Here is a 72,089-nt window from a genome sequence, read left to right as displayed (position 1 = left end):
TTTTCCACTTTGGGCTTCTGATAGTGCTGAGAAGACTTATCAGTTGTGAATTCTTGATGTCCTGAGATGGTGAGAAGAGAGAGACACGCTATGGCAAACATTTTAGGCATGCACTTATAACAAAGCAAATACATAAAGAACAACTTTGTGAACCTTTGATTTTTTTTATAGTGACATCTCAGCTGTGTAGCTGTTGTGTAATCTCCATGCCAAGGATATGAACTCATCCTTTAGTCTGAATACTTGTTTTTGTTAAAGCTGAACTGCTTATCCTAATGACAGGACTTGCCTCTTCAGCTACGTTGACTGGATCTAATTTGTTCTATTGGGTTTATTTTGACTCGATTGCTAGGTGGCATTTATGTAGCACTGCTCCTCTTCAAATCACTTGAGAAAAAATAGCTGAAAAGTCATATTGTGTCCCTTGTGAGGTGTTAGCCCTGTTTTAAAGACCGATAGATTTACTTACAAACAGGTGACGTGAGAGGACTGAGTAGGTATAGCAAGCACTAATGTCACATCATCATGGAAAGTTGCATTGTGACTTGTCCCAAACGTACAAAAGGAAGAGCATTGAGCAGGGGGTTGGACATGATGACTTCCCGAGGACTCTTACAAACCAATGATTCTATGCTTCCTTGCTTCTAAGAGCAAGGATTAGGAAAAAAAATTAGGAACTCTTATCTCCCAGTCATGGGCTCAGATTTAAGATTGCCCCCACAAATTCCATTTATTATCTTCTGCCTGGACCCTCTGCCAGGGTATGGTATATTAGCAAACTTATGTACCAAGTTCCAAATAAAATGTTGCAAAGAGTAGGGAGGCTGTGAAGGGTTGTATTATAACAGGGTTTAAAAAAGAACTAGATAAATTCATGGAGGTTAGGTCCATTAATGGCTATTAGCCAGGATGAATAAGGAATGGTTCCCTAGCTTCTGTTTGTCAGAAGCTGGATATGGACAGCAGGAGAGAGATTGTTATCTGTTCTGTTCACTCCCTCTGGGGCACCTGATATTGGTCACTGTCAGCAGATAGTATACTAGGCTAGACGGACCTTTGGTTTGACCCAGTATGGCCATTCTTATGAAAAAATTATTCTTCTTAATCCCTGAGGGTAGGACAAGATGCAGTGGACTTAAATTGCAGCAAAGGATGTTTATGTTGGACATCAGGAAAAACTTTGTAACTGCCAGGATGGTTAAGCACTGGAATAAATTGCCTAGGGAAGCTATGAATCTCCATTGATGGAGATATTTAAGAAGAGGTTAAATAAATATTTGTCAGGGATGATCTTGATGGTGTTTGGTCCTGCCATGAGTGCAGGGGACTGGAGTCAATGACCTCTTGAAATCCCTTCCAGTTCTAGTATTCTATGATTCTATATGGAAATTCACATACAGAGCTCTTAAAAATCTAATCTTGAGTTCAGGCACTTACCACATGGTTGCCAAATGTAAAACCATCATATTAAAAAGGTGTCCCAAATGACAGACTCAAACCCATCGTGACTGAGAGGATCCAGGAGGGAGATTATTGTTCTTTCAGGAAGGCGGGACAAACCTGACTTGCCCCAAGATGGTAACCCATCCACATTCCAATGAGGACACCAGCTAAATTATTCAAGTGCTGATAAACCCCAAAACCTTTCCACAATTCCCCATCTCAGTTATCCAGCAGAACAGACAAATTTTCCCACAGATCCCTTAGAAAGAACAATTGAATGTCTCAGCTAATCACAGAACAGAGAGCTGTGGGTTATGCCTCCAGGTATCCTATCAATACAGAACTGAGTGAAACCCTGGTGAGGACTTAGTAACTCAGGTGTCGTTTTGAAATGTGGCTGCTAACCACCAGGGAAGCTAACCCTGGTGCTCAGACCAGGGGGCCAATCATCTGAGTTAACTCTGCTGTAAACATGCAGCCTTGGAGCTAGGAGAACTAAGGAAGATGCTAAGAGAGTAGTTCACAACATGTTAAAAGAAAACACTTCCTTTTAAAGTTGGAAGGATTAATCAGGATGCAATTTGGCCTCAAATCTTCAGGTGCAATCTTCTTGCCTCTTGTGTGAAATATTCAGATGAAATAAAGGGGAAAATCTTTTTTTTTAATACCTATGCCAGTGTAAATCCAAAATAAGTCAATGATGTGATTCCAAATTCTCAATTTGTTTGACAAAAGAACTCCTATTTAAATATTCCCAAAATACAAGACAGCCTAACTATTGTCATTTCTGGTTCTTACCTGTCAGGTAAAGTTCCTTGAATAATTCTCTGTATTCGTTAGAATCATTATGGAATAAGGTACATACAAAGTGTGATGCTTACATAGCACACTAATCCATGGCCAAGGAAGCCAGTTCAATTCCTAAGCAAACAATGTGACCATAACCAGCAAACGTGATTCCCAAGAGGTTAATTTGTTGTATAATTTTCCTCTAAGGCCAAAGCTCTTCTTTATAACAAGTGAAAGACAAATATTCCCAGAGAGTGAAGCACACATTTGTGACTGAGCAAACACTTTACTAAGTCTTAGGATGCACTCAGGACTGGAACTGGTGAAAGGAAGAAGCTAAAAGAGAAGGTTCAGAGTAGATATGGTTAGGGGCTGGAAGGAAATTATTCATCAACCTTCATGGAAACATGGATCATTTCTTATAAAGATACTTTTTATGTATAAATCTTCCTTCCAAGCAGAATGCGTCCTCTCTACAAACATGTATTAATTGAGCTTCTTAACAGTCCTGTGAGGTAATATTTTCACACCCATTTTATAAAGATGTTAAGTGACTTGACCAAAATCACAGTGAATGAGTCAGTGGACACACCCGCAGTAGAACTTGGGAAGGTTCCTGACACCAGGTCTTTGTTCTAGCCATGGGACAGCACTCCATTCTCCATTCCCATTTTGAACGAAACAGGTAACAGTCATTTTACAATGAATAGAACATTGGGCAGGCTTTCAGCTGCATTTGTCTACTTCCATTGCTGGTATGGTGCCCTCTCCATCTTGATTTTCTGACTTTACTGTCAAACAGAGATTCAAAATGCTCTTCCTCTGTGTTACATTTCATGAAAATTACTGCCTGGCCTGTGTGCAGCAGACCAATTTGCTGTGCTGAACTTGTGCAGTCTTGTTTGGTTTCAAAGGAGTTTGCATGATGTAAATGCCAGTATTCATTGAGTATTGGACTGCCAGATTCGACAATGGGGAGCAATAAAATGCGAAGTACTTAACGCAAATCTGCATAGCATGGTCTGGCTGCTTGCCCTCTTGCCTCTGAATTGCTTTTTGAATCCATGCCCTGACCAGTACAAGTGAAATGATCCTCATTATACAGCTTGAAAGAGTCTTCAGTGACATGCTGGATTCTGATCCTTTCCTGATTTGCTGGAAAACGATCGCAGACGGTACAGTTCAGCACCGGGGTTATTAGGTCTCATAAGCTCCTGGGTTGACTTCAAAACCCAGAGTCTGGGACAATCTGGGGACATGTTACCAAATAAAGAAGGATCCCGTTGTTGCACCACCTAATTTCTACTTACTTGATCTTAGTTTCAGAGCTACTGACTCTGGGGAAACACATTCAGTCTTTTGTTTATTCCATTTTCAGTTGCAATAGTCAATTCTCTAGGTTGTGCCTGTCAACATTGTTTATTGAGATGGATCCAACCCATATCCCAGAGAACTGAAAGACACTCAGCTTCAGCTAAAATTGAGTCCAGCATCCAGGTTTTGTATCTGGAACCTTTCTTGACAATGAGAGCTCCACACGCAAGCTCCAAACTCTCTCCAAGTTTGGAATTGTATATTCCTCATTTCTAATGTATATGATAGGACTTGCAGAACAGTCCACAATTTCAGCATGGAGTAAGATTAAATGCAGGTATTATGACCTGGAAGTTCTGCAAGAATCTTTTTCTTACAAGCTTTTGCAACTGATTCCATCCTGTCACCCCCAAAAAACAGACACAGGAAAAAGAGGATTGGTTCATCAGGTCTGATATTCTGCTGCTCATGATCAGCAACCTCAGAAGCTTCATACTAAGATAACCTTCCACACTCAGCAAAAGATCACATACTTGGCCAATAGTCCAATGGCAAATACAGCAGAATATGTTCTTCATGCTTTCCCTGATGGTGATCAGCTTCTGCGCTGAAATATTAAAGTTGTTGTTTTAGTTTCATGTGTGCTGTATGAGCAACTGCAAGTATTATTGGTCATCAAATTATCCAATCCTATATTAAATGTGGCAATAGTTAAAGCTAGCTAGAAAAAGGGAGAAAAAACAGGGGGTTTCAAAAGTTAAGAAAAGATTCATCGGTTTGTATAGCTCACCAAAACATTTTGGCTACTTCTACACGACAACGATCCTTCGAAAGAAATTCTTCCGGAACATCTCTTCCAAAAAGTACCTCTTTTGAAAGAGCATGATCACACAAAAAAAAAGGGGGATTGAAAAATTGCTCCACTCTTTCGAGAGACAGCATCCACACAGCCACAGGTCTTTTGAAAGAATGGGCCAGGGGTTGAAAAATCCAGCACCATGAAGACTGCTCTTTCAAAAAATGGGCCTCCCGGTGTCTACACATTTTGTTTGTTTGTTTGTTTGTTTTTGTTTTTTTCTGAAAGAATAATTTGCTATTCCTCATCTGAGAGAGGAAGAGGGACACCAGAAAACATGCTGCATTCTTTCGATTTAATATCAAAAGAGCCCTGGCACGTTTGAAAAATCTCCCTAGTGTAGATGTAGCCAAGATGGGGAGAGGTTTTGTCAAGCATTTTTCTAATATTTAAAATTGTGAATATGTGGCTAACAACAGAAGTTTGAGATTTGAGAAATGACAAGTTCTAGACAAAGTACTGCACATTATAACCTTCAATAGACAATGCCACACAATGACTTGGTATTAAAACTATGATTTAATTTATTTACTACACATTTATTGGCCAGTAGTTTCATGGAGTGATACTTTTTGCATCTATTATGGGACAGAATGAAAAAGGATGAGCAAGCTGATTTTAAGGATACCACCAATATCAAAAATCCTAGAAGTACTTGAGGTGAGTATATCCCCTTTCCTTGATGTGTTGCACATGAAAGTTTTCTTGGATCTTCAGGATTTCTCCCAGCAATGATTATTAGTGAAGAAAAATGATGTGATGATTTGTGGTTCAGAAAAATTTGCTTAAAAATCCTCTTGATTTATTTATTTATTTATTTATTTATTGCATGCTTCTCCATTTCTCATTTAGAGATAGAACTAGAAGCGGAACAACTAAAATTTGGCTTGGGGAGCTCTTTCTCCTATACCCCTCTGATATGTGAAGTATAACTCGCTTTCTCAGTTTCTCCATTTGTCCTGTCTACTTAAAAGACGTGCTTTCTCACTCGGTTTTTGTTCTGTTTCTGACAAAATGTATTTCCCAGTCTTGGTTGCAGCCTCTATTAGCCATGGCAGCACAACCACTAATGACAAGACCAACCCCAGTCCAGGGTTCCCTCTATTTTTTCCTTTCATAGGCAGGAAAAAAAAACTTTGTTATGTGCACCATGACATACAGGGATGTGCACCAGTGGAAACACAGGCTGTCAGCTGTGGGAACCGTGGGTGCTCTGCTAATCAGCTGGGTGGCACCTGAATCTCTCCTGGGAGGCCACCAAGTTCTCAGCTTACAGGGAACCCTGCTCCGGAGTACAAAATCTGAGCACTTTGCTGGGCACCATGAAATCTTCTGCGCCTGGGACTTCACTGCAGACCTGTTTAGACACCTGGCGATTTTCAGCAAAATGCTGGGATATTCAGGACTTTTATTTCCCCCTAAATTAAACTTGAACCAAATGTTTTTGTGAACTTGTCTCCTGTACAATAAATGTTTCCCCCCACCTAAAATTATGGAATAGTCTGGTTTTTTTCAAACTACATCTTAGCCCCAGGAATCAGGGAGAGCAATGGGTTTTTAATGTGGAAATTTCATGGACAGGTTCTTTTGTCCTTTAAGCCAAATCCCATTTTATGTTTCTTAAAGATTAATTTATTGATGCTTTTTTGGCCCACCTGATTAGTTACATAACCAGATATCAGACGGGATGCAACTGCCAATTTGAACATCTTTTGCCTTGGGACTCACAGCAGCCAATGAGCTTTCTCATTATCACATTGGTTTACTTGCCCTATATCATGATTTGCTGCATTGTTCAGTTTGTGCTTGTGAGTGCGTGGTGGTCTTTTTAGAAAAATGAACAGGTCCAACCAGAACTGCTTTTTGCTCTACCTTTGAAGCACTTTTAGGCTTTAAATCATGCCTGCCAACTCAAAAATTTTAAAGGAACGATCAATTAGAAGGAAAAAAGAAGGTATCATTTTTTGCTTCAGGCTTGCTGCCCATAAGCTTTGTAAACTGCCTTAAAAAGAAAACAATTCTGGGGGAAAAATAAAACAAAATTTATCCATCTTGAATTTTTCCCATTTACAAAACTCTTTGTAGCTTCTGAAAAGTCCGATTCCCTTTGAGCTTCCAAAGTTTGTCTGGAAATCTCAGGAGATTTATAGCCCTAGTTATTTCTGCCACTTCCAAACTTCTAATCCCAGCTAGAATTTGTAACCTTAGAAGAACTTCAGAGTAATAAAAAAAAAATTAAATTTTCTTTCCGAGGTTTTTCCCAAAATATTCAAACTTCTAATAGTGTTGCAATCGATCAATGTAAATTAGTAAGCTTTGTGGCTTTCACATGCGAGACAATACAGCATAGAAATATACTTGGGCACATATTTGATTTTCTATAGCATTATTTACGTTATGATAGTATTTATAGACGTTACAGATGGGATATAGAGACCTGCATTTACACTGATTTGACTCTTCATTGCAGCAGAGCCAAGCACAGAAACAAGAGCTTGGAAGTTCCACACAGGTGCCTTCACCACCACAAGAGCATTCTCCTCTTTACGTTAAGGGGATATCATCTGACCCAGAAGCCTAGGGTCAGATTTTCAAAGGTGCCCAGAGAAGTTGGTGGGTTCCAGACTTGGCATCTAAGGCATACAGATACTTGTGGAGATTCCAATAGGGGACTTGGCATGCTTAGTTGCCTAACTACTTCGAAAACCTAGACCTTTTCCCCTACTGCATCCTCTGTGAAGTGCTATAGCCCACTTCAGCAAGGAGAGGCACGCAGACAAACCAGAGGGGGCTTGGGTAGCCCTGGCCAAGCAGGGCAAGGAGCAATCAGCCAATCAGGGCCAGGCTGAGCCCTATAAAAGGCTGAAGGAGTGAGAGGAGCTTCTCTCTTGCTCTGCCAGGGAGGGAGTAAGAGCACTTGGAGTGAGCGGTGCTGGTCAAGTTCGGGGGAACTGGAGAGAGGCTCCGTCCTGTTGTCTCCCAGGCTGTGGCCTTGATACTAAGGTCAAGAAGTTGCAAGTGTTGTGGGGCAGAGGCCAAGGGAACAGGAGCAGACAAGGGGAGTGAAATAGGGTGAGTCATGGCTGCCACCAGAGGGTCTCTGGGACAGGACCCTGTGTAGAGGGCCGGCCTACATCTAGCCATCACTTTATAGACTGTGTCTTGCCCCTGAGGTGAGAGGTTAGATCTTGGCTGCAGTTGGCCACTCAGGCAGGTAAGAGACTGAGGACCGTTGATACCTCCAGCAGGGGGCAAGAGAATGGAGTGATGGGTACCATGTGACCAAGAGGACACCACAGTCCAGGGAGGAACATTGGGTCCAGACAGCGGAGACCTCAGAGCAAGAAGCGACAACAGATGAGACACCCGCTGGAAGAGGGACCCCGTGCTGAGGACCAGAGTTAATTCTCAGTGTGACCAGCTGGAGGCACCATGGTTGTGAGTCTGACCCTATCACAGGCAGATTTCAGGTCCTCTTCAGCAGTCTCACTGTTGTTATTCTCTCTGTCCCTATGCCCCCAGCACATACCTACTACAGTTTTGCCATTGGCAGGCACAGATGCTGCAACCTCTTGAGCAAAGGCGCTACAAGTTCACTGAGTGCAATTTCAGCTTTTTCCTAACTGACAGGCGCCACAGAATGGCTCCCGTCCCTCCTGATTACAAAGACATAAACATGATGCAGACCACACTGGGTTTGAATCTCAACCAGAGAAGCAAAATCCTGAAGTCCAATGACTTATTCCACGTTTAGAAAATTTCCATTAAATATGAGTAATATGCCTGCTCTTTAATTGTAGCCTGATACACACCAAATAATGAGAAGTACATTTTTGTGCTCACAACAGTTGACAGGTTCTTGGGATACATATATATAGCCCCAAAACAAAATGATCATTTTTCTTTTTGTTTTGGAAGCACAGGTTAGAATTAGGTTACAAAAAAAGCATATTTATTTATTGGCTTTGTTTTCTTGCAGCTAAAATTTGTTGTTGTTTTTTTTTCTGAAATGTTTGGCTTTGCTCTTGAACCCAGTTTTGGGCACAAACATCTCAAGAACAGATCACAAGATCATAGAAGCATAGAATACTAGAACTGGAAGGGACCTCAAGAAGTCCTCAAGTTTGATGCCCGGCCCTCACAACAGGACCAAGCACCATCTAAATCATCCCTGACAGATGCCTATCCAACTGGCTCTTAAATATCTCCAATGAGGGAGATTCCACAACCTCCCAAGGCAATTTATTCCATTGTTTAACCACCCTTACAGTTAGGAAGATTCTCCTAATGTCCAACCTAACCAGTCTCCCTGCAGTTTAAGCCCACTGTTTCTCATCCTATCATGAGAGGTTAAGGGGAAAATTTTTCTCCCTCTACCTAGTAACAAACTTTTAGATACTTGAAAGCTGTTATGAAGTCCCCTCTCAGGCTTCTTTTTTACCAACTAAACAACTCCATCGCTTTCAGTCCTCCCTCATAGGTCAAAATACCAGACTCCTGTCACAGACTCAATCTCCAACCACCACCGCATTGATCCATTTCTACTGCTGATACACTCGCCCATAAGTGGACAGACAGCTCCAAATTGATTGAAATAGGACTTTATCTTGCTTTTGTTGCCTGGCTTCCTAGTAAACTATAAAAATGGCCTTTGGGGAAACAATGACTCTGTTTCTTTCAACTTGCTACACATGATCAATTAAAAGCAGGAAAGGAACTGGTAAAAGCGACTGTGATAGTGCTGACTGCTATAAAATCCTGTGAATTGACTTTGGGTAGTTGGAAGCTTTTTGTTTGGTTGTATACTTACTGGGTATTGATTGTCATGTCCTAATGATGGCATTTATAGGGTAGTTGTTTCCTCTGTAAATACATTCGAAACATAATACCTCTAAAATGTAACAGCACTAATTTCGAGCTATAAATATGTTTGATTATTGCAGAAACAAGGAAATGCTTCACGAAAAATGTCTGTTCTTCTGCATATATCTGAGACACAGATAAATTACTATGTAGTTGATGTATCACCTCTGAGGATCTAAGGATAGAGATTTCTCCAGAAAAACTCTGCCAGAAAGCAAGTTCGTGAATTATCCAGGTCCCCAAGTCTCAACAAACCCTGTTGTCAACTCTGTCCACATATCTACACAAGCAACACCATCACAGGACCTACTCACATCAGCCCCACTCATATACCTGCACATCCACTGATGCGATATATATATGCCATCATGCACCAGCAATGCCCCTCTGCCACATACATTGGACAAATCAGGCAGTCTCTGCACCAAGGGATGAATGGACATAATTTGATCTAAGGTACGTTAGCTCCAGCTACACCATTCTTGTAGTGTATCTTAGGTCAACTTTCTCCCCTAGTGTAGACCTGACCTAAGAATCAGCTGTAAACAGCATAAGCAGCAAAGGAGGAAATAAGAGCTGGATTAAAGAATACGTGTTTCAGGCTAGGTAAATTCCTATTATCAATTAATTAATGGAAATCATCGTATTCCTCTTACCAAACCCATCCACAACATTTTGCTGGTGTACTTTAATATGTGCAGAATGTACATTACTGAACAATTAACTGCTTTGCCCGTCTGGTCAAAAGGTGTGGCACATACCTGTGAAGAAACATGCAGTTATTTTAAATATTCATTCATTTTAAATTCATTTTAAATAAAGTGACCATCCATCCCATTTTGGGCGGGACAGCTCTGTATTTCAAGCACCATCCCGGCATCTCAATTTATTTTGCCAAAGGGGCTAATTGCCCCCTATAGCTGCCCGACTTTCCCTGGCTAATGGGGAGGAAGTAGCCAGGAACTGGATCCATGCAGTGGCACAGCTGCATCTAGCTTCCCCCCAGCTCTGAGGAGCCAGGAGCTTCACTGGCAGGGTGACAGCCTAGTTCCTAGTGCCCCAAGTCATGGGGCAGCTGTGAGCTGCAGCTGCCCCCCACACTCCCCCAGCAAGGTAGCAGCCCCTACAGGGCAGCCACCACCTGACCATCTGTCATGTTTTGGCCAGGATGGTGTCATTCCCCGTGTCCCATATTTGACCGGGGGAGATATGGTCACCCTACATTTAAGGAACAGCAAGATAAAGTACAACTGTTATTAGCAAGAACCAACATCTTCAGCTATACTGAGAGCTATTTAAAGTTTGCAAAATATGCAGTCTACCCAGATTGTTATTTAATGTATTTTATTGTTATGGTAAAGCAACCTCAAGTTGTAAAGCACTGGATACGTGCTTGGCATTATGATCGTGGGGAGAATAGAAAAATAAAATGTTTCTTCTTTCCTCCATGCACCCTTTGAGAACGTTATGCACACTGTGTGAAAGTAATTAACGTTAGAAGGACATGTTAATTGGGTTTAGAAAGATACTTACAGACTGATCTTCATTACAGGTTAATGGTATTGAGTATCAATTGTAGCAGATGTTTTGCGTTTGTATAAGCCCCTGTATTTTAATTTAAGGAGTGCAGAACATTCCACTTGAGTCCAGCTCCAGTTTCATGAAACAGAAGACCCTGAAAAAAAGGCACATGTTGTCTCTATCTTCCAATCTGGGCTGATCACCTCTCCAGAAGCATCTCTGTCTTTCAGGGCCTTATATCAACAGTTCTCAGACTGTGGGTCAGGAACCCCAAGAGGCTCACAAGCTTGTTTTAATGGGATTGCCAAGCCTGGCGTAGAATGGCTGAGACCCAGAGCCAAAGACAAAGCCCAAACCCAATATCCCAGGGCTGAAGACCAGGGGCTTCAATGCTGGGAGGCAGGGGTGAGTTACAGGCTCCCAGCCTAGGGCTAAAGCCCTCAGGCTTTCCCCCAACATAGGCTGATGGGGCTCTGGTTTTGGTTCCCCTTTTCGGGGTTGTGCAGTAGTTTTTATTGCTTGAAAAGAGTCACAGTGTAAAGTTGTTTGAGATCTGCTGCCGTGGACTGTCCTGAGCAATAAAGAACTCATTGAATGTGTTATGGGACTCCAGGCACAGCTACCTCATCTCCTCTGGGCATGGCCTGGCGCAACAGCTTTCTTTCTTATGGTGCCTCTGGTCACTGGCCACACCAATGCAGCCATGGGCTCTCTTACAATAATCCACAGTACACTGTCCCATAGAGCCTTGAGTCCATTGGTCAGAGTACTTGCCTCTTCAGTCCTCCCCACCCCACCCCAGTTGATGAGAAGGGCTCTGAAGAAGAATTTCCTGCCCAAATGCCTAGAAGAGGACAAACTTATGCAGACCTTAGCAAGATGAGGTGGGGCATTAAACCAGCATCTACTGAGGAGCATTGTATATAGTGAACTAAAAGGAAGTTGTCTTACCAAACCACTATGTGTGTTCAACATACTCCTAACTCCACACCCTATGGCCTTGCAGGGTGGAGATGGCAGTCACCACAATGCCTATTTTCACCTGGTGTGAGGATCACACTTGGGCTTGGGCATAAGCTAGGTGTCTGGATGCTGCCTATAGCAACAGTACAATTGCCAGGGCAGAAACTTAGATAACTAAGGAACTTTTACCAAAAATTTTGGTGCCTCCTGATCTGAGCAGAGGGTTGTGCATCTCAGTCATGCCTGAATGCGCATGCCTGCACCAAAGAGTCTGAAATCTGGACGTGGCCAGCTGAGAATTCCCATGGCATGGGCAAGCCCTTGGCACGGTGACACAGAGCAACACCTGCACTACCCCATCCTTATTCCAAAAGTGAGAGTAGGTATGGCCAAAGCTCTACAAAGCCCCCGCTAGTTCCATCAGGTGAACAACCTCCTGCAATACAGCGCAACTTTGCTGTGTTCATTATCTGCTAGGCACAGCTGAAGATCCAGCTGAGACTCTGCACCAAGCCCCAGCTCCAGTAAAGATTGCTGTTGCACCAAAGAACAGTGTCGGAGTGAGATTTCTTGCCTGGCCAGACACTTATTGCAGTGAATATATTTCCCAGATCTAAAGATCCATCAGCCCACCTTCGTGTTTATGTGTGGAGTCCATCACGGGGACTCCTCCCCCTGCTGTACATCTGCATTTAATAACACAGCTAATCCTGAGCCCTCTGCAAGCAAAAGGGATTGATGAGCCTTGCTGCACCAGATTCCCTTGAATCACTACACAGCCGATCTGGGTGCGTGCGTGTAATTCCATGCTCTTTCAGTAGCTGCAGTGGCAGCACCGGCAACTTGAATGCTAATCTTTGACTCCTATCTCAGGGAGAAAAGCCAGATAAATAAATAAAGTATGTGGCTGACTGCGAAGTACACCTGGATGTTGCAGGCAATTTGTCTTATCTCTCAGCGAAAGGATCTCTTGATTGCTTTGCCTGACATGGTACATGAAATAGTATCTTTCATTTTTCCTTCCTTGGCCGGTGTTTGAGAATTTAGGTTAATTGGGTTTGTCTGTCTTTCCTTACCCTGCTCCCATTCATTTTTATTTCTATTTGTTTTGTTCCCTTGTTAGGGGCCTCATTTAAAAATCAAACCAGGATTCTCTTCTTTCATGCAGCCCAAAACAATATATATCTATTACGCTCTGTGGTGAATAGTCACCATCTTACTAAGACAGAGTGGTGTAATGATTAGGACACTAAGGAAACCTGGGGTCTATGCCTGTCTCGGTCACTGATCTGCACTATGATCTTCAGTAAGTCACAATACTGCTGAGTGTCTCTATTTCCCTGCCCACTTTCTGTATACTTAGATTGCAGATTTTGTGCCTATTTGACCTGATCTTGGTTAGGCCTCGAGATGCTGCAGTAGTATAAACTATAATAAAACTTCCCAGATCCTTTCATTTGGAGTTAATCAGCTATTTAATCAACTTCTGAGTGAAACAAAATTAACGCCCTGATCATGTGTAACCCACACACCTAGGGGTGTGGGTCACTGACTCCCGTAGGGGCAACAAGACCCCTTACATAGATTCTTCTATAGTGTTACCTGACAGCCTGTTGGCTTTTAGTGCAAACCGTATAGGCTACTTCGCTGAGGTCACAAGTTTGAGGCCACATGTGGGCATGTTACACTTGCAGTATAATGAAACGGTGCTTAGTTCAGTGTTCTGCTCAAATTCCAAACCTTTAATTCTGCATAGAAACACAGAAATGCAACAGAAATGTGAGGAAAACACACACACTTTTGGATTATGGGCCTTTCCCTCATTGTTTCTGAACACCAGTGTGTTTCTGAACTCCTTCCTTGTGTCATTTAACTATTTTTGTCACCGCTGCTTCCCTGCCTCCTTCATTGTCTCTCTACCATTTTTAACTTCAGCCACAAATAATAGCTTCTATCAACAAACAAAAACAAAAACAAAAAAATGAAAAAACAAATGGAAGAGCTACTGTCCTGTGGATTTATAGCTGTTGTAGTGAGGCCTCCCACACTTCTGGGTCCCAGGCCCCTGTTCTGTCCACACACTCAGTGGAGACCTCTCCAGTTCCAGGCACCTGTATTATTATTGTGTGTGCAAGTCCCACCAAATCCTACATATGGTTGATCTCAACAACCCTGCTGGTTACCCAGCTACAGGGAAGCCAAGCCTTCTACATCCTGGGTCCTCCCCTTCCTCTCTCTCGTATTCCTGCATTCACCTTCTATATGATATCAGCTGCCTTATATAATCTCTCTCTGCTCCAGGGGCTCACAGCTGCCAGCCATCAGGCTTGGCTTTGCTCAGCTGGGTCCCATTACCTTCTTAGGGCACAGCTGCCATGACAGAGCTCTGGCTCAGACTCTCTGGCCAGTAGTCTGTCACAGTGTCTAAAAGCTAAGCCTTGCAACTCTTCAGTATGAATCCAGGCCATGTTGAATCCTGGACTCACATCTGCCGAGTTATAAAGAAACAGGAATTAGGGTTACTATATTTGAACTTTCAAAAAGGAGGACACCCCAAAGAGGGAGTGTTTCAGTATCTACCAACTCACTTTGTATTCGCGTGTTATAGTACATATGGCACATTCATACAACATGAATTGGTAGGTACATATAGAGATACACTCCTTCTCAGGGGTGTCCTCGTCTATAGAAGTTCAGATATGATGACCCTACAACAATAGCAATATCTGCTCCAAATCTGAAGAAGTGGGTCCTACCCATGAAAGCTTATTACCCAACAAATAAAACTGTTAGTCTTTAAGGTGCTACAGGTCTGCTTGTTGTTTGCTGTTGTTGTTTTAAGGAACAGTAGATAATGGTTTAAAATAGGTAAATATAAGAGAAGCAATAGCATAACTACATGGCTATCCTGAAAGAAGTTTGGCCATGCACTGCCCCTTCTTATTAGACACAGATACCCAGGAAGTAACATGGGGGGAACAGGTCTCCACCAGCATCCCAGTATGTGGATACAAGGTGGTAAGGTTCCCCAGTTCGATGGCTTCCCTATGAGATAGCTGACAAACCCTGAGTGCCTTCTGACTGCCCTCATCTTTCTTCAGAATGCAGGTCGGGCATATTTCTTCTAATAAATGGCTTTGGGTGACCACAGTGAAATTGGATGCAGATTTGGCCAGTGAGATCTCTAATTTTTTCACTGTTGCATTTGCCAGGAAGGAAGGAAGTGGTGAGGAGCTCTGTGCCCAGCCACATGGTCTCTAGGGTTTGACAGCATTCTCGATCATGAGCTGATACTTGGCCGATTATTGTGTCAAGCCGCCATTGGTGCCAGTCCCTCTGCAAAGTGCTCTGACTGCCGTGAAACCCTTCATCAGCATCAATTCCATTTTGTCTGCAGATACTCTAACCTCTATGATATCTCTGCCTGCAAAACACCCCAGTGCACTGCTGTAACAATATAATACTCATCAATATTTTCACTCCCTGTGGGATGTGAATCCAATGCTTTTTGCTTCTTCCATGTCATGCCTGGCTGGACTTCAAAGTGTCCTTAAGTAACAATGCCTTGTTTGTCTTCCTCCTTCGTGTCCCTTTCCAACCACAACAACAATAATAATAATGTTGGGCCTGATTCCTGACTCTGTTTCACTAGTTCCACGCCAACATAAATCTACTGTGCTGGAGGGGAGTACCAGGTCCGGTGCTTTTTAACTCTGCCCCACTATGGTGGGTCACATCTGCTCAGGATCGGTTTTCAGTACTTCAGTGACTATATTTATTTTATTATAAAACGAGACAGGTTTTTAAAAGGGAGCAAATTTCATGGCCAGAAAGGGCTCCTCTCACCTACCAGCTAGGGTTTTGCAAATTCCTTACTATGTATTTTGAAACCACTCCAACGTCATGGGTTTGAACGCTGGATTAGAGGATCACAAAGGCACCTAAGTCATTGAGGTGGTTTTGAAAATCCCACTATTGATCATTATTATTAGGTTATTGTGTTTTGTGAAAAATGGGTGACAGAACTGGTAGAAGGGAATACGCACGTGTTGATGCTGGTAAGTAAAGAGCAGTAAGAGAGACAGAGAGAATTTCCAGTGAAAAGATAAATAGTGCATTTAACATACAGATAATTTCCACGCCTCATACTACAAGTTGAACATCTCTGGTCCAGCACTCTCAGGATCTGACCAGTGCCAAATGAGAGAATTTGCCAGACCACAGGAAGTCAATATTGTGCAGCACATTACCAACACTTCCACTGCTTACTGGGCTGTTAAAAGACATTTAGGGGTAAACTACAGCTAAATAACAGTACAGAATACTAAGACACATGATGGGAGGCTGGAAACAAACTTTATGGGACCACAGGCAACTTGGCCACACCCATGATAAGTGGTCATCTGGCTAACTAGAATCACGATGGATTATGGATATTGCCAGATAAGCAAATTTTGGATTAAAGAGGTTCAACCTGTAACTTCAGCTCTACCACACTCAGTTAAACCAACTGCTAATCTATTTCCCATGCTAAGTTTCTCCAGTGGAGGGATAGGATATGCTCATGGACAGTGATTGGCAGCCTGCAGCCCACTGGGGCACCATCTGCATCCCACAGATCCCCCCAGATGCCCCTGCCCCCACCTCTCACACTCTGGAGCACTGGAGCCCTGCACTTCCTTCACATCACGCTCCCTTCCAGCACTTTCAGAGGAGCCATGAATCGCTTGATATGCACTCTATCCCCACTCCTCCCCTTCCCTCCTGCTGCTGGAACACCACAAACAGCTGATTCACAGCATTCCAGCTCTGGGAGAAAGGAGGAGGAGCAGGAAGACAGTGGAAATCAGGTGATTTACAGCCTACCAAAGTGCCGAGCAGGAGGAGGAGGAGCAAGTAAATACAGTGCTCCAGTGCTGGAGGGCCATGTGGTGTACAGGGTTAGATGTGGGGAGCAGGCTACAGGTGGAACCTCTTTGGGTCTTGGCCTCTGCAGCCCACTGAGGTGAAGGAAGGCCACTCATGACACATTTACCATTCATGACTGCCCAGTCCTGTTCTAGGATGAGGCTCAAATTATGTGATGAAGGCATAGCTATCTTGCAGGTGGAGTGGAAGTATGCCGTCCCCAGGAAATCATTGGACTTTCTACAAGGCATTAGCTCATGGACCCTGCAGAGAAGGAATGCTTCTACATGGCGTTTTGAAGTCCGGAAGTACAGTCTTCCAGACTCCAAATCACCTGATGTTATGCTAATGAGGCGCGGGGAATTTGCATCCACACTTCATTAGCATCTTTCGCTCCGTGTATGAGTATGCCACTTCCAAAGGAAGTGGCCTGTGTAGAAATGGCCAGAATGTGACTGAGTAGCCAAAAAGCTTTTGAACTGAGGTAGTACAGGAACACATACTTGACTGGATAGGGGCCCTCACAAGAGGTTAGTGCCACTCTGTTATACCTCCCCATAGGAGTAAACATGAAAGAACTTGAGTTATAAGCAGAGATGGGGAAGTGGCAGAAGCCAGATCAAAACACAGATTTTTACTGTTGCTCTCCCACCATCACATTACCCCTCAATATTTGAGAAGAGTTTTGATTTGGGCTTGACTTACAACTGGTACACCAACATAAACCTGTTGACATCCGTGGAAGGAGAATGGAAACAATAAAAGATTCATTCAGTTCATAGGCTGCTGATCATTAGCCAAGATCACCAGTTTTGCTTCAACAATCATAGAATCATAGAATACTAGGACTGGAAGGACCTCGAGAGGCCATCGAGTCCAGCACCCTGCCCCAATGGCAGGACCAAGTACTGTCTGAGATAGAACAGAGCAATAGAAGGTGAAGCAAAATAAAGTGATTTTGCTATGACTTCAGGAGATAAATATTACATAAGTCAGTAAGAATGGTCATAATGCATCAGATAGATCAATGGCCCATCTAGCACAGAATCATGTCTCCTGGCAGCGACCAGTGCCATGTGTGTCAGAGGGAATGCATAGAACAGGGCATGTACCCAATGATCCATCTCTCCTGTGGTCCAGTCCCAGCTTCTGGCTGTCAGAGGGTGAGGGACACCCAGTGCAAACAATTGCTTCCCAGACCATCTTGGCTAATAGCCATTTATGGACCTATCCTCCATGACCTTTTCTAATCCTTTTTTGGACCCAGGTCTTCTTCAGGCCTTCTTGTCATCCCCTAGCAATGTGTTCTGCAGATTGACCAGAAGTTGCATGAGGAAGTACTCCCTTCTGTTTATCTTAAGCCTGCTGCCTATTTATTTCATTGTGTGACCCCTGGTTCTTATACTGTGCGAAGAGGATAAATAATTCTTCCTTATTCGTTTTCTCTCCATTGTGTACTATTAATTAGCACAGTCAGGTTGTCATGAGAAAAAGAAAGTACAGCTGTCTGTTCCCATTGGCAATCTGCAAATTGCAAGGCAAAGCTGGATGGGAGAAATGAAAAGAACTCAGGCTCCCCTACTTTATCTGGTATGTGGATTTTGTTTCACCCATCCTTTCAGCAAGTGGTGCTGTGCATACATTCTCAGGGCAAATTATAGATAAGCAAGACCTAAGAGGTTACTGAAGCCCTCCCTTTCCCCCCTACACTTGCTCTAACACTGTGATCTCATCTTTCTGGGTGATACTTTGCAAGAGCTTTGAGTAAAGATGAGTATTAGCTGTCACACTTATTGGATTAATTGTCCCCTTGTGTGAGTCATGTTTCATCACAAAAGACTCACTCCTACTTGTAATTCCTGGCTCTGCCACTGATTTTCTGCACATTCCTATCATGACACTTAACTTCATTTTGTCTCCAATTAGTCATCTCTAATACATAAAACACCTAATATATAACATCTATAACATATAAAACACCCTAGCGTCTCTCTCTGGGATGTTATGAAACCATGTTTCTAAACCTTGCCATTCCCACATCAAAAGTACCACAAAGAACAGAATAAGTCACACTCGTTGCACTAATTGGAGCCATTCTTTCATCCTTTTGGAGTCCATCGTGGGAATACAAAGGGGAATGGGGTGATGAGGCAGCATAAGAGCGGGTTAGTTAGACATATATCAGGGATGGTCTAGACAGAGCTTGATCCAGCCATTAGGGCTGGCGACTGGACTCGATGACCTCTTGCAGTTCCTTCCAGATTCTATGCACTGCATCTCCAATGCCTAGGGAGTGTGGCAGCAATAATAAAAGATGAGAAATAGAAGAATTTAGGAAGCACTTAATAGCACACAAGCTATGCGCCAAATTCTGAGGTATCTGCATGAGCTTCGATGAAGTTAACCTCCAGAGATAATACTCAGATGTTCTTCTAATTGCAGGCACGGAAGGGGTCAAATCTGTAAACACTTCTGGTTAATAAGCAATAGTTTTGTTTTGTTTTGTTTTGTTTTTTCTCACCAGGCTCCATTGACTGTGTTTACCTGCTCCCCAAAGGAATAAAAGGAAATAACACAACATTTCAACAGTGAGAGTAATTAACCGTAGGTACTGTTTAGCAAGGGTTGAGGTGGATAATCACTGGCAATTTTTCCTTCAAAACTGGATGTTTCCAAGATCTGTTCCAGTTCAAATAGGAATTAACTCAGGGAAGTCCTACAGCCTCCATTATACAGGTCAGATCTCTGTGATGTATTTGTGGCTCATATTCTGTGAATTTAGGAATAATGAGCTTCTCACAGATGACCCTGACAAGAAAGCTTTGGCTTCCTTTACAAACACTGGTCAGCAAAAGCTCACTTATCAGAGCCCTTGCAGAATTCCCTGCTGTTGCACATCTTCTCCTTCCAGTGGTTACCCACAAGAATTTCCACAAGGATGAATGTACAATATTATACCTGTTATATGATGCTGTTTTTTCCAATGCTCTGTACCACAGACACATGACACTGCATATCCATGCCAGTATTGTAAACCCTTAAAATCATGCAGTTACTCGGGATCTAGGAATCATTAACTACCCATTGTCTGCAGACCAAATTCAAAATTTTCTCTGGATCGAGAGAGCTGTAATTATGCGACAGACTGCATGACTAACGGATTACTACCAGGCATTTTTTCAGTCACAAGGTGTAATGGAATCCTCACTGCCACTAAATGTTTTACCATCTCAAGAACCAACCATGGTGATTCTGGGGCTGGTCATCAGTCAGCTGCATTAACTTCAGGCCCTATAAGCAGCAGGGCCTACTTCTGCCTTGGGCCATGGGGCAAGAAGGGAAGGGGGCTAACTGTGTGCCTGGAAGGGGCAGGGCCAAGGATGGAAGGGATGTGGCCTAATGTATTCACCCACTCCCTCCCAGCCATGTGCAGGAGCTCAGCAGAACTGCCACAGCATTTTTACGGGGGCCTGGGAGCAACAGTCCCCTTTGCTCCCCAGCCAGTCAGTGGGCCTGAGCGCAAGAGACATAGAGCCAAATTCTCTGCTGGACTGCAGTAGTAGACCTCTTTTGACTACAGTGGAACGAGGACAGTTTATATTAAAAGAACAAATAACAAGCATTCTTATGGCACCTTGGAGATTAACAAATGTATTAGGCCATGAGCTTGCCAGGATAAAACCCACTTAATCAGATGGTTTTACCCACAAAATCTCATGACCTAATAAATTTGTTAGTCTCTAAGGCTATGTCTAGATGGCAGGGGCTATTTTGGTATACAAAGCTATCCCAAAATAGCTGCCTGCATCTATGTAATGCGCCCATTGTCTTGAAAGAGTTTTTGAGATAACAGGCATGCTACTCCAGCATTCATGTAAATCTTATCACTTGAAGAAAACAGGGATGCCTCACAATAGGGCTTTATTTCGACATGGGGGGTTGTTTAGACAGAGCCACCTGCTGAAATAGCCTGTTTTGAATTTCACTTGAAATAAGCTATGCAATTTGTGCAGCACAAATTAGGTGGCTTATCTCAAGGTTAGGCCACTGTCTAGACATAGCCTAAGGTGCCACAGGGCTGCTTGTTATTTATGAAGCTACGAACTAGCACCCCACACACACCCAAGACTTTGTTAGGAGAGAATTCAGCCAGTTCTCTTCAGGCAAAATAGATTTCAGGAGAGAGTATTTCAAACAGCCCTCAATCATGCAACCACAATGTCCAGATTCATTTCTTTTTATCCCACTAACCTATTAGATTAAGTATAGAGAGTAGCACAAAAGTGAGAAGACTCCATCGCAAAGATCTTCCTTTCCCTCCTCCCCAGATTTTTGCAGATGTGGAGAGACTTTCTTTTTTGCTTGCAGTTTCCAGATTCCATGGCAAGGATCAAGGTTTTAGACTAACCCACAACAAACCTCAATAGTGCTGTTCTGCAGCCTCAACACAGGCTAAAAAGAAAAGCATAGGGTGTGGAAGGATAAGCAGGACTGCAACCAGTGCTACAGTGAGGATCTTTCTGGGAAAAGGAAACAATTTATTCTGATGTAACTGAATGCAACAGCGCGTAAGCAAAGTAGTTTCAATTTTTAGCCTGCCTAAAATTTTCACTTTGGAGGTCATCAGTCATATCTCACATTGGGCAAGTTTTCTACACACTTTCTTTCCAAACATCAGGAGTTAATTCAGCAGAAAAGCTAACCACGCTACTACTGCACTGGCGGATCTGGCTTGAGAAGTGATGAGAGTTATGAGCAATCTGACTGAGCATATGAACACAATGTCCTTGGCAAAATTGCCAAATACCTATTTTAATTTTCTTTGGTGTAAATTCAGCCATGATTGTAATTTGCAAAATCTGGAAGGATGACAAAATACACAAGAGGGATGAAATTCACTGTAAAATGAATGACAGAAGATAGAACAGTAGAGATGCAGGCAAGGAGAAGAAAGACAAGCACAATGAATAAAAAGTCTTCCATCTGAAGAGGATGCAAACACCATAATCAAAAGACATAACCAAATTGCTAAATCAAATACACTACATTCACTTCTACTTTACCTCCTTAAGACTGTCTGACAACTACCCGTGTTTATGGAACAAAGAATATTCATTACTTCAAGGAAGTTGTGGAATCACGACTAACATGTTAGAGGAACAGAAGGTCTTTATCTTCAGTATAGTTTGGAGGAAGAAAATTGGCTTATCTATTAATGCAATTTTTGAGGACACATTTTTTCTGGTTGGTGGGTGAGTGGTTTCTTGATTGTTGGATTTTGGTTTGGTTTGTTTTATTTTGCTTGAAAAAAGATGAGGAAATTGGGATTTGATACGTGCCACTTGTCAGATTTCTATAACCAGCCAGGACAAGTGCACAAGTTTACTGTAGTTGATCATTCCTGCAATAAAATTCAAAGATGTAGAAGGCAGGTCACTATCAGCAGTGCAAGGTTGTACCTCTGAAATTGACTCCCTTGAGTAATGGTTTGATCCCCAAATCTGGACACATTCATAACAAAAGATGAAACATTTCCTAACTGTCAGGGTGGTTTAGCACTGGAATAAATTGCCTTGAGTGCTTGTGGAATCTCCCTCTTTGGAGATATTTAAAAACAGGTTAGATAATATCTGAAAAGGATGACATAGATGGCACTTGGTCCTGCTGTAAGGGCAGGGGACTGGATTTGATGACTTCTCAAGGTCCCTTCCAGTTCTAGTAGTCTGTTATATTATGTGTGATACATATATCTGTACAACACTTGAACAAAATATCTGTAGATTCTAGAATTCTCTATTAGCTAAACTTCCCTAGTGATTAGCCAATTCAGTGTGACACCGTTGCTCAGATTATAAATTCCAGGTTCAGAGCACTATTGGTTCATGTAGTTCTGAAAATATATCAATATACGCCAAGTTGGCTGCATTATCAAATGCTTGTTGCAATAATTATAATTAATTTAATTGCCCAATGCCTGCACACAGAGTATAATTGCAGGCTAATAAAGTCCTGAATTACTTTGGTATGTAAATGTGTCCAGTGTGAAATAGTTGTTATACCTGGAAATGAACTCTGGTTATTTTCCAGACATTTTATGAGCACCTGTATCATACCACTTCTCACTCTAACTCTAAACTTGACGTAAAAATGGTTTGCTGGCGTTAATTCAGTTATGTTTATCCTTAGTAGAACTTTGGCCAGAAAAGCTATCGACAGTAGAAATGGAAGTGAGTAGTGGAACAAGATTGCTCAATTCCTGTACAATATCCAGTTGAGATCACAGTCAAGTTTTTCAAAGCAATCAGATCCTCGAGGCAGTTTTGGAAATCACAACCTTCATTTGCAATCCATCACCACTGAACTCCAGTCCTTCCTGTGCTGATTGTACATAATAGAGCATAAGCCAAAATTAAACTGAAAAATTATTTTCTCTCTTCTAACTGGAGCAAGTGGAGCAAGGCTGTTCACAGTGCAAACCCAACCACTGGCTCATGATGAAGCAGTGATATTTTTACGCTGCATGTGGCTTTACACACCAATGGGGTTTCGTTGTAAATTTATGGCGTATTTTGATTTTCACATGTTTTATTTACAGCAGTTTTATCTTCAGTGGGGCATAACACCAAAAGGCAAGAAGATGGGAAGATGCATCAGAAAGGCAAATGAATGTCAGATTTTACAGTAAGTTTCTTGGTTTTGCCTGTGACTATTTATTGCAAATTATGTTTCTTCCTCCTTCCTCTCTTTCACTCTCAGGTGGCGGGGGGCGGGACTTCACTTTCAGCACTGGTGCAACTCAATCCTGCAAAATTTCCTCAAAGCTTTCTCTTTCACTTGGGCAGCCACTGCTGCCGTCACAGTAATGGTGGCAACAGCCACGCATTCTGGGCCCCTTTGAATCAGAGAGACCCGGTGCAACTGCCCCGCTCATCCTCCATCAGCAAGCATGGAGATAGAAAGAACCCTATTCCCCTGTTGACATTAGATGGTGAGGTGAGAGGGGGATTAAGAAAATATTTTCCATTTCTAAGTTTGGAAAGGAAAGAAGTAATTAATGTCGTTTCAAAGAAATGAATGCCGTGACATTCCAAACTCCATTTGGTTCTGATAAATTTCCTGCCACTTCTGACAGAGGCAGCTAGAAATCTCCCTTCCTGGTAATGCCATGCTGGCTAGGAAATGGCTAATTTGAGCTTTGCCATTGGAGAGTTCTCTAGCCAGACACAAATCATCCACATGGTTCATTTTTTTCCATGATTTGAGCCCAGTCAGCTTAAATTTTACAACAGCTACACTAGCTGTGCAAAGAAGGAGTTAAAACTCAAAATGGGCCTGGACAAGAGTGCTTGACCTGTCTTCTACTGACTGTCATGGAGCATGTTAGCCATCTTGAGCTTCATTTGGGTTTCTTTTTTTGGCTTGGACCCCCATGCTATTTAATACACAAGAAAGCTTGGAGACGCAGTATGTCCTCAGCTGTAAGCATGTAAGATGACGCAGATCAGTGCTCTTTGCATATTTTAATGGGTCTTTCATTGAGACACCTCAAGGTCAAACTCAAAATAGGCTTGGCCTTTTTTTAAACTATAGTAATAGACACAGAGCTTAAGGCCATCAAGGATTACCAGAGCTTTGAGCTTGACCTATATATCACAGGCTACCAGCATGCACACATCACATTCAACAACTCAAATTAGGCCACAGTTCTGGAGGCCAAAAAAAAAAAAATTCTGTGCTATGGGCAGAGAAGAGAAACGACCCAGGAGCACCACTGCCCAAGGCCCCTACATGGAATGGAACTGATGAAATCAGTTGATCACACACACACACAGCAAAATAAAAAAAAAAACGCATCACATCAAAACTTGATCACAAGGGGAAACAGATGAATTGGAGCTTATGGCAAATTCAAAACTATACAACTAGTCCTCAGTAAGGATCTACATTGGTTAACATTTTACAGAGGAAACTTCCCCAGGATGGATATTTATATTTCCCCATCAGCTACACTGAATGGCCACAATCACCCTGACCGATCACTCTAATTTATAGTGGATAGTGACTTCTTGCAGTAATTTTATTACATATTGTAGGAAGTTCTAGACCGCCCAGCCTTTGGCCTAGGGCGGTCGGCAACCAAAGAGGGGTTACAACACCGGCCCGCACTCAGTTGGGGCGGTCAGCAGTTCCCAGTGCAGTACAATCCCAGCCCAGCCCTCAGTCCAGGGCGGGGCAGCAGTTCAAAGTAGCAGTACAAGCCCAGCCCAGCCCAGCCCTCAGTCCAGGGCGGGGCAGCAGTTCAAAGTAGCAGTACAAGCCCAGCCCTCAGTTTGGGGCGGGGCACCAGCACAAGGGCTTACGCACAGGCCCAGCGCAGGCTGGCCCTGTCAAGGAGGGGGTAGGGGGTTGCAGGCCCTCCCACTCCACTGCGACCCGGCCCGGGGCCCTGGGAGTCGCTCACACATGACCACGGCAGTGGGGATCCAGGCCGCAACACGCTGCCATGGGTTCGGGAGCGTCGTTCCCCGGGCCACTTCCTACCTCTACCTCTGCTGGCGGAAGGTCCCAGTCCATCTGGTCAGGGGGTCCCTCTAGGTCGGTCTCCTCCAGGTCATCCACCTTCGGGGGCTCCGGCCAGTCACCCATCTCAATGTCATTGGGGTAGTCAGGCGGCGGTAGCACAGGGGACCCGCGGCGATCCTGGGCCTGAGGGCTGCAGCGGTCCGCTGGGGCTTCTTCCCAGGCAGGGGGTCTCCACTGGTGTGAGGGCCCTGGCAGGTCTGGGAAGTCTGGGTAGTCCCCCAGAGGCATCTGGATTCGGGGTTGTTGGGAGCCGCTGGGGGCTTGCTCCTCCGGCCAGGCGGCGACAGGCCCTCTGCCCTGGGCGCCGGGAAGCACAGGCAGGCGCGTCCTCCCTGCCCGGAGGCCCAGCCTTTAATGAGCCCTGAGCCCCGCCCTGGGCTCTGCCCTCTGGTATCCTAGCTCCGGGCCCGCCCACCAGGGCCTCTTCGCAGCCTCGTCCGCCTCTGAGTCTGCAGGAGGCCATACTGACTCACTACACATATATACCTGCCTTTGTATTTCCACTCCAGTTCATCTAATGAAGTGGGCCTTACCCATGGAAGCTTATGTCTCAAAAAGTCCATTATCTCTAGATGCTACTGAACTCCTCATGAGCTACAGACTAACAAGGCTATCTCTCTGAGACTTAGATGATGATGTGAATACAAGAAATCTATGTGGCTAGAGTGAATTCATTTGTCTTATGAAATGTGCTGTAACACTCATGTTGGCCCTAATTCTATGGCGTGTGATAGCCACACAATCTTTATTATATTTATTGCCATAGAATCCCTGTGTGTGAAATAGAGTACCAGTATTGCCACTTTGTAGGGGACTGAGCCTCAGAAAGCTTCAGATGTAATATTTTCTAATGTGCCTAATTCACTTAGAAGCCTAGGTCACATTTTCAAAAGTGACTTGAGTCAAGTGTAGTTCCAATGAGACCGATCTAGTTTTTGGCTACAGGGATAAAGGGATTTTATTCTTCTACTTCAGATATAGAGCCCATTTATAAAAAGAGAAATAAGGGCAACCCAGGGATTTACAGACCAGTCAGCTTAGCCTCTATACCAGAAAAGACAATGAAACAAAATATTAAGGAATCCATCAGCAAACCTTTGCAAGATAAAGTGATGAATACTGGTCAACATGGATTTGTCAAGACTGGAAACCTGAAGGCTGACAGAAACGTGGGAGGCCCAAGACAAGATGGCAGCCTACAGGTGAGGCAGATGTGAAGAGAATTAACTACAACTGGAACACACGGGAGAAAATGGCCAAAGACAGACAGAAATGGAGGACCTTTCTTTGCTGCCCTACACATCAGTAGGCATAACGGGCTTTAACTAATTAACTAAATCATGTTAAACCAAACTGACAGGATAACAGGACTTGTGGTTAAGGGGGAAGCAATAGATGTGATATATTTAGACATTAGTAAGGCATTTGATACAGTCTTGCATGACCTTCTCATTAACAGTCTAGAGAACTAGAACTTAGATGGAGCTACTATAATGTGGGTGCATAACTAGTTGGATAACAGTTCATAGACAGTATTTGTCAATGGTTCATAGTTACGCTAGAAAGGCATAAAAAGTGGAGTTTTGAGGGGTTCAGTTTGAGGACCAGCTCTGTTCAATATTTTAATCAATGATTTGGATAATGTCAGAGAGCCCACTTATCAAGTGTGTGGATGACACTAAGCTGGGATCGGTTGCAAGTGTGTTGGAGGATAAGATTATGATTCACAATAATTTAGACAAGCTGAAAAAAAAATGATCAGAGGTAAAGATTATGAATTTGAATAAAGACAAATGCAAAATACTCCACTTAGGCTAAGTTTATACTAGAGAAATAAGTCAATTTCAGATACTGAATTCTAGCTACAGAATTTGTGTAGCTAGAATTGATGTAACAGAATTGACTTCTTTCCCCAGAATAGACCTAGCCTCTATACTCTCCCATTGACCTCATTTACTCCATGTGATTGTGTGGAGTACAGTGGTCAACTGCTGATCCCACCCTTTCCCTGGAGAGTCAAACTTTTGGAAGGTTGGGACACCCAAACCTACCAAAGAGGGGCTTATTTCCTCCACTTGGGACTTGCCGACGATGAGAATGGCTTGTAAGCAGAGACCCTGACCCTTGGAATGACCCCAAGGCACTGAGGGGACCCCTGTGAATCTCTGAGGAACACTAGAATCCTCCAGAAAGTGCAGGAGCCTGTGGGGGACTGACAAGGGAGGTTTGTCACAGTTGTTACAAGGAGGAGGAGATTTTTTTTTTCTTTCTAACCTCTCATGATAGGGCAAGAAGCAATTGGTTTAAATTGCAGCCAGGAAAGTTTAGGTTGGACATTAAGAAAATTTTCCTGTCAGTATGGTTAAACACCGGAATAAATTGCCTAAGGAGAATATGGAATCTCCATCATTTGAGATTTTTAAGAGGGTGGGAGTGGTACAAGCACCTATCAGGGATGATCTAGATGGTGCTTGGACCTGCCATGAATGCAGGGGACTGCACCTGATAACCTCTTAAGAGTCCCTCCAGTTTTAAGTTTAACTTCTCAGTGGAGAAGGGGAAAAATGTTACATTCCATCTTACTCCTGAAATCAAGCCACTTGCTCTAAAGATGTGGTAGGGAACAGGTAACGCACTTATCTGGAAGTACCATATTGCTACCCTTTCCAGCACTCTTACTCATTTACCAGAGTCACAATGCATCGTGCTACATGCTTCCTGAGACAAAGCTTTGACCCTAATTTTTGAAGTAGGCACTAATGTAGCAGGTCCCAGACAGCACAAAGATACAAGCGAGGTGAATTCTAAATGGAGGGCAGGCTTTCTACAGCCCATCCCGGAAGTATGTACTCTGGCTAGAGCTTTTGACTGCTGCTACAGTTTGCCTGAGGCAACTAGAGTTAATTACACCGCTTGGGAAGATAATTTGATAACAGAATTGAAAGCATTCCTATATGTCTCCCTTTTAATGGATTGCCCAGATAATGTCTCCTGTTCATAAACTATTATGCAATCTGAAATTACACAGTAATTAGAGGGACAGTGCTTCAGGACAGCCTGGCATAGGGTCCAGGAGGTCATATATAACTGGCTTCAAGGGGAAAAAAAAGCAAGACCAAGATATTAATCTCAATGGCTTTCTTAGCTAGCTTCCATTCTGTTCAGTGTGGTCTGGTATGTCAATACAGGGTATGTACGTATTAGGACAGCAGATAGGACTTTTGCTTCAAAGTCCTTGTGAAAGATGACTGCAGAAAATCTTGGTAATTGCCACTTGTTCTTGAGAAACAGTGGACAAAGTAGGCAATGTGACCCCTTTTTATTACAACATCAAAAAATTACGGAGGTAGCCACTTTTGTCTGTATTCTAACAAAGCAAAACAGCCGTCATGTAGCACTTCAAAGACTAACAAAGCAATTTATTAGGTGATGAGCTTTTGTGGAACAGACCCACTTGTTCAGATCTGGAGAAGTGGGGCTGTCCCACGAAAGCTCATTACCTAATAAAACATCAAACAAGGAATAATGCTCTATCATAGGACTACTTAAGAACGACCATAGAGCTAGGCCAAAGGTCCATTGTGAAGGCCAGCACAGTGGAAAATTACCCTTGTGATCTGAGATGCAATGAAGAGTAAATCTGAGGCCCAGGTGAATCCATAAACAAAAGCACTGAGCAAAGCAATGCAATACGAGGCAATAAGCTTGTCTCTGCCAAAAAGGGGAAAGTAAACTAGCTATAGTGCAAAATGGAGAAAAGGTATAAAAAGACTGGGGCACCCTGCCACAACAAGCCACTCTAGGAGGAACAGACCATCCAAATAACTTGACTCCCGCCACCCAGGACACTGGGGGGACTCCCGGGAAGACAGGTAATAACCTGAGGGAAGAGCGTCATCCCTGTCCAATGGGGACCCTCGCCGTATTTGTGAAATAATTGCTGTAGCTTTTTATGTCAATAAACTAGATTTTTGGTTTACTGTTTGGGTTACTGGCTTTTATTGGATTAGTAGCTCAGCTCCTGACATCCGTCTAACACAGTACATTGTCTTCCAGCAGGAGCCAATATCAGATGTCCCAAAACAGGTACTCATCAAAGTGATCCTTCTCCTGTCATCCATTTCCAGCCTCTGACAGAGGCTAGGGACTCCATTCCTACCCATCCTGGATAACAACCATTGATAGAGCTAACATCCATGAGTTTATCTAGCTCTTTTTTGAAGCCTGTTAAAGTCCTAGTCTTCAAAACATCCTCTGGCAAGGCGTTCCACAGAGCTACTGTGAACCTGCTACCCATTAATTTCATTTAGTGGCCCCTAGTTCTTATGTTACGGGAACAAATAAATAACTTTTCCTTATTCACTTTTTCAACACCAAATATGATTTAATAGACCTATATTATATCACCCTTTAGTCTCCTCTTTTCTAAGCTGAAAAGTCCAAGTGTTTTTAATCTTCCTTCATATGGCCCCTGCTCCAAACCCCTAATCATTGTGTTGCTCTTTTCTGAATCTTTTCCAGTTCTAATGTATATTTATTGACATGAGGTGACCCTATCTGTATGCAGTATTCTAGATGTGGGCATACCATGCATTTATATAGAGGCAATGAAATACTCTTTGTCTTATTCTCTACTCCTTTTATACTGATTTGTAATTCTGTTTGGTTTTTTGACTGTTGCTACACAGTGAGTGGACTAAAACCTTACCAAGCTAGATGTGCTCTGTTGTTGTTGCTTCCAAAAGAGAAAAGTCATATAAATGCAAGCTTCAGCATGAACTAGCCTTGCGAGTAATTATCAAGGATTCCAGACAGATTTGTATAGCCCAGACTAAAGAATGCACTGCTTCCACTGTTCTAGGACCTGAGCAAGCTAGCTTGAAAATGTCAGCTTGAGCTGAAATCATACCCTATGAGAGCAGTCCAGACACATCCATAGCTGACACCCTTATTTCCCCCAAGGTTCACAGCGAGGTATGAGCTAGGATTAATGCACAAGCTCTTGTTATAAACTTGAAAGCCCACCCTGTGACGTCCTCATATTTGGAAGCCCCATCTATACTAAGTTTTTTGCCCCAAATTTCCCACCATTGCAACCCCAGATCCCTCTCCAACAATGGTAGCAATGGTAAGTGGACTAGTTATATATGGGCCAGAGACTTCTGGCACTTTTAGAGGCACATCACTTAATCTCTTTCCATCAATAAATCAAGTGGTTTCTTAGGCTACGTCTACACTACAGAGATCTTTCAAAAGAGGCCTTTCCAGGAGATCTCTTCCAAAAGAACTTCTTTTGAAAGAGTGCGTCCACGTGAAAAAAAGAGGATCAAGGAATGATCTGCTCTTTCGAAAAAGATTGTCCATATAGCTCGCTCTTTCAAAAGAATGACCAGGGATCAAAGAATCAGGTGCCATGAAGACAGCTCTTGTGAAAAAAAGTGCCTGTGGAGCGTCTACACGTTTTCTTTTGAAAGAAGCTTTAAAAAAGGGGCACTCCTCCTGCAATGGGAAAGGAAGAGTGATTTGGAAAGGAATGTCTCATTCTTTCAATTTACTTTCAAAAGAATGCCTTTTGTATGTAGATGCTCTGCTGGATCTTTCAAAAAAGCCCCATCTTTCAAAAAATCTTTCAAAAGAACTTGCTACTGTAGACACAGCCTTAAAGCCCTGTTTATACAAGAGCTTCCATTGATGGAGCAAGTAATTTAATTCCTTTTACAGACAAGAAACTGAAGTTCAAATGGGAGTAATAAGCCTTCCTTTGCCTATCTTGTCTGCGAGGGGATGTAAGAAACTCAGGACTAGAATTGTTACTTATTATGCATTTGTACAGTTACTAATACAGTAGGTGCTAAATCTCAGTTGTGTCCTCTAGGCATTAATTCAAAAATGACTAATAATAAATGTGCCTAACATACCAGTCCCCACTCCTTATACATCTCTCTGTGTTGTATGAATCTAATAATAAATCTATGAATTGCTCAAAGATATGTCCCGATGGAGGATCTGGTCCTACCTGAATGATCAACCCACTTTAAGCCACTGGGATATCAATGGGTTTGTGTTCTACCAAAGTCAATGTGTTTTATGGATACAAGTTTCCTAGAAAAAAGCATAGTGAAAAGTCAGAATGGTATGACCACATGTTAGTCTGACTGCAGAATACAGCCATTGGAATTGGCATAGCAGTTTTCATGCAGGTTTCATAGAATCATAGAACAATAGGGCTGGAAGAGACCTAAAGCCATTAAGTCCAGTCCCCTGCCCTAGCCAGGACCAAAACCATCAGATCAGCCCAGCCAGGGCTTTGTCAAGGCGAGACTTTAACACCTCCAGGGATGGAAACTCCACTACTTCCCTGGATAGACCATTCCAATGCTTCACCACCCTCCTAGTGAAAAAGTTTTTCCTAATGTTCAACCTGGACCTTCCCAGCCGCAACTTGAGACCATTGTTCTGTGTTCCATGTTTACAGATGTTCTGTGTGGAAGTGCACGTCATTCTCCTGCTGCTTAAGTGGCTTTAGATAAGAAAGGATGGTTTCAGAAAGATTAAGAGAATAAGAAAGCCTATCAGGGCTAAGAGGAAGTCACTGGGAATCCAGGGAGAAATGTGGCCACTTGAGAAGGCTGGAGAATCATCAGAATAGTTTTAAGGGGTCAGAGAGGGATTTGGGGGATTACTATACTTTCCAATGGTAATCATGAAGCCAGGAGAAGTATACAACTTTCAGCTGGAGAATTTAATGGCCCGAGACCGCTGTATGTAAATAAATTGGGGATGATGTCCCTACTGTTGTTGTTTTATGGTAGATTTGAACTGAGAATAGCGCTCCATTGCATTCAGTGCTACGCAAGCACAGTGTGAGACAGTCCCTGTCTTACATGCCAAGTAGGCAAGGCAGTTAAAGGATGGGAGGGACAATAGACTCAGAAAGAGGTCATGTAACTTACCCAAGATCAGGCCTGCTGATGGGGTGGAGGAGGGGAAGGATGCAATTGCCCTGGGGCCCCGTGGTTCAAAAGGGTCCAGGGCTCCTGGCCACCGCCCCTTCTATGGATCCTCACTAGAGTGACACACTCTGTGCTCCAGGTGGCAGTGAGGCCTGAGGGAGGGGGCACACACTCCTGTCCAGGTGGTGCTGAGAACCTTCCACACAAGGTTGCACACTTCTGGGGGTGTGGAGTTCCCTTGCCCATTCTCACAGAGCAAAGGTGGCATTCAGACCTACGACTTGCTTACCGTACATCCCAGCTCTTGCTAACAGTGTTCTTTCTTCTCCCACTTCCCTTATTTTCTGGATAGCCTGCAATACTCCAATGAGTCAGCAGTAATGAACCTACAATTCCCGCTCACACGATGGTGTAATAGGAAAAGCCTGCCCTTGTTACAATGGGGTCATTTGGGAAATATTTCACACACATTTCTGGGCTGTCAAATGGCCTGGAACACACGTGTAGCAATTTTTTTCATGGAAAAAAAATTCATAATGGTTGCCCATCAAGGAGAAACCACAGCCAAAAATGCTGAGGTCAGAGACCGTTACTATCTAAAAGCTTGTCTACATTCCCACTTTACTGAGCTGCGACTTTCTCACTCAGAGGTGTGAAAAAATGCACCGCCAGCACAGCAAGTAATGGTGCTATAAAGTAGCACTGTAAACAGACTTCCAGTGCTATTAGCTCTTCCCCTCCTAGAGGTGGTTTACCAAGAGCTCTGGGAGAGCTCTCATCCAGCTTTGGCGCCATGACCACACTTCCCTGTTGAAACACTGCAGCAGTTGTGCTTTAAACTTAGAAGCCTAAACAAACCCTGAGTGCTAACATTTGGAATCGTAGGGAAGTAACACTATAGCCATAGTTTATTAAAAATGTTTTTTGCTTGTTTACTATTTTTGTTCCTTGCTTTCAAGCAATTTAAAATCTCTCTGTTTGCAGTTACCGTGACTGTGTGATGTTTTTCCTTGCTTGATTTTTTTAAGGGAAGAAAATATATTTTTTTAATAAAAACAGTTGTGTTTATGGCCTGCTGTGATGTAGAGATGTATGAAGAGCAGAAAATTAGTCAGTGGAAACTCCTGTGTTTGAATGGCATGGAAAAATCCCTCAGGCTTTCAGTCAGCTAAGAGTAGAAGGTCAAATGTAGTCAGGGCTCTAATCCTGTCAATGGATCTTCAATTCAGTATTTATGTATTGATCTTCATCTTCATGAATAGTGTATCGATACCAGTGGCATAAGTATTGACATCAACATGATGAACTATAACCAGTAAATATAAAGGTGACAGATGCACACTTTTCCCTGTAAGCTGAGCACTTGGGTAGCTGCCCAGGAGATATTCAGGTGCTGCCCAGGTGATTTACATAGCACCCATAGCTGGCAACTTCTGTTTCGACTGGTTGTGCAGAGTCCTATATGCCTTGATGCACATAATAAAATGTATTCTGCCTATGGATGAAAAAAAATAGAGGGAACACTACTGGTGTACCAAATTTCATCCCAGCAAACCACTCAGATGAATCTCAGCCTATGTCCACACTACATGATAAAAGTGAATTTAAAGCAGTTATCTCAATTTTACAACACTGTAAATACCATTAGTTCAGTTTTAGGGAGCACTAAGATCAATATCATAGCATAGTCAAAAGCAGGTGGGTGTAGCATCAAATTCAAATTTAAAAGTTCAAATGAAGACCAGTGTGGAAGCGCCATGTCTTTGAATCGAATGCCTTAGCCTCCAGAGGTGTCCTATATGTATCCTGCAATACCCCGCTCTAGCCACTTCCATCTCCATTGTTCTCCAGGTATGCAAGAATTAGGTAACAGGAAGCCCACAAATTTGAATTCGGAAGCCCATGGCTGTGAGGTCACGCTTGTATGAAAGGCTGAGAAACTTCTTTCTCTCTTTGCTATCAGTGCCGGGAATGCATCTACCCATTAAAAAGAGCCCCAACATGGAGTTTATGGTTCTGTCTCGACCTCTACAAGCCAAGCACTTGGATTTTTTTTTCTGCAGTGGTGCCAGCCCCTGCCATGACACACCACATGGCAGCTAAGATGTTGGGGGTGGGGGTCGTGCTTGTATGAGAAGCTAAGAAACTTTTCTGTGGTTTACATTTGTGCAGCCCCCCACTTTTCCCCACAGGATCCATGCAGCTGGGACCTTTCCCGCACCCAACCACATCATGTGGCTAGCCCTTGACCCAATAAAAGGACATGCCTGTTGTTCAATGTGGATCATGCTTCCAGACAACACCATGTCTTCGCTTGCATGTGGTGAGGGCTCCAAGGACAGGAATGATTTTGGGGGGCTTGCTGCCACCTGGTGGAACCATTTCAACTGGCCCTTGAGCCAAGGACCCCACAGACCCCTCACCCAAGAATATTTCTGGGGGGCTTGCTGCCATTTGGGGGAAGTCTACCGCAGCGGCTTAGATTTCTGGGGCCTTGCAGCCACTGAGGGGACCATCTCAACTGGCCCTCAAGCCACAGACCCTACACTCCCTGCCCAAAATGATTTTGGAGGACCATGTCAACTGTCCCTTTATCCTATGATCCACCCAACCCACCTCATGGGATGAGACGATCCGGCCTCCTAACAGCCATTCCTGGCTGGCCACCCCCACCTGAGCACCACTGCTTGTTGAAATTTGGAGAGCCCCATCCCCGGTGTTGGACATTCTGTGTAGTGTAGTGGGAAGCCAAAAATCTTTTTCCTTACCTTTTCTATGCTCATTTTTCAAGCTTTGGCCCCCTTAACACAGAGTAGAGTGGGTGGAGGACCAGTTGAGAAGACACAGACTGCTGGATAATCCCAGAGCACAGAAGCTGTGTAATGGACTGGGAAGCAAAAAACTCTGCCTCACAAAATCTTTAGTGTCCTACTTTTTCTTCAAGCTTTGCATTGTTCCTCTATTATTTTCACGGGTCGTATGTGATCAAGAGAGGAGGAAGAGTGGCTGGAGCACCAGTTGAGAAGACTTGGACACCTGCTGCTTTTTGTAAAATCTTTGATGATTCAGTTACAGCTACAGCTACAAAAAGCTATTTCGTTATAGAACCATGAGATTTCAGTTAATTTGCCGATCTTTGTTGATGCCCTACTTTTCCTTCCTTCCTTCTGGAAAAATAGCTGTTTGCTTTCCATGGGAGGGGAATGAGGGCAATCCAATATGGGAAGATGACCTCACATACCCGCAACCATTTGCGGGGCATTTTTTTCCCATGCTGCACCAGCGAAAATACCTAGAATGCTACAGAGATGAGGGAACTGAGGGATAGGTTCCCACAATGCACTGCTTCAAGAGTCAATCTTTGGCAATTAGTGTGGCAATAAGTCAACTTTGGGGGGGAACCTGTGGAGAAGTGAGGGTACTCAATTTCAAATTTATAAAACCCAGCGTTACAAAATTGATTTTAATAAAGTCAAACTTATCTTGTACTGTAGACATAGCCTCAGTGATGTAAATAGATATTTTGTATTTGTATTAATTGCTATTAATGTTGAAATGCAATCTGCTGGTAAGCTTGAAGATTCTTCTCTGCTCCCCAGTTCTGTGGCACGCCTACCTTATATTATGGGTTCACAGAGCTGTAACGTGTTTTATATTGCTATATGGAGGCATTGTTAATTTTTCACTAGTTATGGTATGCATTTACACGTTTTGCAGTAGTTATGGTACTCTGGGCTCCTGTAATGCCTCTCCTGACCTTCCCCCTCATCTGGATTGCACAATACAGGTTTCTCAAAGCTTCTTTCACCATGCAGACCATATAATAGCTGGTGCACAATCTTCGCACTTATGCATGATTGCATAGTAGCCCTAAGGTACCTCAACCAATTGCAACCTGAAAAACTAAAAAAGAAACAAACTTAGCAAAGTATTGAATGTGTTTTCAGATGTATCCTAATACATATTAACCACTAGAAATGAGGGACAGAGGCAGTAATATAAGAGGAAACAGCTGCCTCCTAACAATCAGGAATAGTCATCTACCCATCTGTAAGACAAGGTGTAATGTTGACAAAACTCACTGTCCCTTGTCAGTAGTCTCAGGGGGTTTACACGGGGGTGATATTTTCTGAACCTCTGCCATATGTTCTGAAGTGAAGAAGCACCATATTGATGGTGGAAAACCCACAATAGAACCCGCTATCAAAGGTGTACTGGGATGGGCTGCTTGAAGGTATTTCCTCAGAATGTTCCATCTGGGGGACTGAACATAATTCAATTTTTCTTTCATGTTTCACAAAACATATCAGTATCTTGCAGTAGGTAGTAGAAGAGGTAGGAGATTGGGATGAATCTGTAATGACGCTATGACGCACTCTGGAAGCTGCTTGTTTATTTGTCTCCTGCCTTTTTTGCATAAGAGTGCAGAATATGCAATTGCATAGCGTGCCATGTGGTATACTTGTCTCGGTAATTAGACTGAAGATCTGTATCCAAAGACGTCAGAAATGCCAGTTAATTGAGCTTTCTGGTTGATTCCCTGATAACAGAGCTTTTACTGTAGTTCAAAGCATTGTCCTGTTTCTTTGACCCTTGTAGGCCGCGTCTACACATGCATGCTACTTCGAAGTAGCGGCGCCAACTTCGAAATAGCGCCCGGCACGGCTACACGTGTTGGGCGCTATTTCGAAGTTGAAATCGACGTTAGGTGGTGAGACGTCGAAGTCGCTAACCCCATGAGGGGATAGGAATAGCGCCCTACTTCGAAGTTGAACGTCGAAGTAGGGCAGGTGTAGACGATCTGCATCCCGCAACATCGAAATAGCGGGGTCCGCCATGGCGGCCATCAGCTGAGGGGTTGAGAGACGCTCTCTCTCCAGCCCCTGTGGGGCTCTATGGTCACCGTGTGCAGCAGCCCTTAGCCCAGGGCTTCTGGCTGCTGCTGCTGCTGCTGCTGCAGCTGGGGATCCATGCTACATGCACAGGGTCTGCAACCAGTTGTCGGCTCTGTGGATCTTGTGTTGTTTAGTGCAACTGTGTCTGGGAGGGGCCCTTTAAGGGAGCGGCTTGCTGTTGAGTCCGCCCTGTGACCCTGTCTGCAGCTGTTCCTGGCACCCTTATTTCGATGTGTGCTACTTTGGCGTGTAGACGTTCCCTCGCAGCACCTATTTCGATGTGGTGCTGCCCAACGTCGAAGTTGAAAGTCGATGTTGCCAGCCCTGGAGGACGCGTAGACATTATTCTAGCGTGCACGTGTAGACGTAGACGTACAGATGAGCAACTCTCCTTAATTTAATTACATTATAGGTTTACAGACTAGACAGCTCTTAAACTTATTTATGTCCCAGTCCAGTTTCTGGCGCACTTTGTGATTATTTACAATGCAAACAATGGATTCTTGAAGCAGTAGATGAGACTTGTTCAGAGAAATTTACAGTTCATAAGCAATTACATGTTTCTTTGGAACAAAATCAAAGTTCCTTTCTAAGACCACAAAGGTCCCTTCAGTCTTCCCCAGAACAAAGCATAAACCACTTGCTATTGTAAGTCTGGAGCAGCAAAAGCTTCTGGCACAGAATTAACGGAATTTAAATGATGACAGATAATACAAAGCACACAGCTATTTTTTTTTCTGTATAGAAATGGAGGCTTGAATGTTACATAGCTTTTTGTTCTGTGTACAGCATCCAATAGAATGGAATTGTGGTCCATGACTGGAACTCCTAGGCACTAAAATCATACAAATAAATAATAACAGTAAATTACAGAATTGTTCTGGTATAAATATCTCATCGTGACAGAGCTTGTTTTTGTTAAACCAGGTGCTAAAATAATGGTAATAATAGAATATCTTGGCAGCACTGGAAAAGATTCAGAAAAGGGCAACAAGAAAGATTAGGGGCTTTGGAGCTGATGCCAAAGGAAGAGAGGTTAAAAAGACTAAGATTTTTCAGCTTAGAAAAGAGGACATTTAGGCTGATATGCTAAAGGTCTATAACATCATGACAGGTGTGGAGAGAGGGAATAAGGAAAAGTTATTTCTTTGTTCCCATAACATAAGAACTAGGGGTCACCGAAAGAAATTAATAAGGAGCCAGTTTAAAACAAAGAAAAAGAAGTTGGCCTATGGAACTCTCTGCCAGAGAGGTTGTGAAGACAAGGACTGAAACAGGGCTCAAAAAAGAGCTAGATAAATCCATAGAGGTTAGGTCCATCAATGGCTATTACCCATGATGGTTAGGAATAGTGTCCCTGGCCACTGTTTGCCAGAGGTTGGAAATGGATACCAGGGGAGGGAATCACTCGATGATTGTTCATTTCTCTCTGGGGCATCTGGCACTGGCCATTGTCGGAAGACAGGACACTGGGCTAGATGGACCTTTGGTCTGACCCGGTGTGGCCATTCTTATGTTCTTAATATTCCCTCGCACTTACAAATATCACCTTTCACCTAACTATCTCCAGATGCCTTACAATTAGTGATAAATTAAGCACCAGAACATTCCACAAATTAATGATGCACCTTGCCATCGAATACCAATTTTAAGAGGGCAAAACTATACAACCTTGTGACTAAACAAGAAAAGACCCTCTTCTGTGCACTCAATCATGTTTGGATTTTGTGAAAATTTCTGGAAAATCTGCATAGCTTAGGCACGAGTGGAACAATGCCAGCACCAATGGAGGAGGTGGAAGGGACGTTGGCATTAATTCATGTATAAGTACAAGCCCGTGAGAGAATCATGATCCTTAGTAACTGGCTTCTGAATGCTAAAAAATGGTTTATTAATCTTTACATGAAGTGTATAATACTGTTTTCCCCATCCACTATAGCACAGAATCACAGAATCAAAGAACACTAGAACTGGAATGGACCTCAAGGGGTCATTGAGTCTGGTCCTCTGCCCTCACAGAAGGACCAAGCACTGTCTAGATCATCCCTGATAGATGTCTATCTAGCCAGCTCTTAAATATCTCCAGTGATGACGATTCCACAAGCTCTGTAGCCAGTTTATTCCAGTGTTTAACCACCCTGACACTTAGGAAGTTTTTCCTATTGTCTGGCCTAAACTACCCTTGCTGCTGTTTAAGCCCATTCCTTCTTGTCCTATACTCAAAGGCCAAGAAGAACAATTTTCACCCTCCTCCTTGTAACCCTCCTTTAGTTACTTGAAAACCACTATCAGGTCCCCTCTAAGTCTTCTCTTTTCTAAACTAAACTAAACAAGCCCAATTCTTTCTGTCTTCCCTCATATTTCATGTTCTAGACCTTTAACCATTCTTGTTACTCTTCTCTGGACTTTTTCCAATTTCCCAACATCTTTCTTGAAATGTGGTTCCCAGAACTGGACACAATACTCCACATGAGGCCTAAACAATGCTGACTGAAGTAGAAAAATGACTTCTCATGTCTTACTCATAAGAGTCTTGTTAATGCATCCCAGAATGTTTGGTTGGTTGGTTGTTTTTTTTTTTTTTTGCAACCTCATCACACTGTTGACTTATTTAGCTTATGGTCTGCTATGACCCCTAGATCCCTTTCTACACTACTCCTTCCTAGACAGTTGCTTCCCGTAAGCATTCTTAAGTATGTAACCCTCTGTTAACATGTTCTATAAATGTATTTTATTATTTAGTAAGATTTAGGTAAGTAAAGATGCAGAGACATGTTAGAAGAATAGACTTCAGTATACTTGACTAGGGCAGCCCTTGAACTATATCCAGGAGCTTCAGCAAACACAAACTACTGTAGCAGGTCAAAGTCTTATGAAAACAGAACACTAGTGCTTAATGATCTGAAGTGGCTCGCGTATTTGCTCTTGACTGCAACAGTTTACTGGAGCTGGTTAAAAATCAGTCACTGGAGAGCAGTAATTCATCAAAACCAAAATGTTTTGTGTAAATGGTTCAGTTTCAACAAACGGGGTGAAATACAGCCTTCAGGAGATGAAACCATTGCATGGCACAAGCAGAGAACTGGGTACTTAAGTGAATAAATGCCCGAGCCCCCTGCCATGGTAGTAAGTTATTTACATAAGGTGTACCCAGGTGATACTTAGTCAAGTCATGCCACTGATTTTTAAGAACTCTCAGCACTTAAACAGAGCATTTAACACCAGTTGAATGTTGTGCTGTAATTTTTATACCTCATGAACATATATTTATTCTTTTTTAGTGCGTGATTCTGGGTCACAGATTCACAGATTTTAAAGCCCAACCATGAACCTGAACCTTTTATTTGTCCCTTTTAATTAATGGTATAAATAAATTTGGATACTGACATTGAAATAAACCTTTTCTATCCCAAATAAAAATTACTGTTCTCTAAACAGAAAATGCCGCATCAATCAGACTTAAATGATTCATCCAATGACTTATCTAACATACCCCTATGGTGAACAACAGCCATACCTGCTTTGAAATTATTTTAAAATTCACTAGCAAATCAGATTTTTTCTATCTCAAAGTCTCTGTTAATATGACATCAACGCACTGAATTGACATATAAGATTGCTTTGTAATGAATCAAGTGCCTTACTACAGCTAATTAATGTATATCTCAACCTATATACACATATGCATGCTAATGGGGCAGTATAACAACAGAATGGATTCAAAAGAAATCCTGAGGAGATGGTCCAAGGTTTCCAATAGGTGATTCTGGGTAAGCTGTTTGTTGGTACATAGTTTGTGAGACCTTAAAAGGCCTTACTTTTCAGAGATAGACACACAGCACTCTCTGCATGTTCAGACTTCTTGAAAATGGCTCCATAAGGACAGGAAAAGTCACTTGTCTCCTGGAAAATGTTGGCCACGTATAGTTTCCAAAATAGGACTTTACAAATTTCATTCATGTTTCTATAGCCGAGATGTTCCACAGCAAGTGCCCAAAGTTATGAACCAAAGTCCCCTTTTAGGAATCTAAACAAATGACTTTCAAATGTTTTTGTTTGTTTGTTTGTTTGTTTTTAATTTTTAATTTTATTTTTTAAGGAAAGGGACATATGTTCAGCACACAATTAAAATAAAGTGTGTCCCTTTTTTTCAGCAAGCTTACATGAGGTACCTGATGCTTTAGATGAATGCCCATGATTCAGGCAGTTCAATATAGTCTGAGGAGCTGAAATGTAGGTTCAACATTTTTAAAATAGTGGCCAGCATGATAATGTAGCTCGAAAGCCTTCTTCCCTAGTACCCAAAGAATTTCATTAGCTGCCATTGTAGCCACTCCCAGGCTCTCTTCAGTCCCAGTCTGAGAGTGTCAAGTTTGCATATGACGAAGCAGGTCTTGGCCCACGAAAGCTTATGCCCCAACACATCTGTTAGTCTAAGGTGCCACAGGACTTCTTGTTGTTTTTGAAGATACAGACTAACTCAGCTACCTCTCTGAAGTTTGCATATGAATTCCAGCTCAGCAGTTTCTGTCTCCAGAGGGGGTTTTTGCTCAAGTATGGCAATGTTCAAGTCTGTTACTGGGTGTCCAGGGAGGCTGAAGAGCTCTCCCGTTGGGTTTTTGAATGTTACCTTTCTTGATGTCTGATTTGTGTCCATTTCTTCTTTTACGTAGGGACAGTCCAGTGAGCCCAAGTACATGGCAGAGGGGCACTGCTGGCACGTGATGGCTTATATTACATTAATAATTGTACAGGTGAACAAGCCCCTCTTCAGCAATATCATCAGCTTTGGGGGTTATAAAATCCTAATTCCCTTCTGCCGTAGTGTACATCAGGAACACATGCAGTTACTATAAGTAAAATGGTATAAGCAAAAAGCAAATTATGCCCGTCTTGTGTTTCCTCTTTTGAATGAAATAGTTTCTCGAGGTTTCACTCCTCAGGAAACAGAAAAAAAGCTAGTGAATGGGTTTTTTGGGACAAAGTCTACATTCTGGTTCAACACCTAACATGGCAGAGTTCTGGTTCATGACAGTGAAACATTTACTCTACTGCAACTTAAGTATTGAAATAATAATGAAAATGAGGATGTAAAATGTGTGTGTCGTCTCCTAACAGGGAAGACTATACACAAATAGCACATCCAGAAAAATATTCAATATTAATAGGTATTTTTTAATTTAAATTGATATCAAACTTCTCTCTCATGCTCCATTCCGGTATTCTGATTCAACTGATACTTAGTATCTAGTCAAACAAAATACCATTTTGATTTTTCCTTTCAGGAAACTGTACACTGATGGGTTTTGATCTATGCTGTTTGGAAGAAATGCAAAGCCCATGAGCCCACTGGTTACAAAACGATGTTAGGATCGACTTCCAAGAAAACATTGTATTTCTGAATACTCTCTCACACAAGACAGGCCCAGTCCTTCAAGAGTTCACATCAATTATTTTGCTTATTAGGTTATAGCTTAAAGCTGGTTATTGACCCAGGGAAGGCCTGTTGATAATACAATTATGACTGCAGCCCGCTGGGTAATAGTTTGTTGTTTGAAAAAGGTAGATCCTCAACATTAGCAGCGTGGAGAAACATGAAAGATGGGAAATATTTTCAATTAATAAAAACCATCAGAGAGCTATATACTATGATCAGGTTGAGTCGAACACAGTAGTGGTTCCTAACCTCTCCACTACTGCACACCCCCAAACACCCCCCAAACTATTTGCAGACCCCGATCAAAGCCAATTCTAGCTGCTATGTACACTTCATTACATGAAAATGGAAGCCACAGACTAGAGTTTCAGACTGTGATTAATAACAATATTGGAAGATATTTCATTTAAAAAAAAACGGATTGGAACTTTGCAATTTATTTAAAACTTATTTTCTATGATAATTTTAATTTATCTTGACACGTACCAGAGAGGTAGCCATGTTAGTCTGTATCTTTCAGAACATCAAGAAGTCCTGTGGCACCTTATAGACTAACAGGTATTTTGGAACTTATGGAGATATTTTTGGAAAGCTTATGCTCCAAAATATCTGTTAGCCTATAAGGTGCCACAGGACTTCTTGTTGTTCTTGTTAATTTATCTTGTCTTTTTCCATGGACCCCAGGCATACCCTCACAGACCCCCAGGGGTTGGCAGACCCCAGGTTGGGAACCCCTGGTCTAACATATGGTTACCATTTTGGGGGTGGGGGGTGGAATTTGAAGGAAAAGAAATACACAGTATGGGTTAATCTGTGCATCAGGGTAAGTCTGACTGAAACCCTTAGAACTGGAGTAAGTCAAGCATAGGTTTGTTAGAGCAATGAGGAAACCTGAGGTCTCCTAGTTGTGAAGAAAAGGTACATTTGAGTCTGAACAGACATCTCTGATGGGGATCCGTGTGACATGACATGATGGTATTTGTTCTACCACTAAAAATCAGCTCCTCAGCTGGTGGAAGTCAGTGGCACGCCACCAAAGTTAAGGGAGCTAACCTGATTTAGACAGTCTGAATCTGGTTCCATATTTTAACTGTAAATTAACCTTTTGCCACATGGTACCTTGGGAAATACGCACAACATCAAAATAACACAGTGACAAAAGAGAAAAAAAAGGCACACACACCACAACAACACAATTAAACCATCCCAAGTATCAAATGGCTGAAAATGTTTCAGGCAAATCCAATGTATTAGCTGGAAAATATGATTACAATTATATCCTTAAGCCTCTTAAGGGAACAAACAGTCTGTGTATGGAGGTTATGTCTGTCCAAGAGCTACCCTGCCTCTCTTAGCAGGAGCTTGCAATTTTCTTTCTCAAATTGCTTTAATAGTGTGTAATCAGGATCAGAGCTATGCTAGCTGAATGCAGAAGTATTCGCCCATTCATTGGGCGGCCCACTTGTAATCTAAAGGAGTGACAATTTCAACATTTTAGTTAAACTTGCGAGCAAATCCACTTGGCAAAGCTTTTCTTTAGAGATCAAAGGCACTGCTTTTGCAGCTGCTCAGGGTACAGAATTCCCTCTAAAGCCCGCAGGAGTTCCATGCATGGAGCAACTGTAGAACCAGAACAAAATCAAGAAAATATACATATATAACAACCACAGAAATCCCAGCTACTGCTAAAAAAATCTGTACTTGGGAAAAGAGGCACAATACGCTGTAACCGAAAAGAATTCTGAACAAAGAGGCCTTAACAAATTTGCACCTAAGGTCCAAACTGTTATTGAACATCACCAACATAAAACTCAGTCTCAGACTCAGGGGCTTTCTTTTGCAGGACTGTTTTGATGGAGGACTGTCTCAATCAGCAGTCTCAGAAATTTCCTGCTGTTCTCTAAAGACAAAATGATAAGGTGACTTTCCAGCTGCCAAAAACTCTGCTACAGTCTGTGAAGGCTTTGCTATTTTAATATATTTGTCTACTTACACACCAAGCCCCCAGCTAGGCCAGGAGTCTCAATGCAAATGGCCATTTCGAAGTTTACTAATGAAGTGCTGAAATACATATTCAGCACCTCATTAGAATGCCGGCAGCCGCAGCACTTTGAAATTGCCACGGCTCGCAGCCGTGCGGCTCATCCAGACGGGGCTGCTTTTCGAAAGGATCTTGGCACCTTCGAAATCCCCTTATTCCTAACAGCAGACATGGCCATTTCGAAGTTTTGGGCTAGTATAGACGTAGCCCCTGTCTACCCAGCCCCTATTTTGAAATAGGCACTGTTCTTCGTGGAATGAGATTTACCTATTTTGAAATGAGACAACTGCTATTTCAAAATCATTTCAAAATAGCAGATGCGTTGTGTAGATGCTAGGATAGTTATTTCAAAATAATGGCTACAGAGAGAAAGCCGGGCTAGTCTATATACTATCAAAACAAAAAAAGCAGTAAAGTAGCACTTAAAGACTAACAAAATAATTTATTAGGTAAGCTTTCATGGGACAGACCCACTTCTTCAGACCATGGCTGTTACTTTGAAATAACTTTGCTGTGTGGACTTACCCATGGAGAGTTAGAGCTGGTTCTTCAATTGCTTTAAGTCAGCATAACCCATTTGAAATCAACAACCCATTTGAAATCAGGTTTGTTGATTATACCAGGCAAGCATCTAACATAAAAAGAAGTACACAAGGACTTTCCAGAACAGGGAAAATGACTGAATAGTAACAGAGAAGTATCTGCATTAGTCTGTACTCCAACAAAACAAAGCAGCAGAAATGTAGCACTTTAAAGTTTAACAAAATGACTTATTCAGTGATGAGCTTTCGTGGGACAGACCCACTTCCTCAGGTCTTTGGCTTACATCATTGGCTGTAAGTAAAGGCAGATAGCCAGCAGGCCAGGTTCTCATCTCAACTCATATGGGTGTAAATGGAGAATCACTGAAGCTACTGCAGATTCACTTCTTTGTGATGCCAACTATGGGGCCAAGGAATTTGGTGGGCTTGCCTCCTTCATAATAGTAAGGCTGGGTATAAAATAGAGCGCATTCACCTTCAAAGAGCTTTTTAAACAGTGGGTAATTAAGCCCAATTATCTCGGAAAATTAAGATATGCATGAATGAAAACAAAAAGCAGAATTGTTTTCCAGCTCAGGTCAATTTCAGCTCTTCTGCCTGGTGGGAAGAATCATACAGGCCATATGGTCCTACGCAACAGCAGTTCGGCTAAGACAGCTATTATGATTTTGCTTGGTGCCAAGTCAAACGACTGGCAGCCGTATTTGTTCAGCCTCTGAAGCCTGTTGATCCTACGGGAAGGAAGCGTCACAAGGAGAGCACCGCTGTGATCAACATGCCAAGAGGCCAGCACTTGCAGATGGGCTTCCGCCACAGCCTGAGAAGAGTACAGGCAAACATTCCAAATTCATTACAGTGGGGATAAATGATACTCAGGGGGCACAGGAGCAAGACTGTGCAAACAAAGGCCCTCTCTCAACTCCGGTGAACCTGCTTGCACTGCTAGGAGGTGCAGGGACAGGACTGCTGCTGAATACCACAGCACGGAAATTGGTGCTCAGAGATGGCAGCTGAGGTTGGCAACAAGTTATCCCTGCACCTCTATATCAGAGGGGCTCCACGCACATCTTGGAAAATATATGTCACATATCTTAGAAAATATATATTATGTTTTTCCTTCCTGGAGCTGAAGGGAGTCTCATGAGACATCCACCAGCAAAGGCTACCCAGACATGCAGAAAGACAGAGATGCATCAGAGCAAACACATGGGAGCCAAATTTAAAACATGCTTTTCAAGTACCAAGGGTTCTGTTCCCGTGACCTAACACATCCTGAAAGCGTCATAGCATACACCAATGCTTCAGGCATTCCAAACTCTGAATTCTGGGGAATAAGTAGAGAGAGGGGAGACACGGAGGCAGATGGAGAGACTTTCTCATGAAAGCCCAGAGGACATTTTTCCCATGATTTATGGCGCTACTTCTATGCTACATGATATCACTTTCCTTGGAATACAGAGATGAAAGGTTGCATGATTCCAAAATGAATTAACCCTGCCAAGAAAAAGAATTGCTACTTTCTCTGCTCCCTGTGAGATAAGTTACACCTGTTTGTCCCCATTTTTGACATTTTTAGCAGCTGAACCTCAGGGAAAGAGGATGAAATTCTCCAGGGTGGATCCAAGTCTCCCATTTTGGACATGGACAAAGGCGTGTCCCATTAGACAAGAGCATGAAAGATAATCCCCCAAGGAATAGCTCTATTATTATTCCTCCATTCAGGGTGAATCATAAAGTGTCCCGTCCTTCTTAAGGAAAATCCTATGGCTGACTATTGTAATCAATAGGTGGTGGAGGTGATGGGTAGTAGGTTCATAATCTGGGTCTCTTCAAAGAATGGAAACACCCTTATAAAGGAAAAGATTTACAACTGTACGGCAAGGTTGAGGAACTTTTTGGGGGTGGGGGGTCCAATGTGAAAAATAAAACAAAAACAAAAATTAAAAAATACCTGAATGAGAGAGGGCTTCCTCCCTTGAGTAGGCAGAGTGTGGCAGCACCCCAGGGACCTTGCTGGCTGGGAGAACTTTTCCAGAGCTAGGAACATTGCTGAGGGTGTGGGCGGCAGCCTCAGCCTTCTGGGTGGTGGCCCAGCTAGGGAGAGGAGGCACCGCCTGTCTTGGGCATGTGACTGCTCCTCTGGACATGGCCTCTGGCCCGTGGGCCTATGCTGCTCACCTCAGAACCTCCCGCTCTGCTCCTGCCTGCCCCCTACAGCTTCTGCCCCTATAGCCACCTATGTGGGGACAGACCCCATGGCGCATGGGGTTGCAGGTGCACCATAATTAGTAGGGGCAGCCCAGTATATAAGGGTAGTATTTTCAAGCTCCTGCTGCCTTTATTCCCTTAGGGACTCTGTAAATCTGACCTTCTGTGCAGACATTCTAAAGGCCTAGCTCAGCATGCAAGGAGATGTCAGCCAGAAATATTTTTTGAGGTGTTGTAACTTTGGTGCACAATCTTAATGCAATATCAGATTTGCTTGTGAGCCAGGTAGATAGCACCTATTACAATCAATGTAGGTTCAGCAGAACAGGATGTGGATGACACATAGACTACAGCAGTCCTTTGAAAGAAGTTCTTCCAGAAGAGATCTCCTGAAAAAACTTGTTTTGAAAGAGTGAATCCACACACACACAAAGCAGATTGAAAGATCTACCTGCTCTTTCGACAGAGAGCATCTACACAGTCCTGGCTCTTTCAAAAGAATGGGCCAGGGATTGAAAAAACCAGCACCATGAGGACTGCTCCTTTGAAAAAAGGGCCCCCGGAGCATCTACACACACTTTTTTTTGGAAGAATCTTGTGAAAGAAGGCATCCTTCCTGATCCAGGAATGGAAGAGGGCTTCTGCAGGAACAGCTGAGTTCTTTTGACTTCAGATTGAAAGAGCGCTTTTCATGTGTAGAGAATCCACATATTCTTTCGAAAAGGGCTGAATTATCCAAAAGAACTTGCTAGTGTAAACACAACCACAGTGAATCCTCTCTTTAATTAAAATCTCTCCCTCTTCTCATTGATACTATAGCAATTTCCCTTAATACAAGATGCAACACACAGATAGCCTGTCTTTGGGTGGGACATTTGATCAGCATTTACATTTCTTAGCCTCTCTAAGAGCTTCCTTTTGCCTAATTTATGCAAATAGGGATTTTACTTTGAACTGTTTTACATGAATTTCATCTGTTCCATAATTTCAGTCATATTTCTTCAGCCTTCTCATCTGTAATTCCTTTCAGGGATGATTAAGGAGGGGGGATCCACAGATTTCATCCGAGCGTAAAGAGATATGAGAATATAAGAATAAAGAGATGCATCTGTCCTTTTCCATATCTAGAGAACAGCAGTACCCTGAATAAACCTGACTCACAGAGATAGCTGTATTAGTCTGTAGCTTCACACATAACAAGCAGTCCTGTAGCCCTTTAGAGACGGACAAATGTATTAGGTCATGAGCTTTTGTAGGTAAGACCTACAAAATAGCGCCAGTGTAACCAAAGCAATTTTGCCTAAGGTATAAACAGAGACAATACCAACTTTTAAACTCTATGTTCTGCTTTCCCTGTAAAGGTAAAGTCACTACAGGTATCAACATGAAAAGTGATTTACTGGCCCTGTGTGTATGCCATTAACCAATCCTACAGAGGAATCAGAAATGTATAAAGCCTCAGAGATTTGGAGGTATAAATTACGTCTGGCTGTAGGCTGAATTTTCCCCTGTTAAAACTTACACATCACTTGAGAGAATGACCAAAGCTCACCAAATAATGTTTAGTTATGGTGCTGGTCATCCATGTACATAAAGGTCCTATGTCATTAACCTCAACCCTCCCTCTCAGAACCCTCACACCCACCCAAACCTCTCCCTGTCAGACTCCGCACCCTAAACTCTGCTGCACTCTTCCTCCCACCTAGACCCACACCCTCAGCCTACTCCTGCACCCTCCTCTCACCCCAACCCCACATTCCCACCCCACTCCTGCACCCCATTTCTGCCCAGATTGCCCATTCTCAGCCTACTCCTGCACCTTCCCTCCTGCCCAGACACCACCCTTACCATATGGCAAATCACATCCCCAGAACAATGTAGAAACTTCTGCACAACTTTGGGGAAAGAGGAGGAGAATCACTGTCCAGTCAGAGGAAATCAACCCTCTACTATAGAGAGAGAGGTCTAGATGCACGGCAGCCATTCCTCAGAGGGACATCATCTCCGCCAGGACTGTTCTTTGCCCCATTGGTTGCCAGTGTGGAGGGGAAACAGGACAAGGCTATAGACCTGCCTCTTCCCCAATCTTCATCAACCACTTTTCCACATCCTGTTTTCTATTATGTGAGCTGCTGTCAGGGGTAAGGGAAGCTTCTTGCTCATCGCTCTGGCCCTACGCAACAATCCTATCTCTCATCTGACCGTAAGTAGCTTCCCCCTGGCTTGAAAGGAGAGCAAGGCTCAAAAAAGAAACAGCAGAACTGGAAAAAGTTCTGAGACGGGCCTTGCCCAGGCCCCTGAGCAAGAATGGGGGTTGAGCAGCCCCACACTCACAGAAGGGACAGGGCCTCAGGAAGAAGAGGCAGAGTTGGTCCAGCCTGCCCTCAATATCACCCAGACCACCACCCCAGCACCACCCTGAGTGCACTGCCCAGGGCTCTTTAGTGTGCCACACAGAACTCCTATAGCAAACTAAAGGGCTTGGAGTTCCAGCTTCCATATGAGAAGAAACTTTGAAAGAGTAAATCTGGGAGCTCAGAAAAAAGACAACTGATGGGAGGGAGGGATGATAGGTTATTATTATTTGCCCTTTCAAGACATACAAAAGCCAGGTGCCCCTCAATGAAATACAGGTTGAACCTATCCATTCCATCACTGTCTCATTGGACAACATCCATAATTCGGCGTGATTGTAGTTAGCCAGACAACCACTTATCATGGGTGTGGCCAACTTTCCCGCAGTCCCATAAAGTTTGTTTATCAACACCAGTGCTGGTTCTCAGTGTTCTGTGCTGTTATTTAACTCTAATTTATCCCTAAATGTCTTCTAAGAGCCTAGTAAACCATGGAGGTGTTGGTAATGCCATTAGACCATACTGACCTCCCATTGTCTGGCAAATTCTATCATTCAGCGCTGGTCAGGTCCCAAGGGTGCTGGAGTAAGGAATTTGAACCCATAATCGGCAGCATGTTTAATACAACAAGAAATACCTTCTTTGCAGAAAGCACAAATAGCCTGCAGATCTCTGCCATGGGATATGGTGATGGACAAAAGCATGAATGCGTTCAAAGAAGAACTAGATAAGTTCATGCAGGATAGGCTGATCAATGGCTGTTAGCCGTGTTGATCAAGCCTGCAACCCACACTTAAGGTGACTCTAAACCTTTGGCTACTGGAAATTGGGAGTGAGATTCTCCAAAATTGCCCTATTTTTTTCAACCCTTTTAAGTACTAATATGAATCACTGTGGGTGCATCTACACTAGGAACTAACTTTGAATTTAGGCACTACTTTGAAGTAGCCAGCAGAGAGTCTACACACATTTTCCCTTATTTCAATGTTAACTTCAAAGTCGGGAGCCCAACTGCGAAGTCCTTACTCCATTCCCAAAGTTTAACTTCGAAATAGGATGGGTGTAGATGCTCAACTTCAAAGTTGTACTCCGAAGTAAGCAACTGCAAAGTTATCTTTGTAGTGTAGACACAGCCTGTCTGAGACAGAAGAGCGGGTAGCTGAATCATGGTGTGACCCAGTATGGAAGCTCTTATGTTCTTATGCAAGCACCAGGATTAGAGATTATGACTTTTCTCTGCATAGGCCTGCATTGACTCTAGAGGTTCACATCTCTTTTACAAGGGCCTGAGTCTGCAGTTCTTTCTCAGCCGAGAAGCCAATTCCATTCTGTTTTGTCTGAGTCTTTCAGGATCAGGCCCTACATGGGCTTTGGGGGACAATCCAGAAAAAAAGCAGAAGGGGCAGGACACAGGGAATAGAAGTCCCAACAACTCAGCAACCCAGTAACTATTTCATAATTCTCTGTCTGCAACTTGCACAAGTCTCTACATGATTCTTTGAAGAGCTTTTTGCTTTACCTTTGTCCTTCATTGACTATTTCAGCTCACAACCTAAGGGAATTTATTTTGTAGAGTATAATACAAAACTTCAGGCCCATACGCAGGTGGCAAGGGTGCAAAGGCTGCAAGCACAACACCCCGTCCCACAATATCTGGTTTCTCTACCTTCCTCCTTGCTTCATTGGCCGGGGGAGTTTTCCAGGCATGAGGGGGAAACCCCAGCCATTCTGGAAGCTGTAGTTACTTGGCCAGCTCCCTGCCTAGATAGCTGGCCCTGGAGTGGGAAAGGAACAACATTTCCCAGCATGTACTTGCCCACTAGCAATAAGAAACTATGACCATGTCTTAGCCACTGCTATGAACTTACTGTCATAAGGAGAAGTTTGCTGTTATCTAAAATCTATTTCATTACTACTAGTCTGAATATAGTCAATGGAAAACTCTGAAGACAAAGAGTGGAGTATTTTGGAATATTATTATTCAATTAACAACATTGTCATAAGATCCCAGAAGCTAATTTCTATAAAATCTTTATTACTGTATTCATTTTTAGTATGTTAGAACAAAATCATTTTACCAGTCACTGTTTCCACTCAAATTTTCATTAATCTATCTTATACATATTCATTTCATGACTATTTTGAACTCCTTTGTATTTTTTTAAAAAATGCTCTCCATATTTACAATAAAAGCACCCTCCCCAGCCCCAAAATTCCTGCATATGGGCCTGAACTTTGGAACTGCTCAAATACATGGATTTGCCCCAGGCTGCCAAGACTTACACTGTATTTTTTTGCTTGCAGATGAAATGTTAGATCTGTACAAACTGCAGTCATGGAATGAAGACTGGACTTCAGGCAACCTTGAAAGAAGAAACACCATCACCTTCACGGCTTGTATTTATTTGTATGCTATTGAGGTTTCTGTAATAGTCACTCTCTCTCTCTCTCTCTCTCTCTCTCTCTCACACACACACACACACACAGAGACCCCAACATCTGCAAATAACCATCCAAGTTTCAAAGTGAAGAGTCATTACAAGTCTGTTGCAGAAAGGGGCAGGCACTGGGATGCATGAGTAGGAGCATTGCAAGCAGATCTAGGGAAGTAATTATTCTCCTTTATTCAGTACTGGTGAGGCTGCATCTGGAGTATTATGTTCAATTCTGGGGCCCATTACAGAAAGGATGTGAACAAATAGGAAAGACTCCAGCAGAGGATGACAAAAATGATTGGAGGGTGGGGAGGAAGCACATGAATTATGAGAAGAGACTGAGAGATTTGGGCTTATTTAGTCTACAGAGGAGATGAGGCGGGGGGTGAGGGGGTTGATAGCAGCTTTCAGCTACCTGAAGAAAGATTCCAAAGAGGATGGAGAGAGGCTGTTAACAGATAACAGAACAAGGAGCAAAGGTCTCAAGTTGCAGTGGGAAAGGTCTGGGTTGGATATTAGGAAACCTGTTTCACCAGGAGGGTGGTGAAGCTCTGGAATGGGTTACCTAGTCAGGTGGTAGAATCTCCTTCCCTAGAGGTCTTTAAATCCTAGTTGGACAGAGCGCTGGTTGTGATGATTTAGTTGCGATTGGTCCTGCTCTCAGTGGCAGGCTCGACTTGATCTCCTGGGATCTCTTCCAACTCTTTGATTCTATGAAAAGAAACAAAGGGAGGCACCAACACTTGTCAAGTGATAAGCGAAAGTGTGAATAAGAGGAATTGCAAATCATCGTTCTTTCCAGAACGTGCATTAAGATGAATGTGTTGGATTTTAGGTAACAAAAGAAACTCTACCCTCCCTGTGAGAGAAATATAGGGATTTAGGAATGGATTTGGGCTCCTATGGGAGAATTGCCAAATGCACAGAAAAACCTGACAGTGGCCTTTGTTCAGTGCCTTGGCCTATGTTGCATGTCTCTCTTCTGACAGCCATGCTGGAAGTGATACAAATAGCTCACATCATACCCCTGGCTTTCCCCTGGCAGTGTTACACCCACTACGACATTCTTTCCTCCTTTCCTAATGGGAAGAATATAGATGGGTCGTTGTCTGTGAGCTACCCGACTGACTCTCCCACCTCTCATATGGTGCAGTTCCTACAGCATTCTCAAGACACAAAGAGACACAGCCCTAAGCACTGTATAGCAGATCCCTCCTGCTCATTCACTCCAAGCCAGCTTCTGATTTCAACCACCTTGCTGTATTCTCTGATTTCAACCGAGTCACTTTGCATTTGTCCCTGTGTAGGGGAGATGAGAGAATGTGGCCCTCCTGCTGTAATGAATTAATAAGCTCTGAGAGAGTCATACTGTCTTTTAGGGGGTGATGTCTCCAGTTAGAATGCCCAGATTTCATGTTCTGTAGCACTCTGTACTTTCGTTTGGACTGACATTTCTGGACCTAAATACAGGTCTAAGCTTCAGCTGATGTACAATTGACTGTAAAAGTTTAAAATGCTTCCGAATCCCTCATGCAAGCTACCAGCCCAAGAAACAGACCTTCAGCAGGTCGGATTGTTCTAATTCTTCTACAGCCACAGAGTTTAAAAAGACAATAGCATCTTAGAGATTGTAGAACAGTCCTCAGGTAGTGATGGCCAAATTCACAGGTCAGTTCAAGTAAGACTTGAGAGGCAGTGAGTGTAACTTAGCCGTTGTTGCTTCCCTTCTGCTTCTCACAAACATAGGCTACACCCTCACCTTCTAAATTTATCAGTTATTTCAACTTAGACTCTAGTTTGATGTATACTGGGGGTTTACACAGCAGGGCAAATCCATATTGTAGATATGTTTCCCTGTTGTAAGACCCAGCTTTCCCAGATGTAATATAAATCAGTGAGTTATTTGGATAAATCTCCCCAGCGTAGTGCACCTCCAATATGGTTTGCGCTTTTTAGTCACGAGTGTCTTATTACTAATAATTATTTATTTTTGGCATTACAGTAGCAGCTAAGAACTTCTGGTGTAGACCAGAATCTCACTGGAGTGACTACTGTATAAAACCAAGACCGACCTTGCCCCCAAAAGCTTACAGTCTAAATAGTTACACTAGTGCACATTTGCTATTCTAGACAAACCCTTTTTAAATGCGCAGGCCCACTTGCTAATATGAAACTGATCCTGGTGCGACCATGCACAAAGTGTTTCAAAGGCATGACTCAGCCTTTTTAAGCCAGCCTCGCGATTGTGGAGGGTCTATGATTTTTTAAACAAGTTTAGATTCTTCTGATGTTTTTTTTGTTTTGTTTTGTTTTGTTTTTCTAGACTTCAAGCTTTTAGGTGACGCTCAGGTCACATATTCCGGCTTTACTCAGCAACCACGAAGTGTCTCTCTGCTGTTCTGAATAAACGCTGAACTGTTCACATCATTGCATAACTCTGGGAGCTCACGATTAAAAAGAAAAAAAAAAAGTATTGTGAGACGACTCTCATTGCCATTGAGAGAGTTTGAAACCCTGGTGCTGTTACCTCCACATTTCATCTCGGAACATGGCCTCACACAGTCTAAGGCCTTGTAGTCATAGCTGAAGTGCACCTACTCGCTGTGGAGTCTTGCGTGTGGGATGCATGGGGAGGGCTGCTCTCCCGTTGATGCTGGCTACTCTTCTCATCTTGGAGGAGCACAGGTGTTGATGGAAGCATGCTCGGAGATCAATTTACTACACTGATAGAAGCTAGAATAAATCAATGGCCAGTGGATTGATTCCTGCAGCACCAATCCACCACATCGGGTAGACAAGGCCTCACTACATCTGTGGAAGTTGGCATAGGTATAATGTAGGCTGAGGACCCAGAAGAGGGCAGCACAGTAAGAGAAGAGCAGCACAGGATAAAGTATTGCTCAAAATAAGCCTCTCTGGGCTTGTCTGTACTTACCGGGAGATCAACAATGTTGGTCCATTCAGGGTCAAACTTCAGGAGTTCGATTTCATGTGTTTGGTAGAGACGTGTGAAATCACAGAATACTAGGACTGGAAGGGACCTCAAGAGGCCATCGAGTCCAGCCCCCTGCCCCAATGGCAGGACCAAGTACAAATTGAAGTATGTAAGGTTGGCAGTTGACCCCTGCACTCCTTGGTATCGCAAGAAGTAAGGGAGGTCGACCAGAGAATCTCTCCTGTCAACCTCCTCGGTGAGGATGGTCAGATAAGTTGATTGCAGATAAGTTGATTCTAGCTATGCATTTGACTTACCTGCCAACTATTAACCAACTTCTGTATTTTGATCCAGGTTCTCAGCTAACATATATCAGAATGCCTCCATTGTCTGACTTTAACACATACACTTTCTGCTGACCTCCCGTCTATAATAACACTGGTTAGACAAATCAGTTAGTTGGTGTACACAGTTCTAAAAGTGTTTAACTTTGGGTAAGGCGGTTTGACTGCAGGACAGTCCAACTAACACACTTGTTATATTTTAGCTCTAAATTTGGCCTGGTTTAAAAACAAAACCAACAGATTTTCATGGGTTTCAATGCATCTGATTAAAAAGGCTTTCCAAGAGAGAGATTTTGACAAGGAAAGCTGAATTTATAATAGGAACCCTTACAGAGGACGAGGCTTTCTCTTGAAGATTCATTTATATGCCACTGAGGACTTGTAAAAGCCAAACATTCAGTGCACAGGTCAAAACTCAGTTTTAAACACTTCATATCATGCTTGGACATTGCAGCCTATTGAAAGCCTAATCATAGTGGCCTCATCTTCTTGACCAGAGAAGGCGTTCTGCAATGCTTAGGACTACAATATTGGATAATTTGTAAAATCTTCCACTTTTCCAGCTCCTTGCATATGGAGGCATAATAACTGACACCTGCTTGTGTTTGTGTGTTTGTCAGCCAGAGCATTATATATTGCTACAGTGTTGTCAGTTGGACACCTTCTTGTACCATTCAGTTTAAGGCTTCAAATCAGAGTGGGGCACATCCCTTAACCTGAAAGCAGAGCCATCCCATTCATAGGATGAGTAAGGGCAACCACTCTAGGACCCATGGTTTGGGGAAATGGATGGGGCAGCTGCCCCAACTGTCCTACATATGAGGAACCCGGGGGATTATGGGACGCAACAGCCGTCCAACTCCCAGTTCTCCCCTCACCACCGGGGCAGTGGGAGCTGGAGTGATCTCACAGCCCTCTCTGCCTTGTCACACCACCCTCCCGGCCCACCAGGCCTCTCTTCTCTGTAGCAGCTGGAAGTAGAGTGGTCCAGCTCGGGGAACTCTGCTTCCCACCTTCACAGAAAAGCGGAGCACAGTGGGACAGGCGGGTGGTGCAGTGGGGCACGGCAGACGGCTGGGCCACTCTGGCTCCCATCACCTGTATAGTGAGTGGTTGGGACGGGGAGGTGAACCTTTCTGCGGCTGTGCCTGGCCCCTGTATTTCCCTGGGCCATGTTGCTCGTGGGAAGGAGACAAGTTGGGGGGCAGAAGCCGGGGGGGGCTTGGAGAAGTGGCAGAGTGGGGCAGAGGGAGTGGCAGGGCCAGCAGCAGGGAGTTTACCCTTTGATCCCATGGGGGTGGGGCACATCCCAGGCCTCAAGTGCCCCTTGGAACAGCCCTGCCTGAAAGGATAGAATGAAGGACACGGACCAGGTCAGAGCTTGTACCTTGCTTTACAAAAATGGTCAGTATTTGGGCCTCCTATCGTGGACTGGAGAACTGATGCATGGAGAGACGGCGCTATATGCCCAGGGTCATGCAGGGAGCTGAGTGGTGGAGGCCAGAATAGAAATCCAACTGAAAGATAAGCAAACACCCACACAAAATGATGCAAGTTCATCTGGTTTTTCAGCTTATCTATTACAGGGACATATTTCATTTCCAGGTACTCAAGCATGCCTCCAGCTGACATCCACAGGCACCACAGATGTGTACCCTGAAGACAGCCTGTGGTCTATCATCTGTCATATTAGACTTAGAATTCTAAATAAACTGCGGAGTTTATGATCATGAACCAAGTCTGTCTGGAATAGAGGTAAAAGTGGAACATCCCTTTAAAGATGGAGAATGGAGAGGGAAGCCAGTTGGAGCTGTGGCTCCCATTTTATTTTCAGATTCCTTCCCAAACCTCACGAGAGGTCAGTTTCTGCATCGAGTGTCCATCCCCCACCCCCCATTATGATTCTTGGTGAATACATCCACACTTCTTTCCAGGCCCTTTGTAATCCATTGCTTCATCAAACACAAACACGCTGTACGTGCCAACAGAGAGGGAGCCATGTTAGTCTGAATCCTAATAAAACAAACCTGAGTCCTGTAGCACTTTAAAGCTTCACGAAAGAATTTATTAGGTGATGAGCTTTCGGGGGGCAGACCCACTTCTTCAGATCTGGAGATAGTGCTGTACTGGAAATGGTGCTGAAAATGAATTGGTATGCATCATTTCCAGTACAGCACTATCTCCAGATATGAAGAAGTGGGTCTGCCCCCCGCCCGCCCCCGAAAGCTCATCACCTAATAAATTCTTTTGTTAGGTTTTAAAGCGCTATGTTGTATGAGAGAAGAGTGGTGAGGTACCTCTGGGCCCGGCAGATCAGAAAGTGGCACCTCTGAGATTCTCATCTCAGAGGCCTGCATCTTTGGGCCTGGCAGGTCAGAGCCCTGGCACCTCTGAGTTTGCTGCATCAGCTGTGAAAGTAAAAAAAAAAAAAAAAAAAAAAGTGACTTCAGCTCCCACACCTTTCATTACAAATGAAGCATTGGCCAGGTGGTTGAGGCTCTGGAGCAATGTGGCCTCTTATTTATTTCCATCCATGCACAGAACAAAATGCATATGGGTGCCAAGGCATGTGCAGATGTGTACCATCAGTGGAAATGCATGCTGCTGGTGATGGGTGCTCTGCTGATCAGCTGGGAGACACCTGAATATCTCCTGGATGTCCGTCCAAGCGCTCAGCTGACTGGTAACACTGGCCTGTTGTAGGGCTCTGAAAGCCTGACTTTAATTCTCACTTCAACCAGTCTTCCTGTGCAACTTGAAGAAAGTCATTTAATCACTCTGGGGCAAATCCTGATCTGGTGTAAATTGCCATATGAGACAATAAGGGTTTGTGTCTTGGTTCCTAAACTGCAAAAGCAGAACAATATCACCTTTCCTCCTGCCCTTTGTCTACTAATATTACAGTCTTTTGAGGGAAGGGACTGTCTCTCACAATGGTTACCAAGGGAGGCACTTTACAGGGGCTCCTATTTTGTTTGCAGGCACTACTGCAATACAGGTAAGTAGTAACATTCTGACCCACCATCCGCAAACAGAAGATACAGGCAGCAGATTGTTGGGGTTTTTTATTATTATTATCATTATTATTATTATTATTATTATTTAGACATAATAAAATAGGACAATATATAAAAATCTGTACAATCCATGATTTGTGCAGTACATTAGGAAGACTTTGATACAAAAAGGCTGCAAACAGGAAAATAGTAATGGACAATTGTCAAAGCTCTCGATTGTTCAGCTTACAATAGCTGCAGATTACAAGTCATCATATAATAAATTTCTAGTTGGCGACGGGATGGCAACTCTGCAGCATCCTTCTGCCTTAAAATGGTCAAGAGCAGCCATAGTTTAAAGACATTACAGTACTTCTCAGTTTTACCTTGTAATCCAATATGGAAACAAAAAGGACCTAAGAGACCAAATAAAACATACAAACCCTTTGTCTTTGCCAAGAGAGAACAAGTGCTATTGTAACACCACAAATAGTTATCAGGTTTGGGAGAAGGTATCATTAAACACAACTAAAATGTAGTGATTTTCAGCCTTGCTACTTACACAGAAAACACCTAAGGCCAGGTCTACACTAGACCTGAAAGTCGATTTCAGATACACAATTCTAGCTACAGCAACAGTGTTGCTAGAAGTGACGTATTGGGAATCGACTTATGTGACTGTCTCCACTAAGGAAGTTCTACAGGAGCTTTTCCCCCCCATCAACCTCCCTTACTCCTTACACTAGTGAGGAGCACAGGGGTTGGCTGCTGACCCCAGACAGATCGATTTTGCGTGTCTTTACCAGACACGCAAAATCGAACTCCAGAATATTGACCCTGACTGAGTCGATCTTCCTGGAAGTGTAGACAAGCCCGAAGAGACATAGGAGAGAAATAACACAGCCCAAGCTGTCTCACAAAAGCCTTTTGTCATTGTAGGCAGTATATGTTTCAGACATTAAGTCTTATTCAAGTATTTTCAGGGAAGGGCAGAAATAACTCATTCCCCCCCAACTCCCCAAGCAAAATACATAAACCACCTGTGCCAGACATTAAAGACACTGAGCCAACTTCATCTTTGGGGTGTGGCCATAGCTTACAGGCCTGATCCAAAACTTTTAAAGCTAACAGAACGACTCTCATCTGTTTCAATAAGCATTTGGATAGATTGTGAGATATAATTTTTTCCCACTATCACTCCATATGAGCGCTGTCAGTCACTCTGCAGGCAAAAAGAAAAAGAAACAAAAACAGAAAAGGAAAAGAAAGGAAAGGAAAGGGAAAAGAAAAGATTAATCAACCCCACAACAGTTCAACCTGTACTGGGCTTACCAAGGCACGTTCAGAAATGTATTTAAAAGGTTTCAGAAATGAACAAGGGGTGGGAAGGGTACCATGAAATATACGTTGCAGGCGGGTCAGATCTCTTTCCTAGCAGCTTCCACAAGCCAAAGGCCTAGTGCAAATCTGCAATGCTAGATTCCATCGGAAGAGACAAAGGGTTACTCAAAAATAAAAAAAAAGAAATCCAGCAGAGAGTGCAATGGCTCACCTAACTATCCACTCTCAACAAGACTAGCAATCTGAAAGCTTGTAACTTTTAAAAATGCCAGTAACTAGAAAATAGTTTCAAATTAGAAGTCCATGCTTAAATAAATAACAGAAGGTCATAGCATTAGGAACCCTATAAGGCTTGCACATATTTGCTAAAACCATGCTAACCAGTAGCATCTAGGTACTAGCTGGCAAAAACTTGAATTGAATTTATACTTTCTATGGATTTATTTAACTTTCCATTTTTCTTTTTCTCCTTTACAGACGCCTATTTACATTTGGCTTTAAATATGAAAATACTTGATAACCTTTATAAAATGTACATTTAAAAAAATTTTCTGAAAAACTGTGACTTGGAAAAAAACTGTGCACCAGAAATTTCAGATTTTTTTCCTTGTTTGGTTTTATTTTTTTCTTAAAGAAACCATCAGAAGCTTTATTTATTTATTTTCCCTTATCTCTTCTCCCTGGCTCTGATGTTTCATAACTCCTAAGTGGGGTACTGTGTATTCTGGAGTAAACTTACTGGGGGAAAAGATTCCCTTTTCACCATCTCCTTCCCCTCCATTTCCTCCCTCCCCCCATTGCATCTTCATTTGTTTTACATTTCACTGAATACTCTTTGGTTTCGTTGTTTTCCTTTACAAGAATATCACGATAGCAGCACAAGTAACGTTCAGTTTCATTCACTGGTTATGACCCAAAATTGTGTTCAAGTTGCCATGTGGGTTTAACACCCTTTCCCCCCGCCCCACCCATAAATAGTTTTAGTATTTGTATTTAAATACCATCTGCCCTCTTTAATATCACGAGCTATCTTTACAATGTAAAATTTCCACAGTTTTTGAACCCACCTACTCAGGCTACTGTAAATACCATCTTTTCAGAAACCACCATGTCATTGCAGGCATTCCCTTCAGGCAGGGCTGTAAGGGGCCAGAGCCCTTCACAGATGTCCATTTGCTGAAGACATGAGACCTAGAACAAGCTGTTTTTTAATGGCATACAGTGATCCAATACTGTAAAAGAGTTGACTAGGGTCAATTGCCCATCCCCACCCCCCCACCATTCTCTCCCCTTGAGGAACCTTCCAATGCAGCTAAGATACATGCTTGATCTTACAGGCACAGAAAACATTGAGGCGTTCCTGACAAGCCACAGTATCATTTGAACCATGGCTTCATGTAAGATCACAAGAATTAAGGACGTGTTTCCTCCACTGATAGCTCAATTGATGTTCACAGGTGAAAAGGAGGAGGGCAAGGGAACTCTTTTACAGTATTATCTTCAAATAACCCTTTTTTCCAACAGATCCAGAGCACACTATTACACCATGTCTGACACCAGTGCTAAAGAGAAATTTTCCCAAAGCCTTCTTTACTATTTCAGATTGCTCTGTTACAACTTTCCTCCTGGACTCCTCCCCTTTTCCCCCTCATCCTCCACAGGGATTTTCAGGTTGCTCCGCTCCCCTATGTCTAAATGCCTGCTTCAGCTGAGTTAGCCTTTAGCGCGGATAAGCAGCCGTGCACACCCCTAGCCTCCTTTAACGGGACACGTCATGACAGCCTGCAGCGTGTCTGATGGCTCAGTTCTCAGAACGCTGGGTCAGCACTAAGAGCGCTCTAAGTCCTAGAAGCAGTTATGGAATGTGTGTAGAATAACACTTGACCTTCTGCTGTAGCCTGGCTGGTGTTTTGTTAACAGGAAAGAACAGATGTTTGCTTCGCCCTCCCCCACCACCCCAATTTTTTCCTTCTTGTAAAAAGAATGCAGGAGAGTTTGTTTTCCCGCATGGGGGAGGGAAATGCCTCACTCACTTAGATCTGAGTATGCCACTCTAATTTTCTGAATAAGGTGCAAAATGAGGCCCTTTAAAAAAAGTCTGAGGTTCAAAATTTGTTTGTTTAAAGCAGCCTGTTTCATTTAAATAAACTCCACTGTGCAAAACTGTGCATTTTTCTTTGGTATCTATTTAGGTAGTTTTAAATTCATTTTTAGATAGATAATTAAAATTTATCCCTCCTCCCTCTCCAAAAAAACATCTGCTGGAGGCTACCAGTTGGCCTTATGTTACATAATGCCCCTTACGTAACTGGAAAGAGAGAGAAATTGATTCTAGCTATCAAACTACTGGCCTCAAAAGAAGTTCAGACTATACGGCAGCATTGGCCTTGTTTGAAGTGTGATCATGAATGTTTCAACCCACAAAGTTCAATGCTGAATTCTTTTTGTTTAAGTTACAAACAAAAGAAAAAGAAAAAAAAAACTACATGGCCACAAAAAATATTACAATTTGTGTTCATGTAGTTAGCAGCAGCTTTCTTCAAATAATAATAAAATAATAATAAAATAATAAAATAATAATAATAATAATAACAACAACATTAATAATAAGGCAGAGTCTTGCCTTTGTTATGCCATTAAAAACATTCTTGTTCCCTAGAAAGAAGCATTCTGGAAAAAGTTGAAAAAAATAACCCAACCAAAGCTTGCCTGCAAGTTCAAGTTTTGTAAAAAAATACATACATAATTTATTCTACAATATATATGTGCCTTCTGGTCACACTTAGATATTGTTTAGTGCTTTGCATTTAGAGGTCATTTTCTGCTGTCTCTCCTCCACAGACAGCCGTAAAACCAACTTAGGTTCCTCCAGACCACTTGTCATCATGCTGTTCTTCAACAGTACCATCGTTGCTTTGGGCCAGCTCTCAGCTCACTGCCTTTGACTGACAGATTTTCCTTTTTAACCAAAAGATAACAGAGAGAAAGTCAGTCAGTCATATTTCAGATTCCCGCCTTAGCGGCCTAGGTTCTAGTGGCAGCCCTGCTTGGTTATGATGGTCCATGTCTGGGTGAGTGTCTGTGCTCGTGCTTTCGGGAAGTCCGTTGTCACTCTCCTCTTCTTCTTTGCTGGTGAGGGCCACTTCATTCTCATAGCAAAAGGAATTTGCATTAGAAAGAATGTACTTCTTTTCTGCTAAGTCTCTGGCACTGCAAAGGGGTGTGTTGGGCACTTCGTACGTTTTGTGGAACCTCGAGTAGTCCACTTTGTAGTAATTCTTCTCTTCGAAGAGCACAGGCTCATAACGGTGGCCCCAGAGGATTTCATTTGCCAGATATGAACTACGGCACTGGGTAGTCATGGCAGTTGCTTCCACCATGCCCTCTAAGATTACTACAATTTCAAAGTCTGCATTGTCCATGTCTTGCTTACTGTAGTCATACAAGGGACTTTGTTCATCTATTTCGTGGACAATTGTAATTGGGGAGACTAGGAATATGCGGTCTATGCCACTGTCAAACCCAACGTTGATGTCTATTTGGTCCAAGGGGATGTATTCGCCTTCAGAGGTCACCCTGGATTTAAGAAGCTGGGCTCGCACATGTGCCTCCACCAAGTGGCTTTTTCGTAGGTTTCCAACACGCCACATTAAGCACAGTTTCCCATCCCTCAGGGCCACAACAGCATTGTGGCTGAAGACAAGAGTTTCATTTCTCTTTTTTGGCTTCGCCATCTTTGCCATGACAGCCCCAATGATGAACGCATCAATGATGCAGCCTACGATAGACTGGAAAACCACCATGAAGACAGCAATGGGGCACTCATCTGTGACACACCTAAAACCATACCCAATTGTTGTCTGGGTTTCGATGGAGAAGAGAAAGGCAGCCGTGAAGCTGTTCACATTGGAGACACATGGTTTGTAGTTTGCTGTCTCCTCCAGATCCCCATGCAGCAGAGCAATCAGCCAAAACACACAGCCAAAAAAAAGCCATGAAAGGATGAAAGCCAGACAGAAGATAACTAGCATCCATCTCCAGCGAATATCCACGCAGGTGGTAAAGATGTCTGCCAGGTAACGTTGTCCTTTCTCACCCACATTAATGAACTGGACGTTGCAGTGGCCATCTTTCTTGACAAAGCGGCTCCTGCACTGCTGTCTAGTGTGTACCTTGCTCTTCCCATTCCCGAAGCCATTGGCAACTGCCATAGTTGCCAGCTTCATGCCATCCTCCTCTGAGGACACAATGCTATAGCGGTTGGTTCGCACGCTGCCCATCACTACAGCTGTGGACTGAGGTGTTTCTGCTTTAGAAAACAGTCTGAGTTTCTGCAGAACCCTTTGGAGAAACAGTTTTGAAAGTTCTAGAGGAACACACACAGAAAAAAAAAAGAGTTTCCAACAACCCTTGGATCTACCAAGGAGAGTCTTCAGACATGCAGAGTTAGCTTAGCAATTAAACATCCGTCATAGAGACAGCATGGTCTGCAAGAGAAAGACAAATGGCATGTTAGAACTCAAAAGAACAGGACAATGAATGAAAGCTTCATAAAGACCAAAGCCTCCAAATCCACACAATTAATTTTTCAATCAATTCATGTCTATACATGGAATTGTCTTGGGGCACAGAGATTCTCCATTTGTGGTGATGGATTGACAAAACTGACATCCTTTATACAAAGAAGTCATCAATCTTTCTGTAGCAAGCACTGTAGTGAACATGTCTTACCGGTCTGCAAGCAATATTAACTTAAAAGCAGGAAATACAAGACTTGAACTAGCACATACACCTGCACTTTTGGCTAACTTTAAAATGGTGAATGAGCTTTAACACATTCATGTCTGTTCTAATCTCAAACTGATTTACAATGACACAGAAATCTGTCTCTCAGGGTCTATTCTATCCAAGCTACAGGTGCGTGTTAATTAAAGGAACAAGTGCATTATAAAGATCAAATTTAGCTCTGTTGATATTCCACCAACCTCCACGATATTACACTTGTGTGGAATTTAGCCCTTTACAAGCCCATTAAAGCAAAAGTCATGCATTCTTTCTCAGCAACAGGAATAAAGCCATAGAGGCTATACTGGCAACTATTTAAACCAAAGTCACAGCAGTGTGGTGAGATCCAAACAACCATTAAATTCACAGTAGGAAATCATCACACAAACCAAATGGGACCACAGCCAGCTCCCGCAGAAGTTATTGACAAATCACTTTACCAGAGGCAGAACTGACGTAACATCTCTGTGATGCTTTGCTAGTGATTCCAGGGCACTTTCCTCTCTGGAGATAAAGGGGATTCCACCTCCAAAAGGAGAATGGTCCCGAGTTTTCCTCGTGACTGGAAAATCAATGGTTGGGGACATGGTGAATACGAACTGTGTTTGCTGAAGAGGTCACCAAAGGAGATATGGTTTTGACCTAGTGTTTGCTTTTAACAAGTTGTATACTAAAGCGAAGTCTAGTCTGCAAGCTTCTTGTTGACAGAGCACGCATCCAGACTGCAGGTCTCTCGGAAGATAGATATGCAGGTCGGGAGTGTTCTGTCGACATCTCTGTACACCTCGTTCCATGAAGAAGAAGGGATGTCTAGACAGAGGGGGGGTTTCTGACATTTGGCCCCAGGTGGATGGGCCAAATGTCGGAAAAGCCTTCCCCAACAGAAATGTTGGCTAAAGATCTGCCAGTCGCTGTGTGCAATTTATATATCTTTTGATGACAGTTCCCAAGTATAGACACAGCCTAAGTGACCTAGGCTGTGGTTACACAAGCAAGTTTTGCCAAATAAACCCCAGTTTTGTCATCAAAATTGGTGGAAAGTCCATGCACAAAATGCGTTTTGTCGACAAAACTCAGCGCTTCCACTGGCAGCACTCTGCCTCTCAGCCGTAAGGCATAATGCTGCTGTCAACAGATTCCGTCAACAAAAAAGCTGCATGGATGCTCTGGGGGGTAGGGGCCTTCCCTTAACAGACAGGGCATCCAGAACAATAGGCAGTCCTGTCTGTTGTGCTTCTGGGGGCCTGTTTTGTCAAGAGACCAGCCGGGCACTTCAGCCGTTCTGTCGACAGAGCAGAACGCTTTTCCGATCTGCTTTTGTGTGTGGCTGCACTCTATTGACAGAAGTTTTGTCAGGCAATCCCTTCCAACAGTGACTCCTGCCAACAGATCACTGTAGTGTAACCACAGCCCTACTGCATTGCAGGAGATTTAACTGAAATACCATGAAGGAGGCAAAAGAATTGTTATACTCTCCCCCGCTCCCCCTGACCCGCATGCACACCAAAAAGAACGTCAGACCTGATTTTTACCACAGCAGGAGATCTTAGTACCAACCACGTAAGTGGGCGTGTACACTAAAATGTCTTTTGTTAACTGACATTAATAAAACCAATCTGACTCAGTTCTAAGAACTGACAGAATTAAATCAAGCAACGCGTAAGATTTTTGAATGTGAAAGAACTTGCACGGGCTCTGGCTGTCCTCCCTGACCTGGGAGCAGTAAGGTTAAAGAGTCAGACCACATATAGGAACTGACTACGGTCCAATAACACTTTTAAAACCTTAGGCAGCTATGCTGAATTTCAGGGACTCCAAACAGTTCCTTTCCCCTATATCTCTGAGGTGCAGCACAAACGCTAAGGTAAACAGATGTGTGTAACAAAACAGGAGGTGGCAAGCAGAAAGCGTAAGCTTCTCTCACGTGCATACACACTTCAAGTCACTGTGTAAGAATGTGGCCTAAAACGAATTTCCTGAGCTTAGTCGTTGGTGACTCCTGCTGTGTATGATGCATTTGGCAGCTTTCGACTTTCAAAATACCCCGTTTGAATACAGCTTTCCTATTAATTTATAAAGATGATACAGTGCTGTTACTCTTCTACCTGCCTGAATATTTTGTCTGTATTTTTTGGGGGGGAGGGGTTCAGAATGGAGAGTCTCAGTCCCACCAATATATAACTCTCTGAACTGTCTGACACTTACCAGCCATCATGTAGAACTTCAAAGATGATCTGAAGAAGTGGGTCTGCCCCACGAAAGCTCATCACCTAATAAATTATTTATTAGTCTGTAAATCCTACAGGACTGCCGGTCTGTTTTGTTAGACTACAGACTAATGTCGCTACCTCTCTGTTACTGTCTAACATTTAGTTTGAGATTTTCTGTTGGCTTGAAACTCCATCTAAAACCAAAGGCAAGTGGAAAAGCCAAATTACTATTTATATGTTCCATGAAAAGGAACAGCTCACTGAAAAATCATTGCACTGGTTTGCAGATTAATCACTTTTATAAACCACATCCTAAAATCACAGTCAGGTTGAACTTTCATGTGCTAAGCAGGTTTTGATCCAAGGAGATGGAAAGACATAGTCTTGGAACTAATTTGGTCATTTTTCCGCATTGTCTCTTGGATTTCTAGCGGGTGGGGAGGGGACAGCTGTGAATATGAAGGTCCTGAATGTACAACTTTACCAAAAAAAAAAAAAAATCTTGACCCCAAGACATTTGTTTAAATTCCACATGTCAATGAAACCATAATGCCAGTTTCTGACAAATAGTCTTCCATATTTCGTACTCTGGAAATAGCATTGGACACCTACAGTTGTCATAGTTCCATTGCTAATGATAGCATTTCTTCCACTGAATGTACATCTGCACAATATTATTAGTTAATAGATGTGCCACTGCACGTGTTATGCCTTTGGAAGCAAAAACTGCATTCACTTTGGCTGAAATCTTCCTGAAACACTGAAGTGCAGCCTTGTGGGCATCTCTTTCCCATGTTTACAGACAGTATCTTGACGTTTAGACAACAAAACTCAGGCACGTGCCACATGGTATAGGGCTGGTCATAGGATAACACAAGTTGCCTCTCATCCTTCTGTGTGCTTTGAGTAGCTAGGATACGAGGAGCTGAGAGGAAGGGTGAGCTTGCAATAATTCTGCAGTCAGACTCACAGCTGGTGAAACACAATGGGCCTGATCCTGCCCCCACTCAAGACAGTGGCAAAATTCCCATTGACTTCAAGGCTCAGGTTGTATTAATGTGGCGGGGGGGGCAGGGGAGGAATCAACAGATCCACCAGTCTGCAGATCTGAACATGATGTATCTTAAACACTTCCACTTGGCTATAGTGAGAGCTGGGGACAGTAAGGGATACGGGATCAGGCCCTACACAAAAAGTGTATTCAAAGCTAAAACTGCACTGACCTAGGATGAAACAATCATCCATCAGCCCAGTTGTAATGCAAATAATTTATTTCCAAACATCATCATGGTATCATAGAATCATAGAATCCTAGGGCTGGAAGGGACCTTAGGAGGTCTTGAGGACAAAGAGAGCCAAATCCACAGCCCCCACTGGGAAAAAAAATTGTCTGTAGTATTGGCCCCATTGCAAAAGGACACAAGTGGACAGACGTAAACCAAAATACTTTATTCACCCCACTATCTCACCCTGAAAAAACAACAGGAGAAACTTAGAGAAGTGCTGAAACCAGTTGCTGGCTCGCATGCAGGTTCACTACAATGCAGGATGGCATCAGAATTGAAAACGGGTAGTTTGTTACTAGGGAAGGCTTGGAAAGGGCTAGTCACATAATGCCTTTCTGAACACAAGCTGATTCAGCAACAGCAACAAAATCTCCAAGAGCTCATAAGGAAAAATAATGACCTTGGGTGGCTGCAATGTGTGCAGATTGAGTGGAAGAGGAACGTGTGGAAGAGTTTCCAATTGATCGGAGATAGAGATATTACAGGAGTTCAGAGACAGAAAGATACCGCTAATGAGTGTTTCGGGCAGGTATTCCCAAGCTGACGCCACACTGCTCTGCATTGTGTGTGCAGGGCACATGTTGCTAAGTGAGTACAACTGCCTTAGTGAAACACCTTCCTCTCTCTCCTGTAAACAGAACAGCAGAGCTGTCTGCCAAGATATATAGAAAAAACAAAGTCCATACTCTCTCTATATATTAGGCAGAAATGTTCAGGTGTAAAGGCTCAGTGACCTGCTCCCAGCCCCTTATGTTATTTAAAAGTTGTTAGCCCAAACTCCTTTAATTTCCCAACTTGTTGGACTAGAGTATTTGAGGCATACCAAGTATTTAATGCTAAGCCAGTTTAGATCATGACAGAATTTCTTTATGAAAACAATGAAGACATTAGAGAAAAGAAAAATAAGCAATGCAGGGAAAGGTGCCTGGCAAAAAAGGGAGAAAAGTAAGTGGCACTGTCATATGAGAAGCTGCTTCTTTGCAGATCTCAGGATATTTCTAGATAATGACAAAGTAACTACAAATGAAATACTCATCACCAGGGGGTGTAGTTGACGTGCTGGCTAGAGGCTAGAAAGGCAAACAAGTGTAAAGGTAAGGCAGCGAACACAGAAAAGAATAAATAGATAACTAAAGCCTGGGGAGTAGAAATTGGCAGGGAACGTATGCTTTTAACATGTAGAACAGTGTTTAAGCATGTTCTGCAACAACTGACTCCAGACAAGCTCCCAAGTTCATGAAAAGCACTTGCTTGGTTAAAATGGAAAAGCTTGTACACTGCAGCCATAAATAAATCTACCATTTCCTATATGCAATTTTTTTTCAACTGTCATGAATCAAGTTAAAATGACGCAATCTCTCCACAGCCATTCAAACCACAATGGCTTTTTTCTTACTTCTTCTTTTTGCCAGAGCCATTAAGAAAGAATTCCACAAGTTGCTCTGAAGCCGCTTTCACAGACAGCGGTCAACGTGTGGTGTTATGAATAAATGCCAGGGTGTTGTGCAAGGGTGACAGAACATTAATTTTTTGTAAATGAATCTTAACTCTGTCATTCATTATGCTTTGAATTTTTCCCTCTCTTCTAGAATTTCTGAAAGAAAAGAAAAGAAAAAGCCTAGGACAGTGCAAAGGAGAGTTTTCATGCTAACTTCCAAACCGCCCCCAAAATGCAATATCCTTCCAGTGGCAGCTGGAACATAAACAGATGCTGAAGTGTTCCAAGCACACCTAGTTAATCATGTTCCCTGGGGAGGTTATGGTGTATGAGAAATGGCAAAGCTCTCCCTTGCCAAGACTATGCAGAAAAGTGCAGAGAAAAATTAAACCTGATAGTCAGGCACACACACAGACTTGACACACACCCCTTCGCTCCCCAGCAAGCCAGGCAATAGACAATCGAGGGTGGCATTTCGGAAGTGCCTGTGTTGCAGACTTTGCTACTGAAAGACGCAGGTTAAAATAAAGTACTCCTTACCTGTTAGTGGATTTAAGCTGGGGATGTATATACTTAAAAGAGTGTAAGATCCAGTGGCTAGACGGGGAATCAGCGCACCAATCCCAAGCTCCCTACCCCGCTGCACTGCTTGCAACTCAATCCCTCCATGAGCTACTGCCTCTCTTTTGAGGGCGGCCATGTGATTTTTAATACCGGCTCGGCAGTCTCCGCCCTGCGGGCTGCCCCCGACCAATGGGGCAAGGGGGGCCGGCTCAGCCTTGGCCAGATCTCCGCCGGAGCGCCTGGCTCCGCTCAGAGTTGGGGATTGCCGGCGGGGGGTGCGGAGCCGGCGAGGGTGGCTCTCCTGCAGCGGGGCTTCGCTCACGCCTTGCCCCGGGGACAGGGGCGCCAGGCTGGGGCGTGGCTCCCCTGCGCCCAGGGCGCACTTCACCACACGGGAAGCCTGCCCCCTGTGCGCTCCCGGGCGCAGCGGGCTTCCATTTGGGGGGCCGGGAGGGGCAGACATGAGAGGTGCGCCAAGGGAGGGTACACCGGGGAGCTAAGGAAGGCAGGCGCAGGGAGCAGTGGAACGAGGAGGGTTGCCAGCCTTCCAGGATCGGCCTGGAGTCTCTTGAATTAAAGCCTAATCTCTAAACCAAGATGATGAAATCCCCTGGAGAACATCCAGCCAGACCTGGCACCCCTGGGTGGGGGCGGGTGGGCAGGCGCTTGAGGGTTATGCCCCACTGGGAGCTAGGTGAGAAGAAATGGAAGCAGAGGTGAGGGAGGGTTGGAAGCGATAGGGTGAGAAGGGACAGCTGGGAAGATTTGGATCTGGTGGGGAGCGGAGAAGTTGTTTATGAAGGGAGAGAGGGGCGTTCACTGGGGCATTTTGGCACAATATCTGGGGTGTCCATTCCCTTGGCATTCCATAGCCAGGCACTGTAGGCCCAGCTGGTCTGGGAGTTGGCCCTGAGAAGAACTCAAGGGCTGGAATTCCTCTGCAGCACAAATGCGAACATGTTGTCTCGGTGAACATCTATGCTGTGCATTAAGTGCTGAGGACCCAGATTTGAGAACCCTGCTACAGGTCTAGGTCGGAGCCCATGTGCTGTGTTGACTGGGTCTGAGCCTGGTTGTTTTGCCCGGTGAACGCAGCCCTGAGTCAAGGTCTGTGTAGTGCAGTGTGGATAAGTTAGCCGAGCTGTGAGAGCTGGGTCAAGCAATTGTAAGCCCAAATTTGCAGTGAAGCGTGGACTCTGAAGTGCGGATTTGGAATCAGTCCAGCCAAACACTTCCCAAATTAATTCGTAGGCTGGAGGGCTCTAGTTCTCATGGTCTTCCATGAGATCCCTGAGTGTCATTAGTATTTTACTGCAGTAACCCCTACATGCTGCACTCCTAGCTTGGGACCATTTTCCCTGTAAACTGAGTGCTTGGGTGGCTGCCCAGGAGAGATTCAGGTGCCTCCCAGCTGATTAGCAGAGCACCCACCCCCACTCACAGCAGGCAGGACTTGTTTCTATTGGTGGTGCAGATCTGCACATGCCTAGGTGCACATAAAATTTATTCCACTTATGGGTGGTAAAAAATAGAGATAATGCTGCTTGGGACCTCATTATGCTGGGGGATATTTCCACAAAAGAAAAAAAAAAAACTGTCTGTGGTAGAGGTAGGAGGTGCATCCAACAAACATTGTCAGAGTCAGTGTCAGTCTGTAGCTTCGTAAACTACAGGCAGAAGTTGGTCTCGAAAATGCCACAAAATGTTATAGGTCATGAGTTTTTGAGGGTAATACCCACTTCCTCAGATTAAAAAAAAATGAAAAAATGGAATCCAGGGATTATATAGGAGAGAGGGGGTGGGACGGAAGGAAGGGAGAAGGATTAACTGTCACTAGAAGGACCAATTAATGAAGCAAATTAAGCAGGCTGTTGCCCACTCCTACAAATATCAAAGGTGCAGGAAACTGTGGCTACAGTTACACTAGCCAGTTTTGCTGGCAAAACCCCAGTTTTATTGACAAAACTAGTGGAGCACCCACACACAAAATGGGATTTGTCAACAGTATCTCAACAAAATCCAGCACATTTGCCAATAACCTTCTCCCTCTCCCAGGCTGTCTACACTATAGAGTTTTGTCAACAA

At 43.3% G+C, this 72,089-nt stretch overlaps 1 protein-coding gene across 1 annotated transcript; it reads right to left on the bottom strand.

Annotated features, from left to right (window-relative positions):
- Window positions 1-57,945: 57,945 nt before the first annotated feature.
- KCNJ2 (potassium inwardly rectifying channel subfamily J member 2) lies at window positions 57,946-70,106 on the bottom strand. Its single transcript, XM_075014332.1, has 2 exons — window positions 69,981-70,106; window positions 57,946-64,208 (listed from the first exon to the last, which is right to left on the bottom strand). The coding sequence occupies exon 2, from the start codon at window positions 63,999-64,001 to the stop codon at window positions 62,718-62,720; it is 1,284 nt and encodes a 427-aa protein (XP_074870433.1). The 5' UTR covers window positions 64,002-64,208; window positions 69,981-70,106; the 3' UTR covers window positions 57,946-62,717.
- Between the last annotated feature and the right edge of the window lie 1,983 nt (window positions 70,107-72,089).

Source organism: Carettochelys insculpta, chromosome 20 (genome assembly GCF_033958435.1).
Source record: "Carettochelys insculpta isolate YL-2023 chromosome 20, ASM3395843v1, whole genome shotgun sequence".
Lineage (NCBI taxonomy): Eukaryota > Metazoa > Chordata > Testudines > Carettochelyidae > Carettochelys > Carettochelys insculpta.
This window is presented reverse-complemented; position numbering and strand designations above follow the sequence as displayed.

Excerpts from the sequence above, each read along its gene's own strand:
- KCNJ2 (XM_075014332.1), bottom strand. The coding sequence starts at position 64,001 with ATGGGCAGCGTGCGAACCAACCGCTATAGCATTGTGTCCTCAGAGGAG.